This window comes from Diceros bicornis, unplaced genomic scaffold (genome assembly GCF_020826845.1).
Source record: "Diceros bicornis minor isolate mBicDic1 unplaced genomic scaffold, mDicBic1.mat.cur scaffold_722_ctg1, whole genome shotgun sequence".
NCBI classification, from domain to species: domain Eukaryota; kingdom Metazoa; phylum Chordata; class Mammalia; order Perissodactyla; family Rhinocerotidae; genus Diceros; species Diceros bicornis.
The window spans coordinates 1-69518 of NW_026691597.1; the positions used below are offsets into that span (position 1 = coordinate 1).

General features: G+C 39.4%; 1 protein-coding gene and 1 gene segment (V, D, J or C); both read left to right on the forward strand.

Moving 5' to 3' along the window:
• Positions 1-5079: 5079 nt before the first annotated feature.
• On the forward strand, positions 5080-8732 carry LOC131403502 (T cell receptor gamma constant 1-like). The segment is given in 4 exon segments: positions 5080-5141; positions 5413-5460; positions 6008-6055; positions 8208-8732. Coding segments are annotated over 3 exon segments (279 nt in total).
• Positions 8733-22993: 14261 nt separating this feature from the next.
• Positions 22994-57457, forward strand: LOC131403503 (uncharacterized). The gene is given in 13 exon segments (XM_058537875.1): positions 22994-23313; positions 23423-23727; positions 23729-23783; positions 34485-34814; positions 37903-37962; positions 38246-38293; positions 43441-43488; positions 47891-47950; positions 53499-53558; positions 53819-53866; positions 54138-54185; positions 54733-54780; positions 56933-57457. Coding segments are annotated over 13 exon segments (1356 nt in total). The 5' UTR covers positions 22994-23270; the 3' UTR covers positions 57136-57457.
• The last annotated feature ends 12061 nt before the right edge of the window (positions 57458-69518 follow it).

Genomic DNA, 69518 nt, shown 5'->3' on the forward strand with positions numbered 1-69518 from the left:
AAGCTATAGCATTTTTTCCTCTGCAGAAACTTACCTTTTGAACTTCCCTGCCTTAAAAGAGGAAAACTAGAATGGTTGGATGTTGCAGAATAGACTGAGTGATATTTTAAATCAATCCATCATTTCCTAGGAGTCTTCTTAGCACAGTAAAGGCTGGTTTGGGGTTGAGATGACTGTAGATTAGAGGGTGCAGTGACCGGCTTTGAATTATTTCAACAACGGACTTCATTCATTTGGGCAGCTTTTGTTTCTAATGACTGAGGAATATGTGATATCAAGGTGCTTCTGATTTTTTTTAAGTGTTTGGTCCTTGCTAGTAGCTAATAACTTGAACTGACACAGGCTGAAGCTTCCTATACAGAAGGCACTGTGCCGGGTTTTGCATGCATTTTCTTGTTTAATTCTCATAATACTCCTAGGAAGTGGTACAATATTTTTCCCCATTTTATAGATGAGGGCAATGAGCCAAAATTAATTAAGTCCCTTGCACCATGCCACACAGCTAGATCTAGAGTTTCAACCTCACCATCTGAATCAAGAATGGTGCAGTGATGGACACCAGATTAGTTCAGCGACGGACTTCATTCATTTGCATGGCTTTTGTTTCTAATGACTGAGCAATATGTGACATCAGGGGCGTCTAGATTTTTTTTGAAGTTTTTGAACCTTGCTAGTAGCTAATAACATGAACTGATACATACTGAGAGCTTGCTATACAGAAGGCATTGTGCTGGGTTTCGCATGCATTTTCTTGTTTAAGTCTCATAACACTCCTATGTGGTGGTACAATATTTGGTCTCCATTTTATAGATGTTGAAAATGAGGTAAAGTTAGTCCCTCGCACCATACCACACAGCTAGATCTGGGGTGTAACCCAGCAATCCGAGTTAAGAGTTGATACACTTACTCAGTTCTCTCTTCTTCCTCTAAGATATAGTCCTACAGCCCCAAACCCCAAAACCAAGGCCCTGAGACACGATGGACACACGGTGGGGGGAGGGTAAGTGCATGGACTTCATAGTATCACAGACTGGACTTGACCTCCAGTTCTTTTAATGATTAGTTGCATCAATATAGGAAAATTTCTTATTTTTTGAGCAACACTTTCCTCACCTGCCAACCAGGATAATTACACCCAAATCAGTTATGGAAGAGGTAAGGTCACCTATGAGGAATGGCTAGCATAGGATGTCTCATTTGGTTGTCACGGAATCAGTGCTAGGTTTTGGCCCTTTCTCCCTACATATGTACAAAGAAAGTAACTAGAAGCATTGGCTCGAGCCCTGGTGACATTCCTCCATTTCCAATATCAAGGGGGCTCTGGACCTCAGCTAACACCTTACCTGACCAAGAGTGAGGTGTTATGAGCATATCACCTCTGAGATCCGTTTCCACAAGAGGAGCTGAAGATTCTGGAGTCTGACTCTTGAAGATAAAACATGTAAAAGGGAAATTTTCTCAGGAAGAGAGAGTCAGCCTTGTGGTTCAGTGCAGACCAGTCGGGCTCACCATCATTTTCATTAATTAAACAAATATAAATCCATCTTAAGTGATGTTCCATTTATTGATAGAATAGATATCCCTCTATATGCCCATAGAATTAAAATACGATAGGCTTTGGAACATGGAAAAGAAAAAGAAAAAGAAGAAGAAAAATTGACTTAACCTTTCTCAGCCTGAGTTTCATCCTCCAAAATCTACGGTCACAATGACGTGTTTTAGGGTAGTTGCATGGATTAAATGAAACAAGATACGTGAAAGAGCCTAGCAACTTAGGACACAAGCAATGCTCAAAAAGAGATTCCACTTTTGACAATCTTACTTCATCAGGAAATAAGAACAATTATACATCTTTAAGGAATGTTCTATGCAGCAAGAAGAGTCACTCTTAGTTTTGTCTTGCGATGCACAAAATATACCCCAAAATGCTGTTCATTTGTGGGACAGGGATGGCAGCTCAACAAAAACTCGAATAATTAGGCCACAGCAGTTTTATGATGGCCTTACATTTTCCAGACTTTTATTTTTAATACCAGTAAGGTGTAATTTCATAATTAGAGATTGGGTGAGGCTACTGCTTACACACATACTTGCATTCTACATAACGAATGTATTTCTTGCCATTGGTAAAGGCAACTCAGCAAACACTTATTATAGTATTGGCCTGTGCCAAGCCTGGGAGGGATGTGTGGATAAGCACACTGGCGTGAATTCCTATCCCAAGGAGGATGCACGGTTGTAAGACAATACGTTCTTTTCCTTGTCACTCACAGTCACTCATGATTCAGGTATGATGTCCCAAAGGAGTCCCTTTGATGCAGATGCTTCACATATTTAGACAGGGTAGACACAGTGCAGAATGGGCCTTGGTCACAGCAGGAGTCCCATACCTCACTAGACTCAGCACTTAAAGTCCTGAGTGTGAACATAACAGACCAAAGGCAATAGAGCACGCATAAATAAGTAGGAATTGGTTTGTACTTATCCCTACGGTTCACAAGACCTTTTGAAGCAGCGGGGAACAGGCACATAACAAAATATGCAAAGACCTTTGCTGTGCACCAGTCCGAAACTCTGAAGTCAATCTTTGTCTTCTCAGATCCTTAGTGTCATCAGTGACCAACTTAGGTTCGAACACTTGCCTTGGCGTTCTCTTGGGACCGTGAGGAAAAGTACATGAAATCATGTCAGTGAAATCACTTGCTTTTGGAAACATAACTTAGACATATTTATTTACGTATTTACTGTACTTTATTTAATATGCTTTCCTAAAACCAACTAACGTAAGATTGCAACAAGAGCCGCAGTTTACTGTTTCTACAGCTAAGAAACAGAGGAGAAGCAAATATGCAAAGTGCAAGTTTAATGTAACCGCTGGGCTGAAGTGTCCTGTTAGGTTTTGATTTTCCTAGTGATGATGGAAAAATAGGATGTACAGTAAGTTGCATGGTGATGATTATCACAGAGAAATTCCAGTTCATATTGTGTTTTACGTGGTACCTGATTTCTGAAGCAAATATCTCCCATGAGCTTCTCAGGAGAACAAAGGTAATGAAGACATTTCTGTGAATGTCATGCTACAGCAAATGTTTAATGCTGATCCTTCGAAGCTTTTTGTTCTTGATAAAAGCTAAGAATATAACTTGGAAGCACAAACCAATGAAGTGACTTTGAAGAAGATAAAACTAGTCTGGTCCAAGTTTTTGACCAACCTTGGTTGAGAAAGAGAGCTTAGATACATACACAGATTTTGTTATGAAAAATTGTTACTTGATTGTTTTTACCTCCATCAGCGCATGGTAATAAGAGAGTTTTATTTATCTTTAATGAATAAGTCACCGTTAAGGAAAAGAAAGAGACTTGAAGACACGTTCAAGTCAGTTCTTGAAGATATTTTAAAATCGACACACGACTATGTTAACATTTTCGTTCTTGGAATGAAATCCAGGTTTAGAGCCGCCAAAAAAAGATCTCACTGAATGCATAAAATTCCATACCAGAACCACATAGGTATGGATAGGAACACATCTAGTAGAAAAAGGATAAACTAAAACAATGGTTTCAACTCTGTTTTCCTCCCTCCAACAGTCAATTGTCATTAAAAAAAATTCTTATCTTTGTTTGTTTGTCTTCTTTTCTTATTAGATTTTTGCTAAGTCTCACCTCAGGGAATATATATTCAAAGAAGTATAAATGTGACTTGGCCTATCTGTCTATCTTTGGAAAGAATTGCCCTGAAATGCTGAGCTCCTGTAATGAAAAGCTCATTTGCTGAGAATATTTAACACATCTGGAAGGGGAGATGTTCTTAGTGTCCACAATGGTGGAGATATGCTGTTTCTCTATAGATTATTTTCTATTTCTAGGGCTTATTTTTACAAAGCACTTTCCATGTGCTCTCTCTCACTGCATCTGCCACAACGATCCTTTGAACTCCGGCCCTGCCGTCACTGGTGTGACTCTCAGCAGCTTACTTATTCTCCCAATCTTTTCTCCTCATTTGCAACAAGGAGTCCTCCAAACTACAACTCACGTCAGTGTGACCGGAGCATTAAAGGAGATAATGCACATGAAGCATTTAACACAGTGCCTGGTGCAGTAATAATCACTCAATAGCTCCTGGCTTTTATTCATATTGTTGTCATGTTCATAAACACCACAGCTCCAGAAAATCATGTGCATGATTGGGGCTATTGGTCTATGCATGCTTTGGAAAGGTCTGCCTGATTCCTTTGCTCTCATGGGAAATTTGTCTAAACCAGACTCCTTCAAACCTGAGATTCTGTTGTGGATTCTAAGATTTGATGAATTGATTTTGGCAGCAACTCTTCATGTCGGCAACATGTGCTGAAGACTGTAGAGCAGCCACATTTTCTGTTTATGTTTCCATTCAACAAGTAGTTCTCCAGCACCTCCTTTGTGGCAGGCACTGTGCTAGGAGCTGTGAATACTGATGGAAAACAGGATAGTCTTGGATATTACCGCCCAGTTGTGATGGAGAAGAAAAAAATGTATCCTTTATGAAGGGCAACATCTTCATGGGCAGGAACACAATCCATGAATTAGATCTTCTGAATCACGTAGAATCAGATGAGCTATTCCTGGAATCGTAGGGCTCATATTTTTAAGGATGGTCTTCCTGTCTCCTCATCATGTGAGTGTTTGTGTGTGTGTGTGTGTGCATGCGTACACACACACTCTTATAAGCACATACACACACTGTCGATTAATGAGCCTGAATAATTTCCCGATACTTCCTCTCATTTCTTCTAGCTGTCACCTCGATTGTCACTACTATTGATGCTACGAAGGCTTATCCGATAAATGAAAGCAGTAAGTCATTGTCTATGTTTGCTTCTTTATCATGCTATAGACTTTTTTTCATGATCAACTTAACTTTTGTACTTCTCAGGCTTAAAATACAAGAGATCGATTGTTCCTGGCATTGTGGGGCTCATAATTTTCATATTATTCATGACTGTCTCTCCTGTCTGTCAGCAGTTTCCGTATACATATATATTCTTCTATACATACACACACTGCCAAATAATGGGTGTGGACAATTGACTAATACTTACTCTCATTTCTTCTAGTTGTCACTTCTCCTGGTCCTGCAAGAGCTTACCCAACAGAGCAAAGTGGTAAGTTTTTTATATGCTTGCCTTCGTGTCATGCTGTCATATTTCTTTTACTCCTGTTCAAATTTCCTTTGGCGCTTCCCTGGTTCCTAGTTGATAACTCCAATTATTTCTTCAATTGCGGGGCTCGTATTTTTAATGAATATCACTTGTCTCTCTGTTGGCAGATTTTGTGTTTGGTTAAACACACACACACACACACATACACATATGCATCTCACTGTCAAGTGATAGGCATGAACGCTTGAATAATACTTGCTCTCATTTCTTCTAGTGGTCACCGCTGCTGATTCTATGAAAGCTTTTCCAAAAGAGGATAGTGGTAACTTTTTGTATATGTTTACTTCCATGTCATTCTGTAGCATATTTTCCCCTCCTGATCAAATTTTCTGTGGAACTTCCCTTCCTCGTAATCGATAAGACCAATTGTTGTTGGAATTGTGGGGCTCCTATATATACATATATTTTTTATATATATATAAATATATATATATACATACATATATTTTTTTTGTGAAGATTGGCCCTGACCTAACATTTGTTGTCAATCTTCCTCTTTTTGCTTGAGGAAGATTGTCCCTGAACTAACATCTGTGCCAAACTTCCTCTATTTTGTATGTGGGTCGCCACCGCAGCATGGCTTGATGAGCAGTGTATAGGTCCATTCCCAGCATCTGAACTTTCGAATCCCAGGCCGCCAAAGCGGAGTGCGTGTGCTTAACCACTGCACTACCAGGCTGGCTCCCAGTGGGGCTCATATTTTTAATGAATATCTCTCCTGTCTCTCTGTTGTCAGATTTTATATATGTATCACACTGTGAAAGGATATGCAAGAACATTTGACTAATACTTGCTCTCATTTCTTCTAGAGGTCACTGCCATTAATTCCACAAAAGCTTGTCGGACAGATGGTATAAGTACGTTTTTGTTTATGTTTGCCTTTACGTCATGCTACAGCATTTGTTTCCTGTTCATAAACTTTTGAACCTCCTTGGCTTAAGGTAGTAAAACTAGAATGGCTGGATGTTGCAGATTAGACTGAGTGTTACCTTAAATCAATCCATCATTTCCTGGGAGTCATCTTAATACAGTAAATGTCGTTTTGGGGATGAGATGACTGTAAATTAGAGAGTGCAGTGATGGGCTCTGGATTATTTCAACAATGGACTTAATTCGCTCGTCTGGTTTGTTTTCTAATGACTGGCAAACACATGGTATCAAGGTGCTTCTAGATTTTTTTTAAGTCTTTGGTCCTTGCTAGTAGCTAATAACATGAAATGACACATACTGAGAGCTTCCTATACAGAAGGCATTATGCTGGTTATGCATGCATTTTCTTGTCTAATTTTCATAATAATGCTATGAAGTGATAGAATAATTTTTTTCCCCATTTTAATGAGCTAATCCATGAGCTAAAATTAAGTCCCTTGTCCCATGCCACACAGCTGGATCTGAGGTTTCAACCCAAGCTATCTGAATTAAGCGTTCATACACTTACTCAATTGTCTTCTCTTCCTCTAAGGTATAGTCCTAGAGCAAGAAACCCCCAAGCCAAGGCCCTGAGATAAGATGGACACATGGTGGGGGGTGGATAAGTGCACGGGCTTCACAGTATCACAGACTGGACTTGAACCCCAGTTCTTTTAATGACTAGTTGCATCAATATAGGAAAATTACATTTTCTGAGCAACACTTTTCTCATCTGCCAACCAGGAATAATTACACCTAACTCAGTTATTGAAGAGATAAGGTCACCTATGTGGAATGTCTAGCATGGGGTGTCTCATTCAGCTGGCACAGAATCAGCACTGTTTTCTGGCCTTTTTCCCAATAGATGTACAAAGAAAGTTGCTAGAAGCATTGGCTCTAACCCTGCTGATCTTTCCTTCATTTCCAGTATCAAGGGGGCTCTGGACCTCAGATAACACGTTACCTGACCAAGGGCAAGGAGTTATGAACACATCACCTCGGAGATCCCTTTCCACAACAAGAGATAATGATTCTGGGGTTCTGACTCTTGAAGATAACACATATAAAAGGGAGATTTTCTCATGTAGAGACACAGCCTTGTGGTTCACTGAATAGCCATTCTGGCTCACCAATATTGTTATTAGTTATTTTTTGATATCATGTATTTTTTGAAAAACTGCAAAGAGAATTAAGTGCAATTATCCTATGACATCATAGCCACAATGAGAGACATTTGGGAAGGACAGATGTATGAACCATGACCTCCTAAAGTTTCAGAGAATTTGGATTAACCACTCTTCCATTTTATATAACGCCCTCTTCACTAAAACCTCCCACCCACCCCACTGTGAACACCACCAAACTTCCATGGATTGTACCCTTCATAGGAATCTCATTGCATGCACAACGTGTAATGGCCCAGAGGCTTCTGAATCAGAATTCAGCTTTATATTTATGCTTAACCATTTGATGTCTGTGGTATTTATTGCACTCGGAGATGCAGAATTACAGAATGGCTAAGAATGTGTTCTTTAATGTCATGTTGCTGGGATTGATATCTGGTTTCTGGTACGTACTAAATACATGACATCAGGCAAATTACTTCTCTCTCTGCCCTCAATTTATTTGTAAAATGGGAATGATAGTAGTAATCTCACAGGTTATTGTAAAAATCAAATAAGATTAAAGTTTTGCGTGCAAAGATCTCAGAACAAGTGTTTAGCGTTTGTTTAGTTTTTAATGAATATTAGCTCTTACTATTACTTAGAGACATAGTAGGGGTGAAGAAATGGTAAAAGCTATTTATCAGAAATGCTTTTTTCATTCGTTAAAAACATAACCTTACTTTTCATATTTTGGAATGTTCTAAGTGAATTTAGCAGAGGTTGTTGATTGACACGACCTGTAACCTGGATTCTGAGTTGTCTTGTTGGAGTTACCTATAGTAGTGTGGGGAGTAGATGTTTACTTTGGGTTTTGGTGGTGCGGGGTGTCACTGCAATGTAGGTCATTGGAAATAAATAACCGTGACCATCCTCCCATTAATACGTCCCATCCTTTCAAAAGAAAAGGTGAAACTAATCAAACGTCTTCTCTTAGACGCCCTGCAGCTTCAGCTCACCATCACCTCTGCCTACTACACCTACGTCCTCCTCCTCCTCAAGAGCGTGGTCTACTTCGCCATCTTCGCCTTCTGTCTGTTAAGGAGAACAGCAGTCTTTGGCAATGGAGAGTGTTCTAACAGCTGGTGGCACAAAGAAGTCAACTTTTCTTCGTTTATTTTACGTAAAAGTTTCTCCTGAGGATCTAGCTGGGCTTTCACTCTGGGTTTGGTTATTTCAGTTCACGTGTGTACTTTTCTATTATGTCATTATTGTGTAATGGTTTCTCAAACCACTGGGCAAACAGAAAATTTTACTCTCTAACAATGAATTCTGCCATTACTCCAGGGCGAGGCCAAGGGATAGTCCTTTAGCACCACTGTCTCCATGATCTCCATCAGCTCATGCAGCAACCCAAATAGTGATGCCTTCAGAGTACAGACAGCATGCAGCTTCTAGTCATATCCCTTAGTGCCCTTTACCCAGATGACTGCCTTGAAGTCTTCCATTTTACAAATCCTGATGCCAGAATTTCCTACTTGAATTCTGTACTTTGTTTTTCATAACAGGCATAATAAACAAAAATCAAAAGCTTACATTTTTCTGTGTGTACTTGAATTTGATTAAATCTCATTGAAAGTCCAGGGTAAGAAACAGCATGACAACTGAGCTATCAAATCCAGTGTTGGTTGTCATAATGGTCAATGCCACAGTTCTAATTCTTTCCCTGAGATAGTGGTTATGATGCTTTCTTTGGGGCACTGGCTCCAAAGGGAACCACAGTCAAATGAAGGCAACCAGGTTACCTCTCTTTCAAGGGTCACCAGATTCAGACTCATTTGGTTTGGGACATTCCGATACTGTCAGTATAACATCTAATATGACTTGCACTGTGTGTGCTCAGCTCTACACTACTGTTACACAAGCATCGTGTTTCCCGCTCCTCACAATAACCCCATGAGACCTGCACTAACACCAAGAGGCATCATGGTGGAGGGATTATGCCCCTGGACTCTGAACCCTGAGTACCTGGGTTTGAATCCAAGGTCTAGTATTAGCATCTATGTGACCTCAGGCCAGCTATTTGAACTCTCTGTGCCATAACTTCCTCATCTGTAGAATGGAGTTACAGCGCCCTGTCTCCTGGAGTGTGTGGATTAGATGAGATAATAGTGCCTGGTGCTTGCAAGTCCTCAACTGCATTAGCATCCGCTGTTGGCGGGTCTACTTTTGAACAGTAGATACTACACAACAAACAGCACTGAGAGTCATCTCTGATCTTATTTCCCCACAGAGAGGTCGTGTGTGGATGGAATAGGGACTCAGTGAGTTTCTGCTTCGTCCCAGGCAGCCCTGTTAACCCTCTAACAGCCCCAGAGGTTGGTCCAATTATGGTCCACACTGTACAGATTTGGGAAGATTATCTTCTTTCTCAAGATCACTATTTTGTAAGTAATCGTTGTTTAAAGCCAGGTCCCTCTGAACTCAGAGCCAGTGTTTTATTACCCAATATCATGTGGCCTTCTCTTCACTCAGTTTCAACAGGGAAAGACAGAACAAAACAAAAGGTGCGCTGCTTCCTTACTAAAGGCAACCTACAAGGAGTCAGTGAGAATTTTCTTAGGGACTCGTGGGTGTACCTATGTTTATTACGTGTGTATTTACTCTGTCATTACTGTAATTGCTCCCTTTGTTTCCAACAGTATGGAAACCCTAATTTATTCTATGAGGGGGTGTTGTAGATTTGCAACTGCCTTTTGGGGGGCTGCTAATGAAATGGACCGAGAGTCTTGGGCAGAGCAGTACTAGGCAGTGTCTCATGTGGCTTCACACTTCTTAGAGACTTCCTTCCACACTGGGCTTGGGCTGCCCTGAACTAGGTGGTACAGGGAGGGAGAGCACAGGTGGTGGTGGAGGAAACAGCCTGGGTGGTGGGAGGTCGCTGGTGTAGTTGATGGTGTGTTATTTTCTCAGGCTTCTTTTGTTTACATGCTCTTTCCAATGTGGTTGATTCTTGGAAAATGCTCAAAGTCAAACCAACCCCTACTGGTTGTGGTTGTGCAAGCAGTGGCTATGGTGTCATAAATAAATTAAGGACAGTTAATCCACAACCAATTTTGCTCACTTTCAAAAAGCCACAGCTAATGGGAGGAAAATATCCGTCTACACACACATGCAATTGCTGTCAACCATACTGTTAGGGTGTTGGGTAGCAGGTTCCCTGCTTTTTACATACAAAGCTTACTCCAATTAGCTACGGCATGAGTTGGGATTCTCAGGTCCAGGACTGTTCAGATGCTGCATCTCAGTCCACTCTCATGAACCTGTTCTGAAGGAAAGAGCAGACAGAATATCTTGGAGCACTAAAATAATCCTAACAATCCTCCAAGTATCTGGGCTCCTCCATGGTGTTTGATTTACTGAGGCTGATACCTATTGCCTTCATTTTCTCAGTGTAGACCGGGTGACACAGATCTGTGCCCATGAACCTGGTGGCATGGATGGACTATAGATGTGGGCAACAGTGATGTGCTTTTTCCCTCCCAAGAACACAGAGATACAGAGGCCCCGAGTTCAACTGTGTAATTGAATGTCATATACTGAATCATATAAGTCCCCCTAATGAGTCAGAGTCAACCTGAGCAAGGCTTATTAGAGGGCATTAACATCAGTTGAAAGTGTGATTGGGCTCAAAATAGAAGTTGATGATGTACACCTGAAATTTATACAAGGTTATAAACCAATGTTACTGCAATAAACAAAAAATTTAAAAAAAAAGAAGAGGGCTGTTCAGCAATGTGAGCATAAAGAGCAAATGTCCCCAACCCCACCCACCTAGGCATGGTACAGAGTGGGTGCCCAGCCCACAGACTCAATCTGTCCAGTCCCGGGGGGAAGGAGAGATCTACTGTTGAGATCAACGCTTTAGTCTTTCACAGTTTTACTTCATGGCAGCACATTAAAATTACACGCTTCCTTCTTCTTGGTCTGTGCTCTGAGAGCCTTGGCTTCCTATGAGGATCAGCGGCATCTACTGGTTGAGCCCAGCATGTCTGGATGAGAGCTCTTTCTCAGGTTAAATTAATACATTGACGTCTGGCTTAGACATCATCTGTGGGCTTGGTGTATCCGCGACTCCGCTCCTGAGACAGGACGTTCTCACTGTGACAACACCATTGAGCTCCCGAGGTTTCAGTCCCAAGGCAGACCCTGGAGCTGTTCCTCACCCTTCTCCTCCATGGGAAGCTCTTCCTGGTCAGGACCCGGCCTCCCAGTGACCACCCCAGTTGTATTTCTGTCGTTTGGCCCATTCTTAGAACAAACACACATGGAGTTGTTGTGATCTGCACAAATAGCCAGTTTCCACCCCAAACAGCACCATTTCCACAACACATGATTGAGTTTTTCTTGAATGACTCAACGAATAATGAAAGAAAACTAGCAGACATGCTGCCTTCCTATGAAGCATTGAGGTGAATATTCATGTTTAAATAAATAGCTCACCATATAATTTAGTTCAGTTTAATTCAAATTAGCTAAACACAAAGGGAAAATAATGGTAGTGAAATTATAGTGTGGGTCCAAAGTACGAGAACTCAGACTACTTCAGGACCATACTTCTAGGAGAAAGGTACTATTTCATGATAAACTAATACAAAACTTCTGGTGACCTTTTATATATATTCACAGTCCCTCCTTGTTCCCCTTTTGTATTTCCAACACTTTTGGTCAAATACATAATGAAAAAGAAGAAAAATAAAACTAATCATTTTGATATGTTGGATTTTATTACTTTTTAAAATTGTACAAAGAGCACATGTGCATAAGTTAAAAAACACAACGTTAATGTAGGGTGTTAAAAAAGAAATACAAAAGAAATCTGAGGCATGAAACAAAAAAATCCCATTCTGGTAATCAAAATTAAAAGATACTTTGCTTACTAGAAGAGTGCTCTTCCAGTATGTTAAGAAATCTTCTGATTAGGAATACAGCAGAAGCCTTTTCTGCAACTCTTCATTAGCAGATCAGACTCAGTCTCACCAAATACAAGACAGTTCATTCCATTATCTTACCAGTCACAGGCAGGCTACTAAATGTACGTGAATGTGGTACAGTGTCTGTGAGATTTTGCAATAAATATATATACAAATTTATATATATATATATACATATATATATATATTTTTTTTTTTTTGCTGAGGTAGATTCACCCTGTGCTAATAGCTGTGCCAATCCTCCTTTATTTTTTGTATGTGGCTTGACACCACAACCTGCCTGACTAGTGGAACAGGTTCGTGGCCCTGGATCCGAGCCCAGGAACCTGGGCTGCAGAATCAGAAAACTTTAAACTTAACCAGTAGGCCACATGGCGAGTTCATAAATAAGTTTTTTATTAGCCATTCAGTGAAGTAAGCAGTGGATGTCACCACTTCAACCTTCAATAGGGAGACCCCATCTCCTGTCCTTCTTTCCTCTGGTGTCTTTCAATGAGGGGTTTTCACACCAGAAACGAGAGAACACAAAACTGAGATGTGGTGTAAAGGCAAAATGCTCCATTTGCCTATGTCTTTATAACAACGTCTATGCACTGCAGATGAGCTGTGTTACAGACACTTACAGGACCACGGCTGTGGCCACACAAGAATTTATCTAAGGCATTTAGAAAAGGATCTCCTATTCACATGCCCACATTTTTGCTTCATGTCCAACCACTGTTGTGGAAAGAAGGGGCTGAAGTGTGTTGGGTGCTTCTGATGCAGACACGGGGCCTCCAGTCACCACGACTCTGGTCGCCTCTGCTTCCCAAGGACCCCAGATCCATCCACTCCTTTTCCCATCTGTGACTGAATAATCAGGCAGAGTTGCTGCTACTCCAATTTACTTCCTGTTCATTTGCTTGTATTTCTGAGGATGAAATATTTCCTTTGCTGATCTGAAGGGATTTAACAACGTGCCCACCTAGAGGCTCATCAAGAGCTGCTGCTCTGACTGGATCACATCCTTCATCTCGGAAGCTCCAGAACACTGGAGAGACATTCCAGTCCAGGGCCGGGGCGGACGCTGGAACCAGACTGGGGGGCCTGAGTCCCGGCTCTGCCACTTGCTCCCTGTGTGACCTGGGACAAGTTACTCACCCTCTCTAGTCTCACTGGCCTCAGGTGTGAATGGAGACAATAACAGGACCACATCTCACAGGACTGTGGCCTACACAGCACTTGTAAGTTAGGGTTTGTGAACAAACAACATCTGACACGGAGACCCTTTGATTAAGTCAGCAATTATGATCTTGTGTTCATTCTTTAGAAATTTGGGACTCTGAGGTAGTTTTCCTACTTCAGTAATTTATACCTCTGCAGAAAATGTTAAGAAATGTGACATTAACAAAATATGACTGATAAATTCATGTAAATAGGATAAATCTGGTTAAACACTCACGCTCATATTCTTTGATTTTACTTGGAATCTACTGGAAGAAAATGCTCCACATTTAACTACTTTGTTGTTATAGTTTCATTTTCAAAGACTTACTTTAACATAAGAAATACTCATAGTTCTAGAAGTGGTTTTCCATTGTCCTGCTTCCCTTCAGCTGCTTCAGATCCTGCATGGTTAGAAAGGTGATAAAGCAAAATTATTGCATCGCATTAAATTAGAAAGGATTTCTTTAAAATTACAACATATGTCCATAACATTTAAAATGAGAGATACATATGTTTAATCTTCAAGACATTTAAGTTAATAGAACTGTTAATATAAAATACAGTTTTACTTTATTTCTTGGGGTTGAAAGCCTTTAGAATGGGATCTATCCCTTGCACTAATCCAATAAAATGGGTTTCACTTATGTACTTCTAAAATAATTCCTATAGATCAAGAAATATCCCTTGCTGTTATTCCTCCTCCACCTCTCTGAAGAGAAGCTTGCATATGTTTTTCGAGTGCCGATAACTTTGAGCTTTGATCCAAATTACTTAATCTATATATTTTCCAAATTGCTCTCAGTAAATTCTCTTTTTGAAAAGCGACTATAAAACTGGATAAGAAGAACAAAACTAACCATTTCAGCACTCAGGAAATGACCACAGGCATACAACAATATGAGAAGTGCTTATGCTGGAAAAACTGAAGATCTCAGGCAACAACAGTGGTGTGCTTCCCTGGAACTGCTCCCATTCCTTCCCTACCTCTCAACACCCTGCTCAATGGGCATGAAGGTTCTTCCTCTTTAGGGCAGACTATGCAGACTGGCAGAAATGTTACACGGTTGAAGGGAGCGCACTTGATTTGGGGTAGGGAGTGGTGCAATGGTGAACTGACAAACTCAGTTCTGTGCAAGCAGGAGGGCCTGAGGCTCTGCAGCTTTGAAGGTGCGGTCATGGTTTCAGCAAGCATATGCTTGGCTGAAGCTGTGTGTATGCTTAGCAGAGACGTAAAATTGCCCGAGTTAGTCAAACACTGCTGGTTGACTCTGAGGCTGTTCGCATATTTAGAAAAGGTGTGAAAAGACTCAGCAAAAAGTACAAGCTGGGAAAGACTCAAAATGGCCTGAAATTTGAATGTGCTCCCAATACACACACATATCCACCTGGCAGAGCATAGAAGTCTTAATCAAGGTGCATCAGCACAATCTTTGTGCAATCACTAGCTACCACTAAGCTATGTAGACACTGGGGAACACTAGGAAGCTAGACTTAAAAATAAGAGAATTAAAAAAAAAAAAAAGACCTGAGACGAGACATCAGACACCATACCTCACAGGGTTCAAAACTTCACAGATTTAGCTAAGGCAATTTTCTAAGTGAAAAAGCAGTAATAGCAGCATTATGGGGGGAAAAATCAGAATCTAGAGTTGCTACAGTATATTTTCAACAAAATATTTTTCAATAAATTAGAAGCAGGCAAATAATCAGAAAAGTGTGACTATTTTCAATAGAAAAAAAGAAACCCACAATTGAATACAAACTGTCTCTGAATGTATCCAGATATTTTATTTATCAAAGACTTCAAAGCAGCTATTATATATATGTTCAAAGAAGTATGGAAAACCATATTTAAAGAATTAAAGGAAAGTATGACAACAAAAAATGAACAGATATAGATTCCTAAGAAGGAGAAAAGTTACAAAATAAACAGACTAAAAATAAAATCTGGAGTAGAAAAGGATAATGATTGAAGTGAAATATTCACTACAGAGGGTTAAGAGAATATTCACATTAGAAGAAGACACAGTCTGTAAGCTAGTAGTTAGAACAATAGAAATTGTCCAATCTGAATATCAGAGAGAAAAAAGACTGAGGAAAAATTCAGCAGAGCTCAGAGACCTATAAGATAACATCAAGCATACCAACATACATGTAATGGGACACACAGAGAAAGAGAGAAGGGGGAGAAAGAATTATCATGGAAAATGTTTGAAGAAATAATGGCCAAAATCCACAAATTTGTTGTGAATTATTAATCTACACATCTAATAATCTAAACAACCACTGATTAAGATATAGACAAAGGGTCGGCCCTGTGGCTTAGCAGTTAAGTGTGCACGCTCCATTGCTGGCGGCCCGGGTTCGGATCCCGGGCGTGCACTGATGCACCGCTTCTCTGGCCATGCTGAGGCCGTGTCCCACATACAGCTACTAGAAGGATGTGCAACTATGACATACAACTATCTACTGGGGCTTTGAGGGAAAAATAAAAATAATAATAAAAAAAGATATAGACAAAGAAATGCACATGTAGACACATCATAGTCAACCTGCTGAAAGCCAAGGAATGAATGAAAACACAATACTTCAAAATTTATAAGATGTTACTAAAGCAAGACCTAGGGGGAAATTTCTTGCTTTAAATGCCTGTATCAGATAAAAAGAAAAAGATCTAGATCAATCATGAAAAGAAGAACAAGCTAAACCCAGCCGAAGCAGGGTAAGGGAATAATAAAAATTGGAGCGGAAATAATTGAAATGGAAAACAGAACACAAGAGACAAAAATCAGTGACACCAATAGTCTTTCTTTATAAATATCAACAAATTTGACAAATCTGAAGCTAGCATTACCAAGAAGAAGTGAAAGAAGACACAAATTACCAAAATCAAGAAAAAAACCTCACTACCAATCCATCAGAAATTTAAAAGAATTATAAGGGAATAACACAAATAATTTGTCAACAAACCAGATAATTTAGAAGAAATCGATGAATTTGTAGAAAGGCACAAATTGCCAAAATGGTCTCAAGAATAAGTAAAAGGTCTTAATAGACCTATATATAATAAGAAATTGGATTAGTCATTACATATCTTCCCACAAAGAAAATCCCTGGCCCAGATGGTTTCAGTGGAGAATTTATTAAACATTTAAACATGGAATAATATTGATCCTTCACAAGAAGGATTCAATCAGAAAATAGAGACGTTGGTAACACTTCCCAATGTTTTCTGTGAGACCAGCATTACCCTGATATGAAAACCAATGACATAATAAGAAATCCAGAGACCAATAGGCACAAAAATCATGAGCATAAGTAGAACAATTCTCAAGTAAATATTAGCAAATTGAATCCAGAAACATATATACCGGATTACAAACATGACATAGTAAGATTTATCCTAGATGTAACCACTTGTATTAACATCAAAAATCAACTAATGTCATACACCATATTACCTTAATATAGGACAAAAACCACATGATGATCTCAGTAGATGCATACAAAGCTTTGGAAAAATCCAATGCCCATTCATGATAAGAACTCTCTACACACTAGGAATAAAATGGAACTTCCTCAACCTGATAGAGGGCATCTGTGAAAACCCACAGCTACCATCATACTTCATGTCGAAAGACTGATCACTTTTCCCCAAAGACCAGGATCAAGACAAGGATGCCTGCTCTTGCCACTTCTATTCAACACTGTGTTGGAGGTTCTAGATACTGCAACACGAAAAAAACAAAATTAAAGATATCCAGCAGATGGAAAAGGGAAAAGTAAAAGAGTCATTATCCACAGGCAACACGATTCTGTATGTAGAAAATTCCATGGAATCCACACATATATAAAACCAAAACTCAGACTAAAAAACAAGTTAGCAAAGCCACAAGATAAAAATATTCAATATACAAAATTCAATATACAAAATACAGTTGTGTTTCTATATATGAACAACGAACAATTTGAAAATGGAAATGAAAAAAACACCAAAAAAACAATTACAGAGGCCGGCCTGGTGGCGTAGTGGTTAAGTTTGCGCACTCTGCTTTGTTGGCGGCCCAGGGTTTGCTGGTTTGGTCCCAGGTGTGGACCTACACACTGCTCAGCAAGCCATGCTGTGGAGGTGTCCCACATACAAAATAGAGGAAGATTGGCACAGAAGTCAGCTCAGCTATAACCTTCCTCAAGCAAAAAGAGGATGATTGGCAATGGATGTTAGTTAAGGGTCAATCTTCCTCACTAAAAAAACAAACAAACAAAAACAATTACATTCACAGTAAGGTCAAAAAGAATAAAATAATTAGGAATTAATTTAACAAAACAAAAACAACACTTGTATGCTGAAAATTATAAAACAATGCAGAGAAAAATCAAAGAACATCTAAATAAAGGCAGAGGGTGTCCATGTTCATGGATTAAAAGATTCAGCATTGTCATGATGGTAACTCTTCCCAAGTTAATCTATAAATTCAATGCAGCAGGCTTTTGAGGCAAAAATTTACAAGCTCATCCTAAAATTTACATGAAAACACAAAAGACCCAGAATAGCCAAAATGATTCTGATAAAGAACAAAGTTTAGGACTGTTAAGGTCACCCTGAGAAAGCAGTTGGGGGACGGAGCCCCCAAAATGTGATTTGGATGTTGAGACTGACGATGCCACACACCCCAGAGGGACTGACAAAGTTCATTACTTACAAAATCGAGGTCTCAGGGGACAGCAGGGCAGGCCTTTCAAGCAAGGCCTCACAGGACCTGATTTCAAAGTCACATAAAAATAAAATCACGGCAATCAAGCCACTGTCGTTGTGGGGCAAGGAGAGCACACAGGTCAATGGAGAGAACTGAGAGTCCAGAAATAAACCCTTATATTTATGGTGAACAGGTTTTTGAGAAAAGTGCTGAGTTAATACAAGGTGGAAAGGATCATCTTTTCAACAAATGGTCCTGCAACAAGTGGATATCCGCAGACAAAAGAATGAATTTAGTTTCTTACCTCTGCCATACACAAAAATTAATTCAAAATAGCCAGGAGGGGGTGCTAGAAGTTAGTCTAAGTAACAAAATGCAATCAAAATACTGTATATTTTCAGCAGAAAGCATGGTATTGTAAACAAATAGGAAGTGTAACAACATCACATTTTGCATTCGAATGCAACAGCCCAATGAGGACAGAAATTAATCCCTGAATCACAAACAGCCAAGCAGGTTACTTAGGGCACAGGCCCTGGAGACTAGCAGACTTGGTTCAAATTCTTGGCGTGCTCTTTATTAGCTAGACACCTCAACTTAAGTTACTTAACCTCCCTGATCCTCTGTTTCATCTGCAAAATGGGGATCAGAAACACCTACTTTACTCTTGCGAGGAAGGAATGAATATGTACAATGTTTGTCATTCAGTAATGTGTATATGTTATCGTTTCATGGATCAATGATTTCTGTTACACCTTAAAAAATTAATGTGTAGTAAAAGAAATCAATTCAACTCAGAAGTGCTAGAAGACATTTCTACTACCTTTTGAGATCCACCACTGTTAACTGAATGAATGCTCTTCAAGAATATCTTCAGCTCTTTGCTTACTGGCGTGGGAGAGTTATTCTTGAGTTTCTGCAATCTTTCTTAAATTTTCTTCATGGTCCTTTACACTTTATTGTTTAAAAAGAAATTCTATATATACATTCTGAATTCTGTATATATAGAATGGATGGTGGCACGGGTTTTGGAATTTGTTAGACTTGGACTTCAATCCAGGCTCCTTGAGCCACTTCTTAAGTGACCCTGAGCAGGTAAAACTTTTTAAGATTCTGATGGTCTCATCTGTCAAATGTGGTTGATTATAACTAAATTGAAGTATTATTATAAGAGTTAAATTATTATTAGAATTGAATTATGCTTAAGACTGAATTAGACAGCAGCTGTTTAAAAAACAAACAACTTGGCACAATCCCTGGCACGTGGTGGATGAAGAATCCAGAGTCAGCGTTATTATTCCCACTTACAGACACTTTCCCAAGCACACATCCACCAAGTGGCAGTGCTTGGACTCCACCTGTCATGCTGTGTTTTTCAAAGCAATATATCCTCACAGAATTACAAGGTCTCATGTCAAACTCTCCAAAGTGTCCCTTTTTGGCAGCTCCGTCCTGAGAAGGACCATCTCCCCTCAGCTCACTGTTTATTGGATTACATCAGTGGCTGCCTGGGGAGCTGGGTTCCCAGGCTGAGCCCCATGACTGGGCCACTCATAGGGAAAGGAACTCTGGAAGGCTGGCACCATGTGGAGTGGGTCAGAACCCCCTGTTCCCTGAAGACCACATGCTCCTGGCAGCCACAGAGCCTGTGGGAAGAGCAGGCAGGCTGTGAAGCTGTGGTTGAGGTGTCTGGGCTACACTCAGCTTCCCTGGAACCTGCGCCTGGCCCAGCCCTGCCACAGCCCTGGCAGGAGAGGCTGCTGCCTCTGGGAAGCCTCAGGGCAGCACAGAGCAGCACAGCACAAGGGACATAACCTGGGCCCTTTGTCCACCTGGTGTGTCTTCCTCTCTCCTCCACTGTCAACTCCTATTTTAATCACATGTGATGAGGAACGTTTTGCATTAGAGTCTCTTGTTCCCTTCTCTGTCCCAGCCCAGACTGACTCTATGAAACTATTGTTCACCCACAGCTTCTTTTAATCTTCTATGGAAAAAATACACACTATATAATTCAGTTTTACTGACAACCTTGTAAAAATCTTCCAAAATAAACATGTGGTACTTCATCCCATAAGTATATGTAAAATACCCAGGCTTGGCTCCAAGTGCTCTTGACACAGAGGTATGTGCCCTCATGAAGCTCATTACAAACACTCTTGACCTGCCTCACTGTGGTCAGAAAAGGGTACAGATTTGGTATCTCAGTAGCACTGCCAAGGCTTTGAAAATTGCACTGATTGGAACTGCCCACCAAAAGCAGGTAGGAGCTTGCAACCCCTAACTGTGTCAATTCCCTGCAAACAAAACATTCAACATTCTCCATAGTGTTTAAAACTGTGGGGCCAGCCCGTGGCTTAGCATTTAAGTGCACGCGCTCCACTACTTGTGGCCTGGATTCGGATCCCGGGCGCGCACCGACGCACCGCTTGTCGGGCCATGCTGAGGCCGCGTCCCACATAGAGCAGCTAGAGGGATGTGCGACTATGACATACAACTGTCTACTGGGGCTTTGGGGATAAAAGGACGGGGGGAAGAGGAGGATTGGCAACAGATGTTAGCTCAGAGCCGGTCTTCCTCAGCAAAAAGAGGAGGATTAGCATGGATGTTAGCTCAGGGCTGATCTTCCTCACAAAAAAATAATAAAATAAAATAAAATAAAAGCTGCATAGAGCCCCTGACATGATATTAAAAATGTGCAGGAAACAATCCAAAATTATTCAATATATGGAGAACCAGGAAAATCTCAACATCTTGATATGGAAAAGTCATTAACAAATGTCAATCCTGAAATGACACAGATGTTGGGAGAACAGAGAATTTAAAGCAGCTGTTATGACCATGGGAAGAAATGGAGAGAGAGGTAGAGATAGACATAGAGTGTAACACAGATAAGAGAGATATAGAGAAATAGAAAAAGATAGTGGAGATAGGCAGATAGATACACACAGAGAGAAATAGAGATAAGGAGAGAGACAGTAAGAAAGAAGAGAGATGAAGAGAAACAGAGAAGGAGAAGGAGACAGAGCTGGAAGAGAGACAGAAAGAAAGCAGAGAGGGATGGAGAACAATAGGAAGTAGAGAACAAGAAAGAGTTGTGGACCTAGAGATGGAGAGAGGGAGGGATATGAAGAGTGATAGAGAAAGCAAGGGGGGAGACAGAGAAGGAGGATGGTGGAGAGAGAAAGAGCCAGTGCAAGAGGCAGAGGTGTCAGCCATTTATGGAGTCGTCTAAGTCCAGGACGTCATTAGGGTTGGATAAGGTAGTTGCCTAAGTTTAATATTTCTCCTGTATTTATTGGTTGTAATACTCCCACGAAGAAGAACTTTATTCATAAGCTCTGTGGTATCCTGAAATACAGTTTGTACAGAAATAGCAAAGTAAATGTTTGATTCTTTTTTTTATTTCTCTTTTATTTTTTTATTTCTGTTCTTTTAGTAGGAAATGGTATTTGATGCCACAATATGGATGCTAAGAGAAATCATTACTTCTGATTTGTTATTGCTTTCTATTTTTTCAGTAGATAGCTAACAAAATAAGTATTGCTTGGAAAAAACAAGATTCAAATTACAGATCATAAGGTTATTGCTAATCTTTAAAAATGTTTTATTTGCATTTTCTCTCATACTTAAATCTGTGTTCTGTTAGGAAACAAGTTAGGTATAAATAGAAATTTATAAAAATATAAATATGAGCACTATTACAATTACCACTAGCAACACTACACCCAGAAGACGCAATTTAAGATTTTTTCTCTTTCTGTCTCCCTCACTTGCTATATTCCTTCCATTTTCTGTCTCTGTCTCTATCTCTCAGGGTACATTGTATTTCACGAATACATTCTAGCACCAGTAGTGCCATCTTTTCATTATTGTAGTTTATAGTTCTTTTCATATTCTTATGCAGTACTTTTCTTTTATTACATTTTAAGAATTTTTTTTCCACTCTAGTGTGATGGCATTTGCTCCTTTTTGAGCTGTAACCATGACTCTGTCCAGCAAGGAAGTTCTGGGACTCTGAGGCACTTGGGCTAGCTTCCTGCATAGGGACCTGGAATGTTCTCTTACAGAGCTGCTGCTGCGACCCCTCATGTCCCTGCACATGGGGTCCCTGAGACAAAAGGAAGAACAGGCTGGGTCCCCTCCTTTTCTCATTTCCCAGCTGTCTGTTAGGACAGCAGAAGAGGAATCACCTCAGAGAGAGGCCAAAACAATGATGGAGACAGGTATTCTCTACATTCTACTATGAATATCGTAAACATGTATCCAAATACATTTATAAAAGAGGGGGGTGAGAATCCGTGTGCACCACTTCAATTCTCTCGTCATTTCACTATTCTTGCCTGATCACCTATCTAACCCTCTACGAATCCAATCAAATCCAAGATATGGGTACACTTCCTGAGGGGAGGGCTGCCTAATAAAACACAGGATCCCAAGGATATCTGAATTGCAGATGAACAAATTGATTTGATGCATGCACACACACAGCGACACCCACACAGACACGCACGCACACATCCATTTACTTTTGAACAGAGTCAAATGTAGACCAACATAACGGATCCTAATTTCTTTTAATAAAGTGGGTTCAGTTTTTATCAGATTTCTATTGTTGCCTCAAAGTTTACCTACAGACGTGGAAAGGAAGGGGGTTCGGGGCGAGAATAAAGACGCTGCATCGCAGGCCAAGCCCACGGCAGCAGCGTGAACATGGAAACCCTGAGTGGCAGGACAGTTCCCCGACTCAGGACTGCTCCCTGCACTAGGGGACAGGCCAGCTTCATCCGTGCTTCTCCTGCCCACCCCATGGGCTCCAGATGGTCCCTCCCTCTGTCCTGGGCTCTCAGGGCCCCTGGCCTCTCCTCTTCTGGAGAGGGCCTGCTCTCAGCCTGCCACAGGAGGGCTCTCAAGCAACGGGTGGTGAGAGAGGCAGGGCTCCTCCCCCGTCCTCCCCCAGCACGGCCCCCTCTGGGTGATCAGCCTGGTGGTCTTCTAGGAGAGCCCCTCAGTCACTGCCCTGCCTGGGACACTGTCCAGAAGCAGCTCTAACTCCCTGCCTCGTGTCCTGGGCTCACTGTCTTCTGAGCGGGACTGGAGTTCTGAGAGGGTGCTCTGCTCCTCCTGTCATCTCTCCCTTTCCTTCTGAGGCCCAAGGAGGAAGGCATGCTGCGGGCTCTAGCCCTCCTTCTAGCTTTCCTGGCTCCTGGTAAGTAGGCTGCCTAGATGCTCAGGGGAATTTTCTTTTTTTGGCAACGGGAGGCCACACTAAGGAATTCCTATTACCTCTTTCTCATTACTTTTTGTTGTTCCTGTAGCAGCAACTCAGATATCTTCCAACTTGGAAGGAACACAGATGTCAGTCACCAGACAGGCTGGGTCATCTGTTGTAATCACCTGTGATATTAAACAAAGCAGCTACTACCTCCACTGGTACCGGTACAAGAAGGGAATGGCCCCACAACGCCTTCTCTACTACGAGTTCTCCAGCTCACAGGTTGTGAGGGAATCAGGAATCAGTTCATCGAAATACCAAGCTTCTTTAGGCACAAGGAGCACCGGTGAACTTTCAATCAAGAATCTGGAAGAGAGGGATTCTGGTGTGTATTACTGTGCTGCCTGGGAACGACTGGATCAAGACATTTGGAAAAGGGACTAAGCTCATAGTAACTCCCTCTGGTAAGTAACTTTTTTCTATTTTTACCATAATAATTAAATACTGATAAATGCTTTTTAGAAAAAAACACTTTAAGATCACCCTTATCTGACTGCGACATACTTGGCCTCAGCATTTGAAAAGCAAGTTTGCAGCTACTGGTCACTACATATGTAAACAAAGTTACTTGTTAAATGGTTTGTTCAATTCCCTGATTATAAACAGATTGAAATTCTACCATTAGAACACACACACAAAAAATGATAGACTCAGACTAGAAATTAAGATATTTTGAGAACCATATCTGTAAACCATTGGTATAAGTTATTGGTCCCAGTTATTGGTCTTGCTGAAGACCATCTTTTAAGTGAGAGACAATTTTAATAATTACCTCTTTTCTATATTTTGTGATAAATATAGTGCTCCTTTCTCTCAGTAACCTGCAAAACCTGTATTATTCATTTTCATCTCATAACTAATAGCAGTGCAAAAAGTGAATTCTTAAAAAAATTATTAAAAAACATCAATAAATCTCACTTCTTATTACTCTAGCTTCTTAGAGGTAGGCTGAGATCAGTCAAAATTTATGTTATCGCATCTCTTATACTACCTAATGATGGGCTAATTTAAGGGAATTTGTAAGCTAAATAAGCCATTTCAGCTCCAAAGTCCATGAAAAGAGTCTGCATGGTTTTATATCCTCATTTGCTCATGTATCATGTGAACAGGCATTCGTTGAAGATGGTTTCTGTGCTGGATACTGAGGATAAAAGAGGGAACAAGACACACATAGAACAAGTCCCAACATTCTAAAAGCTTCTAGTCTAGTGGATAAGTGTTCTAACTCCATCCAGATCCTTGGAGGCAGTTCTCTGCCTGACCTAGCAAGGAGGACATTAACAAGGAGTTAACTAGCTAGAAGAATTCTGAGTCCCTAAGGGGTGGAGGCATTAGGTCCATTTGGTATTTCTGTATTGAAAGGTTTGTAATGAGTTTTAGATATTTTGTTTATTTGATTCCAAAAATAACCAATGGGAAAAAATGAACAAAAATTGCTAAACCTGTCATTTGGTGAGAGGATGATTAACATCAAGGATTAAAATATTTAACTGGGCAAACATATTCAAGAATGTCACGAGCTGGGTTTGTTTTTTTCTAAATTAAGCCCAGTAAATTTTTTCAATTCTCATTAACCTTAAAGATGAAATCTTGCCTGAATGAGGGAGAACATTTCACAGGGATGTTCCAAGCCTACTGGATCCACTGAAATGAAAGTTTTCAAAGAATTCTCACAAAGTTGATAAAACATTGAAAAAATGAAAGAAATTATAGTTTGGTTTCCGTAGTAATTGTGATGATATGAACAAAGATTTCATAACTTGAAAAGCAACGTTCTGGTCCTTTTTTCCCCAACTGACTACACATTCAATGTAAATTGTAGCAATCAAATTAAATAATTATGACACAGATATAATTCACCTGGGTCCTGCAAACTGTTTTTTAAGAGAGTGTGGTGCAGAGAAAAGTATAGACTTTGCTTTTGGGTCATTTTCTGTATAATCATCCTTTAGCAAATAAATTTTGATTCACTCATAATTGCTCTACTAAAATTATAAAGGTAATACTTGCCAATTATGAAAAGAATTTCAAAATACAAAAAATAATGAAAACATTAAAATTGTACATTAATAGGAATCTCTGTTAACATTTTGATATATTTCCATCCATTCATTCAATCTATGCAACAACCATCTCAAGTGGATGTTGTGAGGATTAAATGTGGTTAAATATGGAAATTTCTAACATGGTGAGTAATGAAAATGTCAATTCTCCTAAATTCACATTACTAGCCTTGGAATTCTACATGAATTCAGGAGTAGAGATAAATGTCTTAGGAAAAAACTTTCAATTTCTAAGACTAATTGTTACCTGCTTCTAAAATGATTAGAATAAAATAAGCATTATCTTAAATATTGTTAGCCTGAATATAAGGTGATAGCTCATTTTCCAGTAGAAATATCTGGATGTAAAAAAAAGAGCAAGTTTTGCAACTTGAATATGTAAATTTATAGTGATATAGGTAAAAGTCAAATATCCACTTATAATATTTAATTTCTTAATTGGATTATAAATGCAAAGTTAAAAATTAGATCAGTACAAATATCATTTGAGGAATGGTGCTCCTTTTGCCCTCACATTTCATTAAAAATTGTGCTCAGACTGTTGAAATGCATCTGAAACATCTACCTTAGAGCAACTTTCTAGGTTATCTCAGGGGGTGAGAGTCTGTTTTGTGATCCTGTACGATGATGTCACTGGATATTTTATCTAAAGACAGTTATCCATTTATAAAGTAAAAAGAAGGCATTTTTTAAAAGTTATTCTTTTATTCTATAAATGTACAATGTAAGCAAAAACTGTAGAGCTTTATTCCTGAGTAATATTTACCAAATGCATGTTCAATTTCTTTAGATTCTTTCATGAGTGGTGGCTCCAAAACTAGCATTGGAGTTCATTTCTCATAGAGATCTTGCCCAAGTCATACATTTTGATCAGAGTAGAGTATTAGAAGAGCATCTTTCAAAATGAGAAGTTACACGAGGACTGAAACATAAGGCGACTCCTGTTTTCTGAGGGATATTTTGGGGAAAGAGAGCCTCACTTTCTCCTCTGGTACTTTCAGTCTGTTTGAATGCTGCGTGTTTTGTGTCTATGTCACAGAGCTAGGATTCGCAAACATATTCTCCCACCTCTCACGTGACATTTGAGTTAGACCTTATTAAACTATCAATCACTGGGGCAGAAAAAGAAATAAGCTATAATGCACAAACTATTTGGCATTTATTTCAACTGCCTATTTCCAAAATCTGTTTGAGAAGTCCTAGAGTCAAATACACAAGTATGGGGTTACCTCATTTTCTGGTGCTCCGCTTTATTGCTCTTTGCAGATACTGCATTTTTTAAGAAAGGAGGTTTGTGACAACCCTGCATCAAGCACCTGTTTTCCAACAACATTTACTCGCTTCATTTCTCTGTGTCACATTTTGGAAATTCTGGGATATTTCAATATTTTCCTCTATTAGTATATTTATTATGGTGATCTGTGATCAGTGATTTTCGATGTTACTATTGCTTTGGGGCGCCATGAACCAGGCCCATATATGATGGTGAAGTTAATCAATCAATGTTGTGTGTGTTCTGACGGCTCCATCTACTGTTTCCCCATCTCTCTCCCTCTCCTTGCGCCTTATTCCCTGAGACACAACAATATTGAACTTCAGCCAATTAATAACCCTACAATGGCCTCTAAGTGTTCAAGTGAAAGGAAGAGCTGCATGACTCTCATTTTAAATTAAAGGCTAGAAATGAGTAAGCTTAGTGAGGAAGGCATATCAAAAGCCAAGATAGGGCAAAAGCTAGGCATCTTGTGCCAGTTAGCCAAGTTGTGACTGCAAAGGGAAAGTTCTTGAAGGAAGTGAAAAGTGCTACTTGAGTGAACACAAAAATGAAAAGAAAGCAAAACAGTCTTCTGTTGATATGGAGGAACTTTTAGCATTCTGCATAGAGGATCAAACCAGCCTCAATGTTCCCTTAAGCCAAAGTCTGGTTCAGAGAAAGGCCCTGACTCTCTTCAATTCTATAAAGCGACTTAAGGAAGCTGCAGAAGAAAAGTTCGAAGTTAGCAGAGGTTGATTTGTGAGGTTTTAGGAAAGAAGCCATCTCCATAACTTGAAGGGCAAGATGAAGCAGCAAGTGCTAATGTAGAAGCTGCAGCAAGTTATCTAGAAGATCTAGCTAAGATAATTCATGAAGGTGGCTGCACCAAACAATGGATTTTCAATGTAGATGAAACAGCCTTCTGTTGGAAGAAGATGCCATTTAGGGCTTTTATAGCTAAAGAAGAGAATTCAATGCCTGGCTTCAAAGCTTCAAAGGACAGGCTGACTCTGTTGTTAGGGGCTAATGCAGCTGATGACTTTACCTTGAGGCCAGTGTTCACTTACCATTGTGAAAATCTTACAGCCCTTAAAAATTATGCTAAAACTACTCTGCCTGTGCTCTATAAATGAAGCAACAAAACCTGGGTGACAGCACATCTTTTTACAACATCTTTAAGCCCACTGTGGAGACCTACTCCTCAGAAAAGACGACTCCTTTCAAAATATTGCTGTTCATTGACAATGCACCTGGTCACCTAAGAGCTCTGCTGGAGATGTACAATGAGATTCATGTGTTTTCATGCCCGCTAACACAACATCCATTCTGCAGCCTATGGGTCAAGGAGTAATTTTCATTTTCAAGTCTTATTATTTATGAAATATATTTCATAAGGCTGTAGCCGCCATAGTGATTTCTCTGATGGATCTGGGCAAAGTAAATTGAAAATCTTCTAGAAAGGATTAGCCATTCTAGATGCCATTAAGCACATTTGTGATTCATTGAAAGTGGTCAAAATATCAACATTAACAGGAATTTGGAAGAGCTTGATTCCAACCTTCGTGGATGACTTTGAGGGGTTCAAGACTTCCATGGAAGAAGTAAATGTAGATGTTGTGGAAATAGCAAGAGAACTAGAATTAGAAGTGGAACCTGAAGATGTGACTGAATTGGTACAATCTCATGACACAACTTTAATGGATGAGGTGTGGCTTCTTTGGGATGAGCAAAGAAACTGGTTTCTTGAGATGGAATCTCTTCCTGGTGAAGATGCTGTGAAGGTTGTTGAAAGGACAACAAAGGATTTAGAATGTTACATAAACTTAGTTGATAAAGCAGCAGCGGGGTCTGAGAGGATTGACTCTAATTTTGAAAAAAGTTCTACTGCAAGTAAAATGCTATCAAACAGCATCAGATGCGGAAGAGAAATTGTTTGTAAAAGCAAGCGTCAATCGATGTAGCAAACATCATTTTTGTCTTATTTTAAGAAAAGGCCAAAGCCATCGCAAACTGTAGCACCCACCACCTTAATCAATCAGCAGCCATCAAGATCGAGGCAAGACCCTACACCAGCAAAATTATTACAACTGGCTGAAGGCTCAGATGGTTTGCATTGTTATGCAATGAAGTATTTTTTAATTAAGGTATGTGCATTCTTTTTAGATGTAATACTATTGCACACTTAAGAGATTATAGTGTAAATATGACTTATATATGCACTGGCAAACCAAAAGCGCTGTGTATCTTGCTTTACTGTGGTATTTCCTTTATTGCAGTGGTCTAGACCAAACCTGCCAGATCTGTGAGTGTGCCTGTACAGTCAGCCTACGAAATAAAAATAGAAGATCAAAATCAGTAAGGAAAGCAGAAGGAAAAAAGATCTATGATTATCTGGCAAGAAGCACAGGGTCAAATTTTATGCTCAATGGTAGGAGAATAAATGTAGTAGAATTCATAGTTTTCATTAACTGATGAAATAAAGCCCACTAAATTGTCAAATAGGACATGTTTTTCCCACCATAAAATTAGGAAAGAACTTCAACTCACGAGTCCTTTAGGAGGCAAGTCAAACAAAGAGTGGACATTGCCTTTAACATCCATTTTATAAAATGGAGGAAATGGTCTTTCAGCAAACCCATTTTATCCCACCACTGCATCAAGGCTATGGGCATCATAACTTGAATGTCAGCCACAGATGGTGACTCTCAGCAGATATGGTCAGGCAGGTAATTTATTTATTTTGTTGTCTAACGTGTCAATAGGAGGATTTGAGGACAGGCATCCTGCCATCTCTCTAGTCATTCTACCTTGAAGGCCCGCTGCCAGGAGTTTCAAGTTGAACTTTCCACGTGAGCTGGAAAGATGTCAGTTTGAGGCTGAAATTTCTGGTGAAAACTCGGAATGCAAATAGGTTGTGCTGTTAATTAGGGAAAAGAGCCATTTGTTTTGGACAACACGAGTGAAGCAGTTCCATATACTAACTGCGTGTTATCAGGCTTTAGCTAATGTTCCCTTTAATTTTCTTATCACTGTGAATGCAGCGGATAAGACAAGACAATGATTGCCTATTAACTGGGTGTGTGCAAGGCACGTTTCCTGTGATTATGGCTTTGAGAATTCCAGGTATGTTAGAGCAAAGTGGAAGGCAAACGAAGTAACACATCTTCACGCTTACTTGCCACGGATCTAATTGCTACCCCAAAATACTGAATCCCTATGAGTAAGGGCATGGTTGGGTCCCAGGAGATTAAAATGTCTTTTTGGAGCATGCAATCATCACAAACAAATAGTTAAAAGTAATGACAATGATAATGACGACCATAATAATGACTAAAATCTCTATTTCTATGGAATTTTTATTTAAATCGCTTTTCAGATATTGTTTCATTTTAGTCTCACTTCAGCTCTGAAAGGGATGTTGAATTGATTTACACTAACATCATCATTTTCAAACAAATAAAGCACCAAATCCTTTCATTTACTTGATTTCTCAGCCACAGAATTTGTTGTGAGCAAAATACACCAGGACCAGAACCCTGGTCTCTTAAGTTGCAGGCCATCAGAGTACCCTAGAATTTGAAGTACCCAGAGAAGCTAAATTATTCCAAGGTGTTTGATACGGGTTGATCACTGTGGAATTATTATACCAATCTATTCGGTGATGGAATAAAACTTGGCACAGGTAGGCATCAGAAGAATGGAATTTTACAAGGTACGAGATGGAAGGCAAGAAGAAATGAAATTGGAATAATAGTTAAGAAAGTTTAGGAAAAACAGGAATGTGATGAGTATTGGACGTAGAAAACTTAGGAGAGATTTTAAAACAAATCTTTGTGGCAAAGAACAGCATAGACAACATTGTGCAAATACTGTAATACGATTTGGCTTTGTGTACATGAAGATTAACATAAAGGACTTAAGTATAACTTAGGTAATTATCATGAAAGTGTTTGTCCAATGGACAAAGTTTATGATTACAGGTAAGTTTTGTGAGTTGATACATTTCCTTTCCAACGGTGAGAGGGTATTGTCAAAGAGCCTGGGCTTTGGAGTCAGGCTGACCTGGATTCACCACTTTCATCCTGCTTATGTGAACTTGGGCGATTATTCTCTGGCCTCAGCTTCCTAATCCATAAATTGGTATGACAGTATGTATCCAGCAGAGATTGTATGAGAATGGAATGAAATAGTGTGAATAAAGTACTTGACACATTGTCTAACACATAATACGTGCTGGATACAAGTTCCTCCAATTCAAATGTAAAGGGAGAATTGTATCCAGGATGGAGAGTTGTTTGCAGCCAATAATATTGACAGAGCAGCACCTCTCCAGAGGATTCAGTTGTACCTCTAACTGCTCAAATGGAAGGATATCTTACTGTTCACTCAGACACAAAAATGAGTTTGGAGGTATTTGTTTCTCTTTAGCAGACTTTTCCCCCACTTGGCAAGAAAACTGAGATTAAAATGTGTTTGTTTTTCATTTCATTGTTGTTATATTTGCTTTAGATTGCAAACCTTTATTTTAATTGATATCATCCGTAACACCAACATTTACTGGTGCTAATATGTACAGCAAGTAAGTTTGGGCTTCATGCCCGTACATCAGGAAAAGAGTTTAAATTCATACAGAAAATGTTCAAGAGGTAAAATCAATTATCATAGAAACTTGTCATAGATTTGAAATACATATTTAAATATGAAATAGCTGTAAGTATTTATTCAATAAAAGAAGAATTACAAGAAGAAACTAGAGAACACTTAAATGAATATCAATACGTAGGTTTGAAATATCATACCATCAACTACAATGTAGTTGATATTTGGTAAAGTTACATAGAATTCAAATTGTTGCATCTTAATAAAGTATAAACAACTCAGGCAATTTCACTCAAATGTATTATTTGATTATGCATATGAATATATGTAAGTGAATTAGGTTTATTTATATTTTTACCTGGTTTCCATTCTATGCATCATGAAAATGATTTTGACCATAAAAAACACTGTTAATAAATTTTAAAAAGAATATTTAAAGAAAAACATTTAATATAATTATTTAAAATATAGGGACGCAACACATATACACAAGTATACCATTTAATGTTCACTTAACTATTACATTGAGAAAGTTATGGAAATTCCATATTTATTTTATCCTGAAAAGAATGAAACTTAAACAATCTAGCCAAGGAAAATGAACAGGAGGCAAGAATAGTGTGTCTTCAGACAGAAATTTTTCCATTCATCATTTGATTTTCAATTTCTTTAGTATAATGAATCAAAAGTATTCCCATGAAGAAACAGAAGTTCCTGAGATGAAAATTAGATTCTTTAATATATTGAATAAAGACTAAAATTTTGTAAATATAATGTCTGATTGAAAAATTAGTCTTGTTTTATATAATATACTTTTTAAATTACAAACAAAGTATAATGTTGAAGAAATATACTGACTTACTATCATAATCAATGAAATACCATTTACACTAAAAGGAAGATGTATAAAATTAAACTAAGCACAGCACATTATGACCTAATTACAGTTACAGCATGAGTAAAAGACTCAGCATGTTTCCTACTAATTTACTATAAAAATCAGAAGCTTTGCTATATAGGCAGAACTTCTCAAGAATTTTTTCCTGTTCTTCTCAAATAAGAAATCTACTTCTTGCTTTCTTAAGAAATTGTCCATTGAATAATTTAACTTCTAACTAGCCCAAAGAGAATATTAGTAAAGCATTTTGTGTGTCAATTGGAAATCAAATTGGAAAGAGTTTTAATATTTATAATTCCCATCGTTAGATTAACGCTAAATGTATAATCAACTAACGTTCCAGCATTCAGGTGACATGCCTTTGTAAACTATGGTGTTTTGTTTTATATTTTGACATTACGTCTGCAAGAGACTCTGGAACTGTGACATTTAACATTACCCCAATTATATATATACTTTATTCAGCAGGTGAATGCAAAGAAAACAGTGGAACTCTACAGCAGTTCAGCAGCCTTATAGGGTAGACACAAATTTTAGGGGAGAAACTGAGACTCAACATATGGTCTATTTTTCATCAGGCTTAAACTTCTAATTGTTACTGGATACATACCCAGGTTCTTTACCTGCCACACAAGACAGGCCAAATAAAACTGGAACACCAGGCTCATGGCAAGGAAAGAGTGTTTATTTCGGGTGGTGTCAACAGGGAGACAAGAGCTCTCAAATTTGTCCCATCTCCCCGAAAGATGGGAGGCAAGGGGTTTTAAAGGTTGTGAGGCATGTGGCTGCTTGCAGGGAGGGAGCCTGTGGCCTTGCTGGTTGGTGATTTTCCACCAGCCTGCATTTGGCCTTGTGGTTCAGCTGGCAGGGAGGAGGATCACGAGATAAGGGAATCAAAGGTGGGTGTCCTTGGTTGTCTGTCTCCGTGGTGGATGGTGTATTCTGGCGCCAGGAAGCCAAGGAGTTGAGGTCCGAGATGCTTTAGCTTCCAGATATTCTCTGGCTATCAGTTTCCCTGTAACAAAACTTCAAAGGACCTGTAACTAGCCAAAATGTTAGCATGAGGGCACGTGGGCTCCAACAATCTGTGGCTTCTATTTGCCTTGTGAAGTTCAGCTATACAAAGGATTAAAACACTGCTATTTACACATGAATGTAACTTAGAGAAGCAGGGAAAGGGGATGAGTGCTTTTGGTTTTAACCCCACATATGCTGGGTTTAATGTAGGGGAACTGATATCAGGTCCAGCATCAAAATGAAATTCCAAAATAAAATTTGCTCTTAGTGAACATTACCTAAAGTGAAACAAAATTCTGATAAATGCATTTACTTGATTAGATTAATAGCATTTCTGAAAATAATCAAGAAATTTTTTAATGGAAGTTTTGGAAATACTGCTATTTTGCTGCTAAATTCAAGACTTCGTAAATAGATTGGAGATGCAGCACTAATACTGCCCTACTCAAAAACCTAGAGTGGTTCAGATGTGAAATTGAGATGTTATATAAAAATGGACATCAAGTAGGAGAACTCCATAACCTCAGAACTGGGCATGGGATCCACATTTGGACTAAAGGTCAACTTGATTGTCAAGTACACGTTGAAATGGATTGCCATTAACAAGTGACTGCACATTGTTTTAAAGAAAATGAAAAACTTTCTCCTGATATTTATTTATATGAGAAATAAGACAAATATGGTACATTCCAGAAACAGGTAAATGAAGAGTGAGGTTTCACAGAGTTGCAGAACATGAGAAAGTGTTATTTCAGTAAAAAGAGTATAAGTTAGAAAATTCATGGCATGGGAAAGAGAAGTGCTTTAGGAGGGACCAAACATTCATGTGTAGAGAGATCATCCAAGTTACCTGGTATCCTCCCCCACACCCAACACCAACCCATCAACCTTGAAAACATGCTCCACGATGATAGCACAAAAGAGATTTTAAAAATTACACGTGTTCATGAACGTTAGAAGCCTTGAAATGGAGAGGTTAAAAGTCATACCTGATCTTAACATGTGGAGAAAGAACAAAGGCCAAGTTTCAATCCAGGCTCTGCCACGTAACAGCTGTGACTCTGGGCAAGTTACATGGCCTCTGGAAGCTCTCTTCCCATTGAAAATAAGAACAATAAGTACCTCACAACTCATTGTGCAGGAAAGGCTATGGTAAGCACCAATTCAATGGCGGCTTTTCTTCCTTTTCCTATGCACTAGGTTGTTCCAGACCACACAATCCTCGTGCTTCCCTAGCGATTCTGTTCAATTACTATTCCATTTTCTCCCACAGGTAGAAGACTTCCTGCAGACATTTCCCCCAAGCCCACCATTTTCCTTCCTTCAATTGCTGAAATAAACCTCCATAAGGCTGGAACATATCTTTGTCTTCTTGAGAATTTTTTCCCAGATGTTATAAATGTATATTGGAAAGAAAAGAACGGCAATACCATTCTGCAATCCCAGGAGGGAAAAACCATGAAGACTAAAGACACATACATGAAATTCAGCTGGCTGACCGTGACGGGAAGGTCAATGGATAAAGAACACAGATGTATTGTCCAACACGAGAAGAATAGAGGAGGGGTTGACCGAGAGATTCTCTTTCCTCCAGTGAATGAAGGTATGTGTGCATAAATATAACCTCCCAGAACACCTTTTTTCAAAGGGATAACCCACCATTTCAGTCAAGTATTAATGAAAAACAAACAAATATAAATCTTTCTTAAATGTTGTTCCACTTATTAGTCGCAAAAACATCCCTCTATTTCCCTATAGAATTAAAATAGTATAGGCACTGGAACATAAAAGAGAAAAAAAAATTACTGACCCTTTCCCAGCCTAAGTTTCATCTTGAAAAATATAAAGGTCACAATGATGTTTTTTAGGGTAGTTGTACGGATTAAATGAAACAAGTTACGTGAAAACACCTAGCAACTTAGTACAAAAGAAATGCTCAAAAAGAGATTCGGCTTTTGGTGGTCTTGCTTGATCAGGAAATAAGAACAATTATATGTCTTTCAGGAATGTTCTACTCAGCAAGCAAACTCACTGTTATGTTCATCTTGCTATACACAAAGTATTACCCAAAACAATGTTTTTAGGTGACAAAATGGTGTTCATTTGAGAGAGCCAGATCGCAGTTCAAGAAAAAATTGAATAATTAGGCCACTGTAGTTTTGTTATGGTCTTAGGTTTTCCAGATTTGTATTTTATATACCACCGAAAGATGAAATTTCATAATTAAGATTGGGTGAGGTGAATGTGTACACAAATACTACCATTCTACATGCTGAATGTAAGTCTTGCAAGCATTGGTAAATGCAGCTCAACAAACTTTATTGCAGAACTAACATGTGTCAGGCCTGGGAGAGATGTGTGGATGAGCACACTGGGATGAATTACTGTCTCAAGGAGGATGCCCTGTTGTCAGAGAGTACATTCCTTTCCTAATCACTCAGCGTCCCTCGTGATTCAGGCATGATGTCGCAGAGGACTCCCTGTGATGCAGATGCTGTGCATTTTTAGACAGTGTGGGCAGAGGGCTGACTGTGCCTTGGTCCAGGCAGAGGTCTTGTAACTCACTAGACTCACGACCTGCTGTCCTGAGTATGAAGACAACAGACCAAAGGCCCCAGGGCACCTATAGATAAGAAGGAATCAGTTTGTACTTTTCCCCGTGGTTCACAAGCCCTTTTGAAGCAGTGGGAAACAAGCACCGAACAAAACGTGCGAAGAACATTGCTGTGCACCAGTCCCAATTTCTGAAGTCAGTCTTGATCTTTTCGGCTCCTTGGTTTCTTCAGTGATCAAATTAGGTTCGAACGCTGGCCTTGGCATTTTTGAAGGGCTGCAAAGAAGAGCAAATGAAATAATGTCAGTGAAAACACTTGCTTGTGAAAACACTTGCTTTTGAAAACATAACATGGATTTAGTTATTTATGTATTCCTTGTGTTCTTTAATATCCCTTGCTAAGTTTCACTGCCGTAAGATTAAAACAACAGCCCCAATTTGCTATTTCTACAGCTAAGAAACAGAGGGGAAGCAAATATGCAAAGCACAAGTTTAGTATAACCACAGAGCTGAGCTGTACTATTAGGTTTTGATTTTTCTAGTGATCAGGGAAAAATAAGACATGTTAAGTTCCATGATGATGATGATCAGAGAGAAGTTCCAGTTCATAATTTTATATACAGATTTTATTATGAAAAATTGTTACATTATTGTTTTTACTTCAATCAATGTAGGGTAATAAGAGATTTTGGTTTATCTGAAAATTAATAACTCACTGTAAAGGAAAAGAAAGAGACTTCTAAGACACATTAAAGTCCGTTCTTGAAGATATTTTCACATACAAACATGATTATGCTACCATTTTCATTCTTGGAATTTATTCCAAATCCTATACCTCAAATCCAGGTTTACAGCCACCAAAAAAGATCTCACTGAGTACATAAAATTGCATACCAGAACCATATCCATATAAACAGGAACACATGTAACAGAAAAAGGATAAAACAAAACAATGGTTTGGAATCTATTTTCGTCCAACAATCAATTATCTTTAAAAAACTTTTTATCTTTGCATGTTTGTCTCTTTTACTTTATACTGTAGATAAGTCTCCCCTCCCATTGTATATGTTCAGAGAAGCATAAATGGGACTTGGCCTATCTTTCTATCTTTGGAAAGAATTGCCCTGAAATGCTGAGCTCCCGTAATGAAAAGGTTATTTGCTGAGAATATTTAACATACCTTGAAGAGGAGATGTTTTTAGTGTCCACAATGGTGGAGATATGTTGTTTCTCTATAGATTGTTTTCTATTTCTAGCGGGTATTTTTACAAAGTACTCCCCATGAGCTCTATCTCACTAAATCCTCGACAACCATCCTTTGAACGCTGGCTCTGCCATCACTGGTATGACTCTCAGCAAGTTACTTACTCTCCCAAACTTCTTTCCTCTTTTGTAACACTGAGTCCTCCAAACTACAACTCATGTCAGTGTGACTGGAGCATTAAGGGAGATAATGCAGTGAAGCATTCAACACAGTGCCTGGTTCAGTAATAATCGCTCAATAGCTCTTGGCTTTTATTCATATTGTTGTCACATCCACAAAGACCACAGCTCCAGAAAACCATGTGGATGAGTTGGGTATATTGGGATATGCGTGCTTTGGAAAGGTATGGCTGATTCCTTTGTTTTGATGGGAAATTTGTTAAACGTGACTCTTTCAAACGTGAGATGCTGTTGTGGATTCTAAGATTTGATGAATTGGCTTTGGCAGCAGCTCTTCATGTCAGCAACGTGTGCTGAAGACTGTCGAGTAGCCACATTTCTGTTTATTTTTCCATTGGACAAGTATTTCTCCAACACCTCCTCTGTCTCAGGCACTGTGCTAGGAGCTATGAATAGAGAAGGAAAGCGAGATAGTCTTGTATATTACCATCCAGTTGCGATAAAGAAAAAAAATGTATTCTTCATGAAGGTCAACATCTTCATGTGCACACAATATGTGAATTTGGTTCTACTGAGTTACGTAGAATCAGTGAACTCTTCTTTGAATCATAGGGTGCATATTTTTAAGGATGGTCTCTCTGTCACTGCATTATACTTGTGTGGGTGTGGGCATACGTACTCATATAAACACATACACAAACGGTCGAAAAATTGGCATGAAAAATTGACTAATATTTCCTCTCATTTCTTCTAGTTGTCTCCTCAATTGTCACTACTATTGATCCTACAACGGCTTATCTGAAAGATAAACGCAGTGAGTTATCATCTATGTTTGCCTCTATGTCATGCTATAGGCTTTTTTTCCCTCCTGATCACCTTAACTTTTGAACTTCTCCTGCTTAACGTAGAAAAGACCAGTTATTTTTGGAATTGTGGGTCTCATAATTTTGATATTTCTACGGACTCTGCCTCCTGTATGTCAGCAGATTACATACATGTGTGTATATATGAATATATGTATATATTCCTAATATATACACACATTGTCAAATAATGGGCACGGACAATTGCCTAATATTTCCTGTCATTTCTTCTAGAGTTCCCTGCTATAGGCTCTACAAAAGCCTCCCCAACAGAGCAAAGTGGTAAGTTTTTGTATATGCTTGCTCTCATGTCATGCTATGGCACTTTTGTCCGTCCTGATCAAATTAACTTTTGAAACTTCCTGGTTTATAGTAGACAAGACCAATTATTCCTGGAATTCTAGAGCACACACTTTTAATGAGTATCTCTTCTGTCTCTCTGTTGGCAGCTTACATATATATATATATATATATATATATATATATATATATACACACACACAAATATATATATACGTGTATATCAACTGTCAACTAATAAGCATGAAAAATTGAGTAAATTTTGATCTCATTCCTTCTAGAGGTCCCTGCTATTAATTCTACGAAAGCCTTCTAAAGGATGAAAGCCGTTAAGATTTGGATATGTTTGCCTTTATTTCATGCTATAGCACTTTTTTCCTTTGGATAAAGTTAACTTTTGTACTTCCTTGCCTTAAAAAAGAGAAACTAGAATGGCTGGATGTAACAGAATCGATTGAGTGTTATTTTAATTCAACTCATCATTCCACAGGTGTAATAGTAAGATAGTAAATGCTGGTTTGGTGATGAGATGACTGTAAATTAGAGGGTGCAGTGATGGGCTCTGAATTATTTCAGCGATGGATTCCATTGATTTGTGTGGCTTTTGTTTCTAATGACTGAGGAATTTGTGATATCAAGGTGCCTCCAGATTTCTTTTTAAGCTTTGATCCATGCTAGCAGCTAATAACATGATCTGACACAGACTGAGAGCTTCCTATACAGAAGGCATTGTGCTGGGTTTTGCATGCATTTTCTTGTTTAATTCTCATAATACTCCTAGGAGGTTGTGCAATATATTTTCCGCATTTTATAGATGAGGACAAGGAGTTAAGATTAATTAAGTCTCTTGCACCACGCCACACAGCTAGATCTAGAGTTTCAACATGGCCATCTAAATCAAGAGATCATACACTTACTCAGTTCTCTTTTCTTCCTCTAAAATATTGTCCCAGAGTAAGAAACCCCAAAGCAAAGCCCTGAGACACCATGGACACATGGTAGGGGGTGGGTAAGTGCATGGGCTTCACAGTAACTCAGACTGGACTTGAACACCAGTTCCTTTAATGATTAGTTGCATTGATATAAGAAAATTACTCACATTTCCTAAGAGACCATTTCCACATCTGCCATGCAGGATCATAACACCTAAGTTAGTTATTGAAGAGAAGGTGGCCCATGTGGCATGTCTAGCATAGGGTGTCTCATTTAGCTGGCAGAGAATCAGTACTAGCATGTGGCCCTTTCTCCCTACATATGTGCAAAGTAAATGACTAGAAGCATTGGATCTAGCCCTGCTGATCTTTCCTCCATTTGCAACATCAAGGGGGCTCTGGACCTCAGCTCACACCTTACCTGACCAAGGGCAAGGAGTTATGAACACATCACCTTTGAGATCCCTTTCAACATCAAGTGTTAATAATTCTGGAGTTCTGTCTCTTGAACCCAAAACATGTAAAAGGGAAATTTCCACAAGAAAAGACTCAGCCTTGTGGTTCAATGCACACCAGTGTGGCTCACCATCATTATCAAATTAAACAAATCAAAATCTTAAATCTTGTTCCATTTATTGGTAGTATAAATGTTCCTCTATGTCCTCAGAGGATTAAACTAGTATAGGCTTTGAACACAGAAAAGAAAAAGAAAAGGAAAACTTAACTAACCTATCTTGGCCTGAGATTCATTCTCCAAAATATTCAAGTCACAATTCTGTTTTTTAGGGTTGCTATATGGATTACCTGAAGCAAAATAGGTGAAAACACCCAGCTACTTAGCACACAAGAAATGCTCAAAAAGAGATTCCAGTTCTGAGGATCTTACTTGATCAAAAAATAAGAACAATTATACGTGTTTCAGGAATGTTCTACTCAGCAAGCAGAGTCACTCTCACTTTCACCTTATTGTACTAAGAGTACGACCCCCACAAAACATTATTAAGTGACCAAACGGTGTTCACTTGAGGGAGCCACGTGGCAGCTCAGCAAAAAATCGAATAATTTTTCCTCTGCAGTTTATTACGGTCTTAGGTTTTCCAGATTTGAATTTTATACACCACAGCAAGGTGTAATTTCATAATGAGAGATTGGGTGAGAGTAATGTGTACACATATGCTTCCATTCTACGTAACGAATGTATTTCTTGCCATTGGTAAATGCAGCTCAACAAACATTTACTGCAGTACTGGCCTGTGCCAGGCCTGGAAGGGACGTGTGGATGAGCATACTGGGGTGAATTCCTTTTCCAAAGAGGATGCACTCTTATAAAGAGACTACATTCTTTTCCTAGTCACTCGCGGTCACTCGTGATTCAGGAACGACGTCCCAAAGGAGTCTCTTTGATGCTGATGCGGCACTTATTTTAACAGTGTGGGCAGAGGGTTGAATGTGCTTGTGTCTCAGCAGGGATCCTGTAACTCGCTAGACTCGGGACTTGAGTCCTGAGAATGAACAAAACAGACCAGAGGCCCCAGAGCACCCATAAATAAGAAGGAGTCAGTTTGTACTCTTCCCTGTGGTTCACATTGTACTCTTCCCTGTGGTTCACAAGCCCTTTTGAAGCAGTGGGGAACAAGCATAGAAGAAAATGTGTGAAGACCCTTGCTGTACACCAGTCCCAGTCTCGGAAGTCAGTCTTTATCTTCTCGGATCCTTAGTTTCATCAGTCATCAAATTAGGTTCGAACACTTGCCTTGGCTCTCTCCTGGGGCCGTGATGAAGATCAAGTGAAATAACGTCAGTGAAAACACTTGCTTTTGAAAACACAACATGGATGTATTTATTTATGTATTTACTGCATTTCTTAATATCATTTCCTAAAATTCACTATCGTAAGATTAAAACAACAGCCCTAATTTATGATTTACACCACTAGGAAACTGAGGGGAAGCAAATATACAAAGCATAAGCTTAATAAAACCACTGGGCTTAAGCGTCCTATTAGGTTTTCATTTTTCTAGTGACCGGGGAAAAATAAGACTTGCAGTAAGTTCCATGATGACGATTATCAGAGGGAAGTTCTAGTTCATAGTATGGTTTACTTGGCACCTAATTTCTGAAACAAATGTCTCCTTTGGGCTTCTCAGGGCAACAAAGCTAACGAGGACATTTCTGTTAGTGCCATTCTTCAGCAAATTTGCAGTGCTGTTTCTTGGAATTTCTTTGTTTTTGATAAAAGCTAAGAGTATAACTTGGAAGCACAATCAAGGAAGCTATTTTGAAGAAGGTAAAACTAGTTTCTGATCCACCTTGCTTGAGAAAGAGAAGTTAGGACACATAGACAGAAATTATTATGAAAAACTGTTACGTGATTGTTTTTACCTCCATCCTTGCATGCTAATAAGAGATTTTGATTTATATTTTAACGAAGAAGTCACCGTTACAGAATAGAAAGAGACGTCTATGACACGTTAAAGGCAATTCTTGAAGATATTTTAACACTTAAACATGATTATGCTAACTTTTTCATTCTTGGAATTTATTCCAAATCCTATACCTCAAACCCACTTTTGTAGCCACCAAAAAAAGCCCTCATTGTGTGCATAAAATTGCATACCAGAACCATATCCTTATGGGCAAGAACATATCTAGTTTAAAAAAAAAAGATAAAGGAAAACAGTGGTTTCAACTCTGTTTCCTCCATCAGACAGTCAGTTATCTTTAAAGAAGTTTTCTTTTTCTATGCTGCCCTTTTCCTTTTTTACATCATAGATAGCTCTCACATCAGATTCTATATATTCGGAGAACTCTAAGTGTGTCTCTGCTTAAATTTCTATCTTTGGAAAGAATGGCACTGAAATGCTGATCTCCTGTAATGAAAAGGTCATTTGCTAAGAGAATCTAACATACCTGGAAGAGAAGACATTTTCAGTGACCGCGGGTGGAACTGTGGTGTTTCTCTAGAGAATATTTTCTATTTCTATGGGTTATTTCTACAAAATACTTTCCACATGCTCTATCTCGTTGAATGCCCACAATGATCCTTTGAATGCTGGCTCTGTTGTCACTGGTATGATTCTGGGCAACTTACTTGTACTCGCAAATTATTTCCTCATTTTTAACAAGGAGTCCGCCAAAATACAGCTCATGTCAGTGTGACTGGAGCATTAAATGAGATAATGCATGTGAAGCATTTGACACACGGCCTGGCACAGTAATAATCACTCAATAGCGCTTCGCTTTTATTCATATTGCTGTCATGTCCACAAACACCACAACTAGGAGAATCATGTGCATGACTGGGGATATTGGGATAGGCAATATTGGGATTGGAAAGGTATGGCTGATTCCTTTGCTTTGAAGGGAAATTTTCTTAAACCTGATTCTTTCAAACATGAGATTCTGTTGTGGAGTCTAAGATTTGATGAATTGATTTTGGCAGCAACTCTTCATATCGGCAGCTTGTGCTGAAGACTGTAGAGTAGCCACATTTTCTGTTTATGTTTCCATTCAACAAGTAGTTCTCCAGCACCTCCTTTGTGGCAGGCACTGTGCTAGGAGCTGTGAACACAAAAGGAAAACAAGACAGTCTTGGATATTACTGTCCCGTTGTGATAAAGAAGAAAACAATGTATCCTTCATGAAGGTCATCATCTTCATGTGCAGAAACACAGTACACGAATTAGATCGACTAAATTACGTAGAATCAGATGAGCTATTCGTGGAATCGTAGGGCTCATATTTGTAAGGATGGTCTCTCTGGCACCGGATTGTGTCTGTGTTTGTATGCATACACACGTACTCTTGTAAACACATAAACACGCTGTTGAGCAATGGGCGTGGATAATTCACTAATAGTTGCTCCCATTTCTTCTAGGTGTCACCTCATTTGTCACTACTATTCATTCTACAAAGGCTTATCGGACAGAGGAGAGCAGTCAGTTATTGCCTATGTTTGCCTCTCTGTCGTGCTATAGGCTTTTTTCCCACCTGCTCAACTTGACTTTTGGACCTCTCAGTCTTAAAATACAAGAGACTAATTATTCCTGGAATTGTGGGGCTCATAATTTTCATATTTTTGGTGACTGTCTCTCCTGTCTCTCAGCATATTATGTACATCTAATTCCTCTCTGTATACACACACTGTCAAATAATGGGCATGGACAATTGACTAATACTTGGTCTCCTTTCTTCTAGAGGTGACTGCTATTGGTTCTACAAAAGCTTCCCCAACAGAGCAAAGTGGTAAGTTTTTTTATATGCTTGCCCTCATGCCATGTTTGGGAATTTTTTTTCTCTCCTGGTCAAATTACTTTTTGACCTTCCCTGGTTTATAGTGGACAAGACTAATTATTCCAGGAATTGTAGGGCACATAATTTTAATTAGTATCTCTCCTGTCTCTCTGTTGGCAGTTTACATATGTATATGTACATATTTATACACACACACACACAGATACATGTTTCAACTGTCAACTAATAGGCGTGTCATGCTATAGATGTTTTTTCATATGGGTAAACTTAACTTCTGAAATTCCCTGCCTTAAAATAGGAAAAGTAGAATGACTGAATGTTCCAACAGACTGAGTGATATTTTAAATCAATCCATCATTTCCTAGGAGTCGTCTTCTCACAGTAAATGCTGGTTTTGGAATGAGATGACTGTAAGTTAGAGGATGCAACGGTAGGCTCTGAATTATCTAACAATGAACTTCATTCGTTTGTGCAGGTTTTCTTTCTAATGACTGGGAAAACTTGGTAAGACAGGGCTTCTAGACTCGTTTCTTAGTCTTTGTTCCCTACTAGCAACTAATAACATGAACTAACACATACTGAAAACTTCCTATACAGAAGACATTGTGCTGGCTTCTGCATACATTTCTTGTTTAATACCCGTAATACTCCTATGAGGTGGTGCAATATTTTTTCCCCATTTTATAGATGAGGACAAAAAGCTAAAATTAGTTAAGTCCCTTGCACCACACCACACAGCTAGATCTGAGGTTTCAACCCGACCATCCGAATTAAGAGTTCATACACTTCCTCAGTTCTCTCTTCCTCCTCTACGATATGGACCTAGAGCAAAAAATCCCAAAACCAAGGCCCTGAGACACGATGGACACATGGTAGGGAGTGGGTAATTCCCGGGCTTCACAGAATCACAGACTGGATTGAATATCATTTCTTTTACTGATTAGGTGCCTGAATTTGGGTAATTTATTTACATTTTCTGAACAATACTTTCCTCATCTGCCAATCAGGATAATTACACCTAACTCAGTTATTGAAGAGATAAGGTCACCTACGTGGAATGTCTGGTATAGCTGGCACTGAATCGGTACTAGTTTCTGGCACTTTCTCCCTACATATCTATAAAGAAAGTGACTGGAAACATTGGCTCTAGCCCTGCTGATCTTTCCTCCATTTCCAATATCAAGGGGGCTCTGGACCTCAGGTAAGACGTTACCTGACCAAACGCAAGGAGTTATGAACACATCACCTCTGAGATCCCTTTCCACACAGAGTGCTAATGATTCTGGGGTTCTGACTCTTGAAGATAAAACATGTAAAAGGGAGACTGTCTCAGGAGGAGACTCAGCCTTGTGATTCATTGAATACTTGGTCTGGCTTATATCATTATAGTTGATTAGACAAATATAAACCTTTCATAAATGTTCCATTTATTGGCAGCATAATTGTCTCTCTATTTGCCCACAGGATTTAAATTGTATAGGCTTTGGAACATAAAAAAGAAAAAGAAAAAGAAAAATTTACTTAACTTTTCTCAAACTGAGATTCATCCTCCAAAATACTAAGGTCACAATGATGCTTTTTAGGGTGGTTGTATGGATTAAATGTAACAAGATAAGCGAAAGCATCTAGCAACTTAGGACACTGGAAATGCTCAAAAAGAGATTCCACTTTTGATGATCTTACTTCATTAGGAAATAAGAACAATTATACATCTTTCAGGAATGTTCTACTCAGCAAGCAAAGTCACTCTCACTTTCATCTTGCTATACCCTGGTATAATGCCCAAAAATGTTATTATGTCACCAAATGGTGTTCACTTGAGGGATGGGGATGGCGGCTCAACAAAACATCCTATAATTTGGCCACTGCAGCTTTATTATGGTATTAGGTTTTCCAGATTTGTATTTTGTATACCGCTGTAAGGTAAAATTTCATAATTAGTGATTGAGTGAAAGTAATGTTACATAAGTACTTCCATTCTACGTAATGAATGTATTTCTTGCCATTGGTTAATGCAGCTCAGCAAACACTTACTGGCCTGTGCCAGGCCTGGGAGAGATGTGTGGATGAGCACACTGGGATGAATTACTGTCCCAAGGAGGATGCCCTGTTGTAAGAGAGTACATTCTTTTCCTAATCACTCAGCGTCCCTCGTGATTCAGGCATGATGTCCCAGAGGACTCCCTTTGATGCAGATGCTGTGCATTTTCAGACAGTGTGGGCAGAGGGCTGACTGTGCCTTGGTCCAGGCAGAGGTCTTGTAACTCACTACACTCACGACCTGCTGTCCTGAGTATGAAGACAACAGACAAAGGCCCCAGGGCACCTATAGATAAGAAGGAATCAGTTTGTACTTTTCCCTGTGGTTCACAAGCCCTTTTGAAGCAGTGGGAAACAAGCACCGAACAAAACATGCGAAGAACTTTGCTGTGCACCAGTCCCAATTTCTGAAGTCAGTCTTGATCTTTTCGGCTCCTTGGTTTCTTCAGTGATCAAATTAGGTTCGAACACTGGCCTTGGCTTTTTTGAAGGGCTGTGATGAAGAGCAAATGAAATAATGTCCGTGAAAACACTTGCTTTTGAAAACATAACATGGATTTAGTTATTTATGTATTTACTGCATTTCTTAATATCATTTCCTAAAATTCACTATCTTAAGATTAAAATAACAGCCCTAATTTGTGATTTACACCACCAAGTAACAGAGGGGAAGCAAATATGCAAAACATAATTTTAATTAACTACAAGGATAAAGTATCCTATTAGGTTTTGATTTTCCTAGTGATCAAGGAAAAATAAGAATATAGTATGTTCCATGGTGATGAATATCATGGACAAGTTCCAGTTCATTACGTTTTTACTCTGCACTTAATTTCTGAAACAAAGGCCCCCATGGTCTTCTCAGGGCAAGGGAACTAATTAGGTCGTTTCTGTTAATGACATTCTACAATAAATTTCTAATGCAGATTCTTGTGAGTTTTTTGTTTTTGATAAAAACTAAGAATATAACTTGGAAGCATAATTCAATGAAGTGATCTTGAAGAAGGTAAAACTAGTCTGGTCCTAGTTTTTGGCCAACCTTGATTGAGAAAGGGAACTTAGGATACATACACAGATTTTATTATGGAAAATTGTTACTTTATTGTTTTCACCAAAATCGATGCATGGTAATAAGAGATTTTGATTTATATTTTAATGAATAAGTCACTGCTACAGAAAAAAAAGAGATTCCTAAGACACGTTAAAGTCAGTTCTTGAAGACGTTTTTACACTTAAAAATGATTATGCTAACATTTTCATTCTTGGAATTTGTTCCAAATCTTATATATCAAGCCCAATTTTACAACCACCAAAAAAAGATCATAAGGCACTCTTTATAAGTGCATAAAATTGCATACCAGAGACATATCCACATGGACAAGAACACATATAGTAAAAAAAGAATAAAGCAAAACAATGGTATCAACTCTGTTTTCCTCCATGCAGCAGTCAATTATACTTCAAAGAATTTTCATCTCTGTGAGATACCTCTATCTCACTGACTCCGCTACAATGATCCTTTCAATGCTGAAGCTGTCGTCACTGATATGAGTGTCAGCAAGTTACTTATTCCCCCAACCTTATTTCCTTGTTAGTAACACTGAGTCCTCCAAAGTACAAGTGACATCATTGTGACTGGAGCATTAAATGAGATAATGCACGTGAAGCATTTAACACAGTGCCTGGTGCAGTAATAAAGACTCAATAGTTTTGATTCATATTGTTGTCATGTCCACAAACACCACAGCTCCAGAAAATCATGTGCATGATTGGGGATATTGGCATATGCATGCTTTGAAAAGGTCTGCCTGATTCTGTTACTCTCATGGGAAATTTGCCTAAATCAGACTCCGTCAAACCTGAGATTCTGCTGTGGATTCTGAATTAATGAATTGATTTTGGTAGCCTCTCTTCAGGTCAGCAACATGTACTGAGGACCGTAGAGCAGCAACATTTTCTGTTTATTTTTCCATTCAACAAGTATCTTTCCCATACTTCCTTTGTGCCAGGCACTGTAGTAGGAGCTATGAATACTGATGGAAAACAAGATAGTCTTGGATATTACCGTCACATTGTGATAAAGAAGAAAACAATGTATCCTTCATGAAGGTCAATGTCTTCATGTGCAGAAACACAGTACCTGAATTAGATCTACTGAATTACATAGAATCAGATGATCTATTCCTGGAATCATACGGCTCATATCTTTAGGGACAGTCTTTCTGTCAGCGGATTATGTTTGTGTGTGTGTGTGTGCGCGTGCGCACACACACACATACTCGTACAAACACATACCCACACTGTCAAATAATGGGCTTGAATTTTGACTAGTACTTCCCTTCATACCTTCTAGCCGTCACCTCAATTGTCACTACTATTCACTCTACAAAGGCTTATCCGACAGATGAAAGTGGTAAGTTTTGTCTATGTTTGCCTCCCTGTCACACTATAGGCTTTTTTTCCCTCCTGATCAACTTAACTTTTATACTTCTCATGCTGAAAATACAAAAGACCAATTATTCCTGGAATTGTGGGGCTCATAATTTTCATATTTTTTGTGACTACCTCTCCTGTCTGTCAGCAGATTATATATAGGTCTATATTCCTCTCTATATACACACACACTGTCAAATAGTGGACATGGACAATTGACTAATACTTGGTCTCCTTTCTTCTAGTTCTCACTGCTACTGCTTCTACAACAGCCTCCCCAACAGAACAAAGTGGTATGTGTTTTTATATGCTTGCCTTCATGTCTTGCTATGGCATTTTTTTGCTTCTGGGTCAAATTACCTTTTGAACTTTCCTGGTTTATAGTAAGCAAGACAAATTATTCCTGGAATTGTAAGGTACTTTTTTTTTTTGCTGAGGAATTTTCGCCCTGAGCTAACATCTGTTGCCATATTCCTCTACATTGTACGTGAGCTGCCGCAGTCATGGCATGGCCGCTGGTAGACGAGTGGTGTAGGTCTGCACCTGGGAACCAAACTCAGGCTGCTGAAGTGGAGCACGCCGAACTTAACCACTAGGCCACCGGGGCTGGCCCGAGGCCACAGATTTTTAATGATTATTACTCCTGTCTCTCTGTTGTCACAGTATATATATATATATGTAAAGGTCACTACCATTAATTCTACAAATGCTTATCTAAGAGATGAAAGCCTTAAGTTTCTGTATATGTTTACCCTTATGTCAAGCTATAGCATTTTTTCCTCTGCAGAAACTTACCTTTTGAACTTCCCTGCCTTAAAAGAGGAAAACTAGAATGGTTGGATGTTGCAGAATAGACTGAGTGATATTTTAAATCAATCCATCATTTCCTAGGAGTCTTCTTAGCACAGTAAAGGCTGGTTTGGGGTTGAGATGACTGTAGATTAGAGGGTGCAGTGACCGGCTTTGAATTATTTCAACAACGGACTTCATTCATTTGGGCAGCTTTTGTTTCTAATGACTGAGGAATATGTGATATCAAGGTGCTTCTGATTTTTTTTAAGTGTTTGGTCCTTGCTAGTAGCTAATAACTTGAACTGACACAGGCTGAAGCTTCCTATACAGAAGGCACTGTGCCGGGTTTTGCATGCATTTTCTTGTTTAATTCTCATAATACTCCTAGGAAGTGGTACAATATTTTTCCCCATTTTATAGATGAGGGCAATGAGCCAAAATTAATTAAGTCCCTTGCACCATGCCACACAGCTAGATCTAGAGTTTCAACCTCACCATCTGAATCAAGAATGGTGCAGTGATGGACACCAGATTAGTTCAGCGACGGACTTCATTCATTTGCATGGCTTTTGTTTCTAATGACTGAGCAATATGTGACATCAGGGGCGTCTAGATTTTTTTTGAAGTTTTTGAACCTTGCTAGTAGCTAATAACATGAACTGATACATACTGAGAGCTTGCTATACAGAAGGCATTGTGCTGGGTTTCGCATGCATTTTCTTGTTTAAGTCTCATAACACTCCTATGTGGTGGTACAATATTTGGTCTCCATTTTATAGATGTTGAAAATGAGGTAAAGTTAGTCCCTCGCACCATACCACACAGCTAGATCTGGGGTGTAACCCAGCAATCCGAGTTAAGAGTTGATACACTTACTCAGTTCTCTCTTCTTCCTCTAAGATATAGTCCTACAGCCCCAAACCCCAAAACCAAGGCCCTGAGACACGATGGACACACGGTGGGGGGAGGGTAAGTGCATGGACTTCATAGTATCACAGACTGGACTTGACCTCCAGTTCTTTTAATGATTAGTTGCATCAATATAGGAAAATTTCTTATTTTTTGAGCAACACTTTCCTCACCTGCCAACCAGGATAATTACACCCAAATCAGTTATGGAAGAGGTAAGGTCACCTATGAGGAATGGCTAGCATAGGATGTCTCATTTGGTTGTCACGGAATCAGTGCTAGGTTTTGGCCCTTTCTCCCTACATATGTACAAAGAAAGTAACTAGAAGCATTGGCTCGAGCCCTGGTGACATTCCTCCATTTCCAATATCAAGGGGGCTCTGGACCTCAGCTAACACCTTACCTGACCAAGAGTGAGGTGTTATGAGCATATCACCTCTGAGATCCGTTTCCACAAGAGGAGCTGAAGATTCTGGAGTCTGACTCTTGAAGATAAAACATGTAAAAGGGAAATTTTCTCAGGAAGAGAGAGTCAGCCTTGTGGTTCAGTGCAGACCAGTCGGGCTCACCATCATTTTCATTAATTAAACAAATATAAATCCATCTTAAGTGATGTTCCATTTATTGATAGAATAGATATCCCTCTATATGCCCATAGAATTAAAATACGATAGGCTTTGGAACATGGAAAAGAAAAAGAAGAAGAAAAATTGACTTAACCTTTCTCAGCCTGAGTTTCATCCTCCAAAATCTACGGTCACAATGACGTGTTTTAGGGTAGTTGCATGGATTAAATGAAACAAGATACGTGAAAGAGCCTAGCAACTTAGGACACAAGCAATGCTCAAAAAGAGATTCCACTTTTGACAATCTTACTTCATCAGGAAATAAGAACAATTATACATCTTTAAGGAATGTTCTATGCAGCAAGAAGAGTCACTCTTAGTTTTGTCTTGCGATGCACAAAATATACCCCAAAATGCTGTTCATTTGTGGGACAGGGATGGCAGCTCAACAAAAACTCGAATAATTAGGCCACAGCAGTTTTATGATGGCCTTACATTTTCCAGACTTTTATTTTTAATACCAGTAAGGTGTAATTTCATAATTAGAGATTGGGTGAGGCTACTGCTTACACACATACTTGCATTCTACATAACGAATGTATTTCTTGCCATTGGTAAAGGCAACTCAGCAAACACTTATTATAGTATTGGCCTGTGCCAAGCCTGGGAGGGATGTGTGGATAAGCACACTGGCGTGAATTCCTATCCCAAGGAGGATGCACGGTTGTAAGACAATACGTTCTTTTCCTTGTCACTCACAGTCACTCATGATTCAGGTATGATGTCCCAAAGGAGTCCCTTTGATGCAGATGCTTCACATATTTAGACAGGGTAGACACAGTGCAGAATGGGCCTTGGTCACAGCAGGAGTCCCATACCTCACTAGACTCAGCACTTAAAGTCCTGAGTGTGAACATAACAGACCAAAGGCAATAGAGCACGCATAAATAAGTAGGAATTGGTTTGTACTTATCCCTACGGTTCACAAGACCTTTTGAAGCAGCGGGGAACAGGCACATAACAAAATATGCAAAGACCTTTGCTGTGCACCAGTCCGAAACTCTGAAGTCAATCTTTGTCTTCTCAGATCCTTAGTGTCATCAGTGACCAACTTAGGTTCGAACACTTGCCTTGGCGTTCTCTTGGGACCGTGAGGAAAAGTACATGAAATCATGTCAGTGAAATCACTTGCTTTTGGAAACATAACTTAGACATATTTATTTACGTATTTACTGTACTTTATTTAATATGCTTTCCTAAAACCAACTAACGTAAGATTGCAACAAGAGCCGCAGTTTACTGTTTCTACAGCTAAGAAACAGAGGAGAAGCAAATATGCAAAGTGCAAGTTTAATGTAACCGCTGGGCTGAAGTGTCCTGTTAGGTTTTGATTTTCCTAGTGATGATGGAAAAATAGGATGTACAGTAAGTTGCATGGTGATGATTATCACAGAGAAATTCCAGTTCATATTGTGTTTTACGTGGTACCTGATTTCTGAAGCAAATATCTCCCATGAGCTTCTCAGGAGAACAAAGGTAATGAAGACATTTCTGTGAATGTCATGCTACAGCAAATGTTTAATGCTGATCCTTCGAAGCTTTTTGTTCTTGATAAAAGCTAAGAATATAACTTGGAAGCACAAACCAATGAAGTGACTTTGAAGAAGATAAAACTAGTCTGGTCCAAGTTTTTGACCAACCTTGGTTGAGAAAGAGAGCTTAGATACATACACAGATTTTGTTATGAAAAATTGTTACTTGATTGTTTTTACCTCCATCAGCGCATGGTAATAAGAGAGTTTTATTTATCTTTAATGAATAAGTCACCGTTAAGGAAAAGAAAGAGACTTGAAGACACGTTCAAGTCAGTTCTTGAAGATATTTTAAAATCGACACACGACTATGTTAACATTTTCGTTCTTGGAATGAAATCCAGGTTTAGAGCCGCCAAAAAAAGATCTCACTGAATGCATAAAATTCCATACCAGAACCACATAGGTATGGATAGGAACACATCTAGTAGAAAAAGGATAAACTAAAACAATGGTTTCAACTCTGTTTTCCTCCCTCCAACAGTCAATTGTCATTAAAAAAAATTCTTATCTTTGTTTGTTTGTCTTCTTTTCTTATTAGATTTTTGCTAAGTCTCACCTCAGGGAATATATATTCAAAGAAGTATAAATGTGACTTGGCCTATCTGTCTATCTTTGGAAAGAATTGCCCTGAAATGCTGAGCTCCTGTAATGAAAAGCTCATTTGCTGAGAATATTTAACACATCTGGAAGGGGAGATGTTCTTAGTGTCCACAATGGTGGAGATATGCTGTTTCTCTATAGATTATTTTCTATTTCTAGGGCTTATTTTTACAAAGCACTTTCCATGTGCTCTCTCTCACTGCATCTGCCACAACGATCCTTTGAACTCCGGCCCTGCCGTCACTGGTGTGACTCTCAGCAGCTTACTTATTCTCCCAATCTTTTCTCCTCATTTGCAACAAGGAGTCCTCCAAACTACAACTCACGTCAGTGTGACCGGAGCATTAAAGGAGATAATGCACATGAAGCATTTAACACAGTGCCTGGTGCAGTAATAATCACTCAATAGCTCCTGGCTTTTATTCATATTGTTGTCATGTTCATAAACACCACAGCTCCAGAAAATCATGTGCATGATTGGGGCTATTGGTCTATGCATGCTTTGGAAAGGTCTGCCTGATTCCTTTGCTCTCATGGGAAATTTGTCTAAACCAGACTCCTTCAAACCTGAGATTCTGTTGTGGATTCTAAGATTTGATGAATTGATTTTGGCAGCAACTCTTCATGTCGGCAACATGTGCTGAAGACTGTAGAGCAGCCACATTTTCTGTTTATGTTTCCATTCAACAAGTAGTTCTCCAGCACCTCCTTTGTGGCAGGCACTGTGCTAGGAGCTGTGAATACTGATGGAAAACAGGATAGTCTTGGATATTACCGCCCAGTTGTGATGGAGAAGAAAAAAATGTATCCTTTATGAAGGGCAACATCTTCATGGGCAGGAACACAATCCATGAATTAGATCTTCTGAATCACGTAGAATCAGATGAGCTATTCCTGGAATCGTAGGGCTCATATTTTTAAGGATGGTCTTCCTGTCTCCTCATCATGTGAGTGTTTGTGTGTGTGTGTGTGTGCATGCGTACACACACACTCTTATAAGCACATACACACACTGTCGATTAATGAGCCTGAATAATTTCCCGATACTTCCTCTCATTTCTTCTAGCTGTCACCTCGATTGTCACTACTATTGATGCTACGAAGGCTTATCCGATAAATGAAAGCAGTAAGTCATTGTCTATGTTTGCTTCTTTATCATGCTATAGACTTTTTTTCTTGATCAACTTAACTTTTGTACTTCTCAGGCTTAAAATACAAGAGATCGATTGTTCCTGGCATTGTGGGGCTCATAATTTTCATATTATTCATGACTGTCTCTCCTGTCTGTCAGCAGTTTCCGTATACATATATATTCTTCTATACATACACACACTGCCAAATAATGGGTGTGGACAATTGACTAATACTTACTCTCATTTCTTCTAGTTGTCACTTCTCCTGGTCCTGCAAGAGCTTACCCAACAGAGCAAAGTGGTAAGTTTTTTATATGCTTGCCTTCGTGTCATGCTGTCATATTTCTTTTACTCCTGTTCAAATTTCCTTTGGCGCTTCCCTGGTTCCTAGTTGATAACTCCAATTATTTCTTCAATTGCGGGGCTCGTATTTTTAATGAATATCACTTGTCTCTCTGTTGGCAGATTTTGTGTTTGGTTAAACACACACACACACACACATACACATATGCATCTCACTGTCAAGTGATAGGCATGAACGCTTGAATAATACTTGCTCTCATTTCTTCTAGTGGTCACCGCTGCTGATTCTATGAAAGCTTTTCCAAAAGAGGATAGTGGTAACTTTTTGTATATGTTTACTTCCATGTCATTCTGTAGCATATTTTCCCCTCCTGATCAAATTTTCTGTGGAACTTCCCTTCCTCGTAATCGATAAGACCAATTGTTGTTGGAATTGTGGGGCTCCTATATATACATATATTTTTTATATATATATAAATATATATATATACATACATATATTTTTTTTGTGAAGATTGGCCCTGACCTAACATTTGTTGTCAATCTTCCTCTTTTTGCTTGAGGAAGATTGTCCCTGAACTAACATCTGTGCCAAACTTCCTCTATTTTGTATGTGGGTCGCCACCGCAGCATGGCTTGATGAGCAGTGTATAGGTCCATTCCCAGCATCTGAACTTTCGAATCCCAGGCCGCCAAAGCGGAGTGCGTGTGCTTAACCACTGCACTACCAGGCTGGCTCCCAGTGGGGCTCATATTTTTAATGAATATCTCTCCTGTCTCTCTGTTGTCAGATTTTATATATGTATCACACTGTGAAAGGATATGCAAGAACATTTGACTAATACTTGCTCTCATTTCTTCTAGAGGTCACTGCCATTAATTCCACAAAAGCTTGTCGGACAGATGGTATAAGTACGTTTTTGTTTATGTTTGCCTTTACGTCATGCTACAGCATTTGTTTCCTGTTCATAAACTTTTGAACCTCCTTGGCTTAAGGTAGTAAAACTAGAATGGCTGGATGTTGCAGATTAGACTGAGTGTTACCTTAAATCAATCCATCATTTCCTGGGAGTCATCTTAATACAGTAAATGTCGTTTTGGGGATGAGATGACTGTAAATTAGAGAGTGCAGTGATGGGCTCTGGATTATTTCAACAATGGACTTAATTCGCTCGTCTGGTTTGTTTTCTAATGACTGGCAAACACATGGTATCAAGGTGCTTCTAGATTTTTTTTAAGTCTTTGGTCCTTGCTAGTAGCTAATAACATGAAATGACACATACTGAGAGCTTCCTATACAGAAGGCATTATGCTGGTTATGCATGCATTTTCTTGTCTAATTTTCATAATAATGCTATGAAGTGATAGAATAATTTTTTTCCCCATTTTAATGAGCTAATCCATGAGCTAAAATTAAGTCCCTTGTCCCATGCCACACAGCTGGATCTGAGGTTTCAACCCAAGCTATCTGAATTAAGCGTTCATACACTTACTCAATTGTCTTCTCTTCCTCTAAGGTATAGTCCTAGAGCAAGAAACCCCCAAGCCAAGGCCCTGAGATAAGATGGACACATGGTGGGGGGTGGATAAGTGCACGGGCTTCACAGTATCACAGACTGGACTTGAACCCCAGTTCTTTTAATGACTAGTTGCATCAATATAGGAAAATTACATTTTCTGAGCAACACTTTTCTCATCTGCCAACCAGGAATAATTACACCTAACTCAGTTATTGAAGAGATAAGGTCACCTATGTGGAATGTCTAGCATGGGGTGTCTCATTCAGCTGGCACAGAATCAGCACTGTTTTCTGGCCTTTTTCCCAATAGATGTACAAAGAAAGTTGCTAGAAGCATTGGCTCTAACCCTGCTGATCTTTCCTTCATTTCCAGTATCAAGGGGGCTCTGGACCTCAGATAACACGTTACCTGACCAAGGGCAAGGAGTTATGAACACATCACCTCGGAGATCCCTTTCCACAACAAGAGATAATGATTCTGGGGTTCTGACTCTTGAAGATAACACATATAAAAGGGAGATTTTCTCATGTAGAGACACAGCCTTGTGGTTCACTGAATAGCCATTCTGGCTCACCAATATTGTTATTAGTTATTTTTTGATATCATGTATTTTTTGAAAAACTGCAAAGAGAATTAAGTGCAATTATCCTATGACATCATAGCCACAATGAGAGACATTTGGGAAGGACAGATGTATGAACCATGACCTCCTAAAGTTTCAGAGAATTTGGATTAACCACTCTTCCATTTTATATAACGCCCTCTTCACTAAAACCTCCCACCCACCCCACTGTGAACACCACCAAACTTCCATGGATTGTACCCTTCATAGGAATCTCATTGCATGCACAACGTGTAATGGCCCAGAGGCTTCTGAATCAGAATTCAGCTTTATATTTATGCTTAACCATTTGATGTCTGTGGTATTTATTGCACTCGGAGATGCAGAATTACAGAATGGCTAAGAATGTGTTCTTTAATGTCATGTTGCTGGGATTGATATCTGGTTTCTGGTACGTACTAAATACATGACATCAGGCAAATTACTTCTCTCTCTGCCCTCAATTTATTTGTAAAATGGGAATGATAGTAGTAATCTCACAGGTTATTGTAAAAATCAAATAAGATTAAAGTTTTGCGTGCAAAGATCTCAGAACAAGTGTTTAGCGTTTGTTTAGTTTTTAATGAATATTAGCTCTTACTATTACTTAGAGACATAGTAGGGGTGAAGAAATGGTAAAAGCTATTTATCAGAAATGCTTTTTTCATTCGTTAAAAACATAACCTTACTTTTCATATTTTGGAATGTTCTAAGTGAATTTAGCAGAGGTTGTTGATTGACACGACCTGTAACCTGGATTCTGAGTTGTCTTGTTGGAGTTACCTATAGTAGTGTGGGGAGTAGATGTTTACTTTGGGTTTTGGTGGTGCGGGGTGTCACTGCAATGTAGGTCATTGGAAATAAATAACCGTGACCATCCTCCCATTAATACGTCCCATCCTTTCAAAAGAAAAGGTGAAACTAATCAAACGTCTTCTCTTAGACGCCCTGCAGCTTCAGCTCACCATCACCTCTGCCTACTACACCTACGTCCTCCTCCTCCTCAAGAGCGTGGTCTACTTCGCCATCTTCGCCTTCTGTCTGTTAAGGAGAACAGCAGTCTTTGGCAATGGAGAGTGTTCTAACAGCTGGTGGCACAAAGAAGTCAACTTTTCTTCGTTTATTTTACGTAAAAGTTTCTCCTGAGGATCTAGCTGGGCTTTCACTCTGGGTTTGGTTATTTCAGTTCACGTGTGTACTTTTCTATTATGTCATTATTGTGTAATGGTTTCTCAAACCACTGGGCAAACAGAAAATTTTACTCTCTAACAATGAATTCTGCCATTACTCCAGGGCGAGGCCAAGGGATAGTCCTTTAGCACCACTGTCTCCATGATCTCCATCAGCTCATGCAGCAACCCAAATAGTGATGCCTTCAGAGTACAGACAGCATGCAGCTTCTAGTCATATCCCTTAGTGCCCTTTACCCAGATGACTGCCTTGAAGTCTTCCATTTTACAAATCCTGATGCCAGAATTTCCTACTTGAATTCTGTACTTTGTTTTTCATAACAGGCATAATAAACAAAAATCAAAAGCTTACATTTTTCTGTGTGTACTTGAATTTGATTAAATCTCATTGAAAGTCCAGGGTAAGAAACAGCATGACAACTGAGCTATCAAATCCAGTGTTGGTTGTCATAATGGTCAATGCCACAGTTCTAATTCTTTCCCTGAGATAGTGGTTATGATGCTTTCTTTGGGGCACTGGCTCCAAAGGGAACCACAGTCAAATGAAGGCAACCAGGTTACCTCTCTTTCAAGGGTCACCAGATTCAGACTCATTTGGTTTGGGACATTCCGATACTGTCAGTATAACATCTAATATGACTTGCACTGTGTGTGCTCAGCTCTACACTACTGTTACACAAGCATCGTGTTTCCCGCTCCTCACAATAACCCCATGAGACCTGCACTAACACCAAGAGGCATCATGGTGGAGGGGTTATGCCCCTGGACTCTGAACCCTGAGTACCTGGGTTTGAATCCAAGGTCTAGTATTAGCATCTATGTGACCTCAGGCCAGCTATTTGAACTCTCTGTGCCATAACTTCCTCATCTGTAGAATGGAGTTACAGCGCCCTGTCTCCTGGAGTGTGTGGATTAGATGAGATAATAGTGCCTGGTGCTTGCAAGTCCTCAACTGCATTAGCATCCGCTGTTGGCGGGTCTACTTTTGAACAGTAGATACTACACAACAAACAGCACTGAGAGTCATCTCTGATCTTATTTCCCCACAGAGAGGTCGTGTGTGGATGGAATAGGGACTCAGTGAGTTTCTGCTTCGTCCCAGGCAGCCCTGTTAACCCTCTAACAGCCCCAGAGGTTGGTCCAATTATGGTCCACACTGTACAGATTTGGGAAGATTATCTTCTTTCTCAAGATCACTATTTTGTAAGTAATCGTTGTTTAAAGCCAGGTCCCTCTGAACTCAGAGCCAGTGTTTTATTACCCAATATCATGTGGCCTTCTCTTCACTCAGTTTCAACAGGGAAAGACAGAACAAAACAAAAGGTGCGCTGCTTCCTTACTAAAGGCAACCTACAAGGAGTCAGTGAGAATTTTCTTAGGGACTCGTGGGTGTACCTATGTTTATTACGTGTGTATTTACTCTGTCATTACTGTAATTGCTCCCTTTGTTTCCAACAGTATGGAAACCCTAATTTATTCTATGAGGGGGTGTTGTAGATTTGCAACTGCCTTTTGGGGGGCTGCTAATGAAATGGACCGAGAGTCTTGGGCAGAGCAGTACTAGGCAGTGTCTCATGTGGCTTCACACTTCTTAGAGACTTCCTTCCACACTGGGCTTGGGCTGCCCTGAACTAGGTGGTACAGGGAGGGAGAGCACAGGTGGTGGTGGAGGAAACAGCCTGGGTGGTGGGAGGTCGCTGGTGTAGTTGATGGTGTGTTATTTTCTCAGGCTTCTTTTGTTTACATGCTCTTTCCAATGTGGTTGATTCTTGGAAAATGCTCAAAGTCAAACCAACCCCTACTGGTTGTGGTTGTGCAAGCAGTGGCTATGGTGTCATAAATAAATTAAGGACAGTTAATCCACAACCAATTTTGCTCACTTTCAAAAAGCCACAGCTAATGGGAGGAAAATATCCGTCTACACACACATGCAATTGCTGTCAACCATACTGTTAGGGTGTTGGGTAGCAGGTTCCCTGCTTTTTACATACAAAGCTTACTCCAATTAGCTACGGCATGAGTTGGGATTCTCAGGTCCAGGACTGTTCAGATGCTGCATTTCAGTCCACTCTCATGAACCTGTTCTGAAGGAAAGAGCAGACAGAATATCTTGGAGCACTAAAATAATCCTAACAATCCTCCAAGTATCTGGGCTCCTCCATGGTGTTTGATTTACTGAGGCTGATACCTATTGCCTTCATTTTCTCAGTGTAGACCGGGTGACACAGATCTGTGCCCATGAACCTGGTGGCATGGATGGACTATAGATGTGGGCAACAGTGATGTGCTTTTTCCCTCCCAAGAACACAGAGATACAGAGGCCCCGAGTTCAACTGTGTAATTGAATGTCATATACTGAATCATATAAGTCCCCCTAATGAGTCAGAGTCAACCTGAGCAAGGCTTATTAGAGGGCATTAACATCAGTTGAAAGTGTGATTGGGCTCAAAATAGAAGTTGATGATGTACACCTGAAATTTATACAAGGTTATAAACCAATGTTACTGCAATAAACAAAAAATTTAAAAAAAAAGAAGAGGGCTGTTCAGCAATGTGAGCATAAAGAGCAAATGTCCCCAACCCCACCCACCTAGGCATGGTACAGAGTGGGTGCCCAGCCCACAGACTCAATCTGTCCAGTCCCGGGGGGAAGGAGAGATCTACTGTTGAGATCAACGCTTTAGTCTTTCACAGTTTTACTTCATGGCAGCACATTAAAATTACACGCTTCCTTCTTCTTGGTCTGTGCTCTGAGAGCCTTGGCTTCCTATGAGGATCAGCGGCATCTACTGGTTGAGCCCAGCATGTCTGGATGAGAGCTCTTTCTCAGGTTAAATTAATACATTGACGTCTGGCTTAGACATCATCTGTGGGCTTGGTGTATCCGCGACTCCGCTCCTGAGACAGGACGTTCTCACTGTGACAACACCATTGAGCTCCCGAGGTTTCAGTCCCAAGGCAGACCCTGGAGCTGTTCCTCACCCTTCTCCTCCATGGGAAGCTCTTCCTGGTCAGGACCCGGCCTCCCAGTGACCACCCCAGTTGTATTTCTGTCGTTTTGCCCATTCTTAGAACAAACACACATGGAGTTGTTGTGATCTGCACAAATAGCCAGTTTCCACCCCAAACAGCACCATTTCCACAACACATGATTGAGTTTTTCTTGAATGACTCAACGAATAATGAAAGAAAACTAGCAGACATGCTGCCTTCCTATGAAGCATTGAGGTGAATATTCATGTTTAAATAAATAGCTCACCATATAATTTAGTTCAGTTTAATTCAAATTAGCTAAACACAAAGGGAAAATAATGGTAGTGAAATTATAGTGTGGGTCCAAAGTACGAGAACTCAGACTACTTCAGGACCATACTTCTAGGAGAAAGGTACTATTTCATGATAAACTAATACAAAACTTCTGGTGACCTTTTATATATATTCACAGTCCCTCCTTGTTCCCCTTTTGTATTTCCAACACTTTTGGTCAAATACATAATGAAAAAGAAGAAAAATAAAACTAATCATTTTGATATGTTGGATTTTATTACTTTTTAAAATTGTACAAAGAGCACATGTGCATAAGTTAAAAAACACAACGTTAATGTAGGGTGTTAAAAAAGAAATACAAAAGAAATCTGAGGCATGAAACAAAAAAATCCCATTCTGGTAATCAAAATTAAAAGATACTTTGCTTACTAGAAGAGTGCTCTTCCAGTATGTTAAGAAATCTTCTGATTAGGAATACAGCAGAAGCCTTTTCTGCAACTCTTCATTAGCAGATCAGACTCAGTCTCACCAAATACAAGACAGTTCATTCCATTATCTTACCAGTCACAGGCAGGCTACTAAATGTACGTGAATGTGGTACAGTGTCTGTGAGATTTTGCAATAAATATATATACAAATTTATATATATATATATACATATATATATATATTTTTTTTTTTTTGCTGAGGTAGATTCACCCTGTGCTAATAGCTGTGCCAATCCTCCTTTATTTTTTGTATGTGGCTTGACACCACAACCTGCCTGACTAGTGGAACAGGTTCGTGGCCCTGGATCCGAGCCCAGGAACCTGGGCTGCAGAATCAGAAAACTTTAAACTTAACCAGTAGGCCACATGGCGAGTTCATAAATAAGTTTTTTATTAGCCATTCAGTGAAGTAAGCAGTGGATGTCACCACTTCAACCTTCAATAGGGAGACCCCATCTCCTGTCCTTCTTTCCTCTGGTGTCTTTCAATGAGGGGTTTTCACACCAGAAACGAGAGAACACAAAACTGAGATGTGGTGTAAAGGCAAAATGCTCCATTTGCCTATGTCTTTATAACAACGTCTATGCACTGCAGATGAGCTGTGTTACAGACACTTACAGGACCACGGCTGTGGCCACACAAGAATTTATCTAAGGCATTTAGAAAAGGATCTCCTATTCACATGCCCACATTTTTGCTTCATGTCCAACCACTGTTGTGGAAAGAAGGGGCTGAAGTGTGTTGGGTGCTTCTGATGCAGACACGGGGCCTCCAGTCACCACGACTCTGGTCGCCTCTGCTTCCCAAGGACCCCAGATCCATCCACTCCTTTTCCCATCTGTGACTGAATAATCAGGCAGAGTTGCTGCTACTCCAATTTACTTCCTGTTCATTTGCTTGTATTTCTGAGGATGAAATATTTCCTTTGCTGATCTGAAGGGATTTAACAACGTGCCCACCTAGAGGCTCATCAAGAGCTGCTGCTCTGACTGGATCACATCCTTCATCTCGGAAGCTCCAGAACACTGGAGAGACATTCCAGTCCAGGGCCGGGGCGGACGCTGGAACCAGACTGGGGGGCCTGAGTCCCGGCTCTGCCACTTGCTCCCTGTGTGACCTGGGACAAGTTACTCACCCTCTCTAGTCTCACTGGCCTCAGGTGTGAATGGAGACAATAACAGGACCACATCTCACAGGACTGTGGCCTACACAGCACTTGTAAGTTAGGGTTTGTGAACAAACAACATCTGACACGGAGACCCTTTGATTAAGTCAGCAATTATGATCTTGTGTTCATTCTTTAGAAATTTGGGACTCTGAGGTAGTTTTCCTACTTCAGTAATTTATACCTCTGCAGAAAATGTTAAGAAATGTGACATTAACAAAATATGACTGATAAATTCATGTAAATAGGATAAATCTGGTTAAACACTCACGCTCATATTCTTTGATTTTACTTGGAATCTACTGGAAGAAAATGCTCCACATTTAACTACTTTGTTGTTATAGTTTCATTTTCAAAGACTTACTTTAACATAAGAAATACTCATAGTTCTAGAAGTGGTTTTCCATTGTCCTGCTTTCCTTCAGCTGCTTCAGATCCTGCATGGTTAGAAAGGTGATAAAGCAAAATTATTGCATCGCATTAAATTAGAAAGGATTTCTTTAAAATTACAACATATGTCCATAACATTTAAAATGAGAGATACATATGTTTAATCTTCAAGACATTTAAGTTAATAGAACTGTTAATATAAAATACAGTTTTACTTTATTTCTTGGGGTTGAAAGCCTTTAGAATGGGATCTATCCCTTGCACTAATCCAATAAAATGGGTTTCACTTATGTACTTCTAAAATAATTCCTATAGATCAAGAAATATCCCTTGCTGTTATTCCTCCTCCACCTCTCTGAAGAGAAGCTTGCATATGTTTTTCGAGTGCCGATAACTTTGAGCTTTGATCCAAATTACTTAATCTATATATTTTCCAAATTGCTCTCAGTAAATTCTCTTTTTGAAAAGCGACTATAAAACTGGATAAGAAGAACAAAACTAACCATTTCAGCACTCAGGAAATGACCACAGGCATACAACAATATGAGAAGTGCTTATGCTGGAAAAACTGAAGATCTCAGGCAACAACAGTGGTGTGCTTCCCTGGAACTGCTCCCATTCCTTCCCTACCTCTCAACACCCTGCTCAATGGGCATGAAGGTTCTTCCTCTTTAGGGCAGGCTATGCAGACTGGCAGAAATGTTACACGGTTGAAGGGAGCGCACTTGATTTGGGGTAGGGAGTGGTGCAATGGTGAACTGACAAACTCAGTTCTGTGCAAGCAGGAGGGCCTGAGGCTCTGCAGCTTTGAAGGTGCGGTCATGGTTTCAGCAAGCATATGCTTGGCTGAAGCTGTGTGTATGCTTAGCAGAGACGTAAAATTGCCCGAGTTAGTCAAACACTGCTGGTTGACTCTGAGGCTGTTCGCATATTTAGAAAAGGTGTGAAAAGACTCAGCAAAAAGTACAAGCTGGGAAAGACTCAAAATGGCCTGAAATTTGAATGTGCTCCCAATACACACACATATCCACCTGGCAGAGCATAGAAGTCTTAATCAAGGTGCATCAGCACAATCTTTGTGCAATCACTAGCTACCACTAAGCTATGTAGACACTGGGGAACACTAGGAAGCTAGACTTAAAAATAAGAGAATTAAAAAAAAAAAAAAGACCTGAGACGAGACATCAGACACCATACCTCACAGGGTTCAAAACTTCACAGATTTAGCTAAGGCAATTTTCTAAGTGAAAAAGCAGTAATAGCAGCATTATGGGGGGAAAAATCAGAATCTAGAGTTGCTACAGTATATTTTCAACAAAATATTTTTCAATAAATTAGAAGCAGGCAAATAATCAGAAAAGTGTGACTATTTTCAATAGAAAAAAAGAAACCCACAATTGAATACAAACTGTCTCTGAATGTATCCAGATATTTTATTTATCAAAGACTTCAAAGCAGCTATTATATATATGTTCAAAGAAGTATGGAAAACCATATTTAAAGAATTAAAGGAAAGTATGACAACAAAAAATGAACAGATATAGATTCCTAAGAAGGAGAAAAGTTACAAAATAAACAGACTAAAAATAAAATCTGGAGTAGAAAAGGATAATGATTGAAGTGAAATATTCACTACAGAGGGTTAAGAGAATATTCACATTAGAAGAAGACACAGTCTGTAAGCTAGTAGTTAGAACAATAGAAATTGTCCAATCTGAATATCAGAGAGAAAAAAGACTGAGGAAAAATTCAGCAGAGCTCAGAGACCTATAAGATAACATCAAGCATACCAACATACATGTAATGGGACACACAGAGAAAGAGAGAAGGGGGAGAAAGAATTATCATGGAAAATGTTTGAAGAAATAATGGCCAAAATCCACAAATTTGTTGTGAATTATTAATCTACACATCTAATAATCTAAACAACCACTGATTAAGATATAGACAAAGGGTCGGCCCTGTGGCTTAGCAGTTAAGTGTGCACGCTCCATTGCTGGCGGCCCGGGTTCGGATCCCGGGCGTGCACTGATGCACCGCTTCTCTGGCCATGCTGAGGCCGTGTCCCACATACAGCTACTAGAAGGATGTGCAACTATGACATACAACTATCTACTGGGGCTTTGAGGGAAAAATAAAAATAATAATAAAAAAAGATATAGACAAAGAAATGCACATGTAGACACATCATAGTCAACCTGCTGAAAGCCAAGGAATGAATGAAAACACAATACTTCAAAATTTATAAGATGTTACTAAAGCAAGACCTAGGGGGAAATTTCTTGCTTTAAATGCCTGTATCAGATAAAAAGAAAAAGATCTAGATCAATCATGAAAAGAAGAACAAGCTAAACCCAGCCGAAGCAGGGTAAGGGAATAATAAAAATTGGAGCGGAAATAATTGAAATGGAAAACAGAACACAAGAGACAAAAATCAGTGACACCAATAGTCTTTCTTTATAAATATCAACAAATTTGACAAATCTGAAGCTAGCATTACCAAGAAGAAGTGAAAGAAGACACAAATTACCAAAATCAAGAAAAAAACCTCACTACCAATCCATCAGAAATTTAAAAGAATTATAAGGGAATAACACAAATAATTTGTCAACAAACCAGATAATTTAGAAGAAATCGATGAATTTGTAGAAAGGCACAAATTGCCAAAATGGTCTCAAGAATAAGTAAAAGGTCTTAATAGACCTATATATAATAAGAAATTGGATTAGTCATTACATATCTTCCCACAAAGAAAATCCCTGGCCCAGATGGTTTCAGTGGAGAATTTATTAAACATTTAAACATGGAATAATATTGATCCTTCACAAGAAGGATTCAATCAGAAAATAGAGACGTTGGTAACACTTCCCAATGTTTTCTGTGAGACCAGCATTACCCTGATATGAAAACCAATGACATAATAAGAAATCCAGAGACCAATAGGCACAAAAATCATGAGCATAAGTAGAACAATTCTCAAGTAAATATTAGCAAATTGAATCCAGAAACATATATACCGGATTACAAACATGACATAGTAAGATTTATCCTAGATGTAACCACTTGTATTAACATCAAAAATCAACTAATGTCATACACCATATTACCTTAATATAGGACAAAAACCACATGATGATCTCAGTAGATGCATACAAAGCTTTGGAAAAATCCAATGCCCATTCATGATAAGAACTCTCTACACACTAGGAATAAAATGGAACTTCCTCAACCTGATAGAGGGCATCTGTGAAAACCCACAGCTACCATCATACTTCATGTCGAAAGACTGATCACTTTTCCCCAAAGACCAGGATCAAGACAAGGATGCCTGCTCTTGCCACTTCTATTCAACACTGTGTTGGAGGTTCTAGATACTGCAACACGAAAAAAACAAAATTAAAGATATCCAGCAGATGGAAAAGGGAAAAGTAAAAGAGTCATTATCCACAGGCAACACGATTCTGTATGTAGAAAATTCCATGGAATCCACACATATATAAAACCAAAACTCAGACTAAAAAACAAGTTAGCAAAGCCACAAGATAAAAATATTCAATATACAAAATTCAATATACAAAATACAGTTGTGTTTCTATATATGAACAACGAACAATTTGAAAATGGAAATGAAAAAAACACCAAAAAAACAATTACAGAGGCCGGCCTGGTGGCGTAGTGGTTAAGTTTGCGCACTCTGCTTTGTTGGCGGCCCAGGGTTTGCTGGTTTGGTCCCAGGTGTGGACCTACACACTGCTCAGCAAGCCATGCTGTGGAGGTGTCCCACATACAAAATAGAGGAAGATTGGCACAGAAGTCAGCTCAGCTATAACCTTCCTCAAGCAAAAAGAGGATGATTGGCAATGGATGTTAGTTAAGGGTCAATCTTCCTCACTAAAAAAACAAACAAACAAAAACAATTACATTCACAGTAAGGTCAAAAAGAATAAAATAATTAGGAATTAATTTAACAAAACAAAAACAACACTTGTATGCTGAAAATTATAAAACAATGCAGAGAAAAATCAAAGAACATCTAAATAAAGGCAGAGGGTGTCCATGTTCATGGATTAAAAGATTCAGCATTGTCATGATGGTAACTCTTCCCAAGTTAATCTATAAATTCAATGCAGCAGGCTTTTGAGGCAAAAATTTACAAGCTCATCCTAAAATTTACATGAAAACACAAAAGACCCAGAATAGCCAAAATGATTCTGATAAAGAACAAAGTTTAGGACTGTTAAGGTCACCCTGAGAAAGCAGTTGGGGGACGGAGCCCCCAAAATGTGATTTGGATGTTGAGACTGACGATGCCACACACCCCAGAGGGACTGACAAAGTTCATTACTTACAAAATCGAGGTCTCAGGGGACAGCAGGGCAGGCCTTTCAAGCAAGGCCTCACAGGACCTGATTTCAAAGTCACATAAAAATAAAATCACGGCAATCAAGCCACTGTCGTTGTGGGGCAAGGAGAGCACACAGGTCAATGGAGAGAACTGAGAGTCCAGAAATAAACCCTTATATTTATGGTGAACAGGTTTTTGAGAAAAGTGCTGAGTTAATACAAGGTGGAAAGGATCATCTTTTCAACAAATGGTCCTGCAACAAGTGGATATCCGCAGACAAAAGAATGAATTTAGTTTCTTACCTCTGCCATACACAAAAATTAATTCAAAATAGCCAGGAGGGGGTGCTAGAAGTTAGTCTAAGTAACAAAATGCAATCAAAATACTGTATATTTTCAGCAGAAAGCATGGTATTGTAAACAAATAGGAAGTGTAACAACATCACATTTTGCATTCGAATGCAACAGCCCAATGAGGACAGAAATTAATCCCTGAATCACAAACAGCCAAGCAGGTTACTTAGGGCACAGGCCCTGGAGACTAGCAGACTTGGTTCAAATTCTTGGCGTGCTCTTTATTAGCTAGACACCTCAACTTAAGTTACTTAACCTCCCTGATCCTCTGTTTCATCTGCAAAATGGGGATCAGAAACACCTACTTTACTCTTGCGAGGAAGGAATGAATATGTACAATGTTTGTCATTCAGTAATGTGTATATGTTATCGTTTCATGGATCAATGATTTCTGTTACACCTTAAAAAATTAATGTGTAGTAAAAGAAATCAATTCAACTCAGAAGTGCTAGAAGACATTTCTACTACCTTTTGAGATCCACCACTGTTAACTGAATGAATGCTCTTCAAGAATATCTTCAGCTCTTTGCTTACTGGCGTGGGAGAGTTATTCTTGAGTTTCTGCAATCTTTCTTAAATTTTCTTCATGGTCCTTTACACTTTATTGTTTAAAAAGAAATTCTATATATACATTCTGAATTCTGTATATATAGAATGGATGGTGGCACGGGTTTTGGAATTTGTTAGACTTGGACTTCAATCCAGGCTCCTTGAGCCACTTCTTAAGTGACCCTGAGCAGGTAAAACTTTTTAAGATTCTGATGGTCTCATCTGTCAAATGTGGTTGATTATAACTAAATTGAAGTATTATTATAAGAGTTAAATTATTATTAGAATTGAATTATGCTTAAGACTGAATTAGACAGCAGCTGTTTAAAAAACAAACAACTTGGCACAATCCCTGGCACGTGGTGGATGAAGAATCCAGAGTCAGCGTTATTATTCCCACTTACAGACACTTTCCCAAGCACACATCCACCAAGTGGCAGTGCTTGGACTCCACCTGTCATGCTGTGTTTTTCAAAGCAATATATCCTCACAGAATTACAAGGTCTCATGTCAAACTCTCCAAAGTGTCCCTTTTTGGCAGCTCCGTCCTGAGAAGGACCATCTCCCCTCAGCTCACTGTTTATTGGATTACATCAGTGGCTGCCTGGGGAGCTGGGTTCCCAGGCTGAGCCCCATGACTGGGCCACTCATAGGGAAAGGAACTCTGGAAGGCTGGCACCATGTGGAGTGGGTCAGAACCCCCTGTTCCCTGAAGACCACATGCTCCTGGCAGCCACAGAGCCTGTGGGAAGAGCAGGCAGGCTGTGAAGCTGTGGTTGAGGTGTCTGGGCTACACTCAGCTTCCCTGGAACCTGCGCCTGGCCCAGCCCTGCCACAGCCCTGGCAGGAGAGGCTGCTGCCTCTGGGAAGCCTCAGGGCAGCACAGAGCAGCACAGCACAAGGGACATAACCTGGGCCCTTTGTCCACCTGGTGTGTCTTCCTCTCTCCTCCACTGTCAACTCCTATTTTAATCACATGTGATGAGGAACGTTTTGCATTAGAGTCTCTTGTTCCCTTCTCTGTCCCAGCCCAGACTGACTCTATGAAACTATTGTTCACCCACAGCTTCTTTTAATCTTCTATGGAAAAAATACACACTATATAATTCAGTTTTACTGACAACCTTGTAAAAATCTTCCAAAATAAACATGTGGTACTTCATCCCATAAGTATATGTAAAATACCCAGGCTTGGCTCCAAGTGCTCTTGACACAGAGGTATGTGCCCTCATGAAGCTCATTACAAACACTCTTGACCTGCCTCACTGTGGTCAGAAAAGGGTACAGATTTGGTATCTCAGTAGCACTGCCAAGGCTTTGAAAATTGCACTGATTGGAACTGCCCACCAAAAGCAGGTAGGAGCTTGCAACCCCTAACTGTGTCAATTCCCTGCAAACAAAACATTCAACATTCTCCATAGTGTTTAAAACTGTGGGGCCAGCCCGTGGCTTAGCATTTAAGTGCACGCGCTCCACTACTTGTGGCCTGGATTCGGATCCCGGGCGCGCACCGACGCACCGCTTGTCGGGCCATGCTGAGGCCGCGTCCCACATAGAGCAGCTAGAGGGATGTGCGACTATGACATACAACTGTCTACTGGGGCTTTGGGGATAAAAGGACGGGGGGAAGAGGAGGATTGGCAACAGATGTTAGCTCAGAGCCGGTCTTCCTCAGCAAAAAGAGGAGGATTAGCATGGATGTTAGCTCAGGGCTGATCTTCCTCACAAAAAAATAATAAAATAAAATAAAATAAAAGCTGCATAGAGCCCCTGACATGATAT